This window comes from Moschus berezovskii, chromosome 14, assembly GCF_049115385.1.
Source record: "Moschus berezovskii isolate FMDL1 chromosome 14, NW_MosBer_1.0, whole genome shotgun sequence".
Lineage (NCBI taxonomy): Eukaryota > Metazoa > Chordata > Mammalia > Artiodactyla > Moschidae > Moschus > Moschus berezovskii.
The window spans coordinates 6,387,189-6,459,277 of record NC_142473.1 but is presented as its reverse complement, the minus strand read 5'-3'; the positions used below and the strand labels follow the sequence as shown (position 1 = coordinate 6,459,277).

General features: G+C 36.9%; 2 protein-coding genes across 7 annotated transcripts; both read right to left on the bottom strand.

Moving 5' to 3' along the window:
- Positions 1–33,073: 33,073 nt before the first annotated feature.
- On the bottom strand, positions 33,074–54,360 carry LOC129554237 (caspase-13). 4 transcript variants are annotated; one of them, XM_055422851.2, is made up of 9 exons: positions 54,284–54,360; positions 49,557–49,811; positions 44,744–44,853; positions 43,794–43,967; positions 42,047–42,281; positions 41,123–41,266; positions 39,890–39,999; positions 37,988–38,091; positions 33,074–33,557 (listed from the first exon to the last, which is right to left on the bottom strand). In XM_055422851.2, exons 1-8 carry the CDS (start codon positions 54,288–54,290, stop codon positions 37,993–37,995), a joined length of 1,134 nt encoding a protein of 377 aa, XP_055278826.1. In that variant the 5' UTR covers positions 54,291–54,360; the 3' UTR covers positions 33,074–33,557; positions 37,988–37,992. The 4 variants fall into 4 exon arrangements, with proteins under 4 accessions (XP_055278826.1, XP_055278827.1, XP_055278828.1 ...); XM_055422852.2 differs by having other exon boundaries at positions 49,557–49,931; positions 54,284–54,332; XM_055422853.2 differs by lacking the exon at positions 49,557–49,811 and having other exon boundaries at positions 54,284–54,337.
- A 1,836-nt stretch (positions 54,361–56,196) lies between these two features.
- LOC129554236 (caspase-1-like) lies at positions 56,197–69,520 on the bottom strand. Of its 3 annotated transcripts, none has more exons than XM_055422849.2 (10): positions 69,488–69,520; positions 68,639–68,905; positions 65,854–65,913; positions 62,489–62,604; positions 61,669–61,842; positions 60,995–61,229; positions 60,421–60,564; positions 57,272–57,381; positions 56,724–56,823; positions 56,197–56,296 (listed from the first exon to the last, which is right to left on the bottom strand). In XM_055422849.2, exons 1-9 carry the CDS (start codon positions 69,492–69,494, stop codon positions 56,725–56,727), a joined length of 1,212 nt encoding a protein of 403 aa, XP_055278824.2. In that variant the 5' UTR covers positions 69,495–69,520; the 3' UTR covers positions 56,197–56,296; position 56,724. The 3 variants fall into 3 exon arrangements, with proteins under 3 accessions (XP_055278824.2, XP_088699000.1, XP_088699001.1); XM_088842874.1 differs by lacking the exon at positions 69,488–69,520 and adding an exon at positions 69,126–69,290; XM_088842875.1 differs by lacking the exons at positions 60,421–60,564; positions 69,488–69,520 and adding an exon at positions 69,126–69,296.
- Between the last annotated feature and the right edge of the window lie 2,569 nt (positions 69,521–72,089).

Here is a 72,089-nt window from a genome sequence, read left to right as displayed (position 1 = left end):
AGGGAAACTTCCTGACCCGTGAATTGGGCCCACATCTGTGTCCCCTGCACTGTAGGTGGATTCGTAACCCACTGAGCCACCACAGAATACAAAATTGCAATTATATGGGAGTCTAGAGATCTAATGTACCACGTGATGACTGTTAGTAATATTAAATTGCATATAGAAAACTGCAAAGCGTAGATTTCACGTTCTCTCACCACACATGCAAGAAATTGTAAATATATGACAAGACAAATATGTTGATTAGCTTGAATGCAGTAATTTAATTAACTATATGTATATTAAAATAGGTTGCATACTTAAATACATACAACTTGTATTTAAAAATAAAAAATAATGTATTGTGATTTTGTTTTCAAATCTATATCATAAGTTCATACTTAAAATGAAAAATGTTTTAAATTGTTTTAATAATGTTAAATCCAGTACCATGAATAACCTTTACATGATTTTGACTAACTGGCATAAAGGAATCATTCATCTGCTAAGACTATACCTGTAGAGTGTATGCTATCTGTAAAGTAGCTTACTTATAGTATTATGTCTTTGAAAGTCTAATTTTAGTTTAGCATATTTTTGTTACACAATTTGAAGTACAAAGGAAAAAAGGAATAAAGACAAAATAATGAGGCTCTAATACAGCAAACAAGTTGGAAATTCACCAACTAAAAATGATTTCAGAACCATCACTTACTATATACTTTAACTAAAAATCTCTTTAAAGAAACTATGGTCTAAATATTTCACATAAAAATATAGAAAACAACGCTATCTCAGTAGAAAACAAAAACATACTGTTAGGCAACTAAAGTAATTATTGTGTTCAAGTTATCTTCCTTATTTTTACATTATGGAAACATATGACCTACTCTCTTATTTATGTCTCCAGAGATGATATATATGAATATATATATTAGCATTTTAGATTGATGATGTAATGCTTACCTACTTTCACAAAAGAAATATATTTTTCATGTCTCATATTGGGAAAGAGTAAAATAAATCCACATTAATTTAACTGTAGCTTGTAACAATGTATTAGTATTTGTGCAACTATATTCTCTACCGATATTTAAAAAAAAAAAAAAATTGTAGTTTAAAATTTTGGCTGCTGTAACGATGCAAAAATAAATACATTTTAACTCATATTTATTTCTCAATTATAACTCCGGGAGTTGGTGATGGACAGGGAGGCCTAGCATGCTGTGATTCATGGGATTGCAGAGTCGGACACGACTGAGCAACTGAACTGAACTGAACTGATTAGCATTTTATTTCTTATTATACTTGGTTCATTAAATACTTCATCAAATATATATGAAAATATAGCTTTTCTATTTATTTACCTTTTATATTTAAATAATCATAGATTCATCAGTTCAGTTCACTCTCAGTCATGTCCGACTCCTTGAGACCCCATGAATTGAGGCATGCCAGGCCTCCCTGTCCATCACCAACTCTTGGAGCCTACCCAAACTCATGTCCATCGATTGGGTGATGCCATCCAATCATTTCATCCTCTGTCGTCCCCTTCTCCTCCTGCTCCCAAACTCTCCCAACATAAGGGTCTTTTCCAATGAGTCAACTCTTTGCATGAGGTGGCCAAAGTATTGGAGTTTCAGCTTCAGCATCAGTCCTTCCAATGAACACCCAGGACCGATCTCCTTTAGGATGGGCTGGTTGGATCTCCTTGCAGTCCAAGGGACTGTCAAGACTCTTCTCCAACACCACAGCTCAAAAGCATCAATTCTTCTGCCCTCAGCTTTCTTTATAGTCCAACTCTCACATCCATACATAACCACTGGAAAAATTATAGCCTTGACTAGACAGACCTTGGTTGGCTGTCTAGGTTGGTCATAACTTTCTATCCAAGGATTAAGCATCTTTTAATTTAATGGCTGCAATCACCATCTGCAGTGATTTTGGAGCCCAGAAAAATAAAGTCTGACAAAGTTTACCCATCTATTTGCCATGAAGTGATGGGACCAGATGTCATGATCTTTGTTTTATGAATGTTCAGCTTTAAGCCAACTTTTGTGTGTGTGTAATAAAGTTTTATTAAAGGATAAAGGAGATAGAGAAAGCTTCTGACATAGACATCAGAAGGGGGCAGGAACAGTGCCCCCCTGCTAGTCTTCAGCTGGAGGTGATATAGTCACTAGCTGTCTGTTAATGAAAAAAAGGAATGTCTTAAGGCTTAGAATGGCACCACCCACGCCCCTCACCCATAAGATGGGTTTGGGATACTTTTGACACCGGATGATTCATCCCAGGCCATAAAATGATTAGCTTGAATCTTGTAGAAGGGCAGATTGCCATACAAATAGTTTCGTTTTACATAGATTAAGGGAACAATATCTGAGTATAACATAGAGGTTTATCAAGTAGGCCCTGAGCCATTTGGTGGAACCGACTTGAAGATAGCCTGGGGTAAATGCGTAGAACATTAACATATCTTAAGACCAACATTTTCATAAGAAAAATGCATTGGTTAACTCAAGATTTGAGAATAGTTAACTTCAGGTGAAACCAGGTGTCATTATGGCAACACAGTGTTTTAAGAGAAACTTCCTTTTAAATTTGTATAGAGAAGAAAAAAATATCTAGTTTGTTTCCTCCTGCTGCTTATGAGAGATAAAAATGTCTGACACTTGCAGGCTATTTCCTCCATTTGGAGACCCCTGGCCTTCCTGCCTGTTACCCTCTCATCCCCACCTTTTCTTTTAGGAGAATTCTGTTGCCTAGGGAAAAGGGGCGTCATTTTTGTTCCATAACTGCTTCCGAGCTGACAAGGGGCGTTGTCCCTAAATTGGTGAGGCAACATATTCTCCTAATCCTCATACTGAGCATATCTGATTCGGGGGCCCCAAATAGTAGTTGGAGGAATCTGCAGCAGTAGCAGGAGTTTGAGCAACCATTTGTAACTTAAAAGCTTTCCTGTGACTAGAAACAAATCTAGTTACACAGTTACAGATGCAAGGCAAAATAGTCATTAAAACAAGTTAAAATTAAAAGTCACGTTATGTCCATAGTTAAAGTACAAAGTGTTGAACTGGTCCATTTTAGGGTTGTTAGATGTCATCAGATGAAGAATAGGGATCACATGCCATTGTTGTTGAAGGTATTCACAGACTTGGAGAAAGCCTTTTCCTTGAAATGGAGATGTCCATCATGGGAAGCCTTCCACTGATGAAGAGGGGAGTGCTCCGCAGACCCAGCAGTCAGACCGTTTGTGGAATGAAGCATAGGAGTGAGCCCAGGACAGGAACGCATTGTCTTGAGGATCAAATAGCAGACTCAGGAATTTTGGAGTCAGCAGAAGTAGGCTCACGTAGGTTATTAGGCCCATCTTGTCCTGAAGGATCCCGGACGAGCCCCCAAGATGAAAGGTTGTTGCGGAATGACACAAAGACACTGGGATCTTGGCCTCCGGAGGAGAAGAATTCAATCCGGGGCCAGAGATGAGGCTTGATCGCTCAGAGCTTTTGTGTAATAAAGTTTTATTAAAGGATAAAAGAGATAGAGAAAGTTTCTGACATAGACCTCATAAGGGGGCAGAAAGAGTGCCTCCCTGCTAGTCTTCAGCTGGATGTTATATAGTCACTAGCTTTTAAGCCAACTTTTTCACCCTCCTCTTTTACTTTCATCAAGAGGCTTTTTAATTCTTCTTCACTTTCTACCATAAGGGTGGTGTCATCTGCATACGTGAGGCTATTGGTATTTCTCCCAGCAATCTTGATTCTAGTTTGTGCTTCCTCCAGCCCAGCGTTTCTCATGATGTACTCTGCATATAAGTTAAATAAACAGGGTGACAATATACAACCTTGACATACTCCTTTTCCTATTTGGAACCAGTCTGTTGTTCCATATCCTGTTCTAAATGTTGCTTCCTGACCTGCACACGGATTTCTCAAGAGGCAGGTCAGGTGGTCTGGTATTCCCATCTCTTGAAGAATTTTCCATAGTTTATTGTGATCAACACAGTCAAAAGCTTTGGCATAGTCAATAAAACAGAAATAGATGTTTTTTTCTGGAACTCTCTTACTTTCTCCATGATCCAGCGGATGTTGGCAATTTTATCTCTGGTGCCTCTGCCTTTTCTAAAACCTGCTTGAACATCTGGACGTTCACGGTTTACATATTGCTGAAGCCTGGCTTGGAGAATTTTGAGCATGACTTTACTAGCGTGCGAGATGAGTGCAACTGTGCAGTAGTTTGAGCATTCTTTGGCATTGCCTTTCTTTGGGATTGGAACGAAAACTGACCTTTTCAGTCCTGTGGCCACTGCTGAGTTTTCCAAATTTGCTGGTATATTGAGTGCAGCAATTCACAGCATCATCTCTCAGGATTTGAAATAGCTCAACTGGAATTCCATCACTTCCACTAGTTTTGTTCATAGTGATGCTTTCTAGGGCCCACATGACTTCTCATTCCAGGATGTCTGGCTCTAGGTGAGTGATCACACCATCGTGATTATCTTCGTCGTGAACATCTCTTTTTTTTTTTTTTTTTTTTACAGTTCTTCTGTGTATTCTTGCCACCTCTTCTTAATATCTTCTGCTTCTGTTAGGTCCATACCATTTCTGTCTTTTATCGATCCCATCTTTGCATGATATATTCCCTTGGTATCTCTAATTTTCTCGAAGAGATCTCTAGTCTTTCCTATTCTTTTGTTTTCCTCTATTTCTTTGCCTTGATTGCTGAGGAAGGCTTTCTTATCTCTCCTTGCTATTCTTTGGAGGTCTGCATTCAGATGCTTATATTTTTCCTTTTCTCCTTTGCTTTTCGCTTCTCTTCTTTTCACTGCTATTTGTAAGGCCTCCCCAGACAGCAGTTTTGCTCTTTTGCATTTCTTTTCCATGGGGATGGTCTTGCTCCCTGTCTCCTGTACAATGTCACAAACCTCCATCCATAGTTCATCAGGCACTCTATCTATCAGATCTAGTCCCTTAAATCTATTTCTTACTGCCACTGTATAGTCATAAGGGATTTGATTTAGGTCATATCTGAATGGTCTAGTGGTTTTCCCTACTTTCTTCAATTTAAGTCTGAATTTCGCAATAAGGAGTTCTTGATCTGAGCCACAGTCAGCTCCTGGTCTTGGTTTTGCTAACTATGTAGAGCTTCTTCATCTTTGGCTGCAAAGACTATAATCAATCTGATTTTGGTGTTGACCATCTGGTGATGTCCATGTATCGAGTCTTCTCTTGTGTTGTTGCAAGAGGGTTTTGCTGTGACCAATGCATTCTCTTGGCAAAACTCTATTATTCTTTGCCCTGCTTCATTCCATGCTCCAAGGCCAAATTTGGCTGTTACTCCAGGTGTGTCTTGACTTCCTACTTATGCATTCCAGTCCTCTATAATGAAAAGGACATCTTTTTTGGGTGTTAGTTCTAAAAGGTCTTGTAGGTCTTCATAGAACCGTTCAACTTCAGATTGCATCCAAGTACTGCATTTTGGATTCTTTTGTTTCTCTGTCCCAACCGACTGCAGGATCCTGGTAACTAGTATCCATCTCCAACAGTCCTTCCACTATATAACCAACAGAATGCTCTTTTTAAAATTTTAGTTACAAAGAAGATGGCAAGTTGCTAACCTGGCAGCACCCAACTATGAAGTGAATGCATCTGTATTCCGAGAGCGCCAGGCTGCAACGTCACAGGAGCGGCTGAGAGGAGCTACCCCACCTCCAAGGTCAGAGGCAGCAGCCGAGAGGAGCTACCCCTCGCCTGAGGTCATTCGTTGTAAGTATATAGCAAAGTGGGCTTCTCCAATGGCTCAAACAGGGTAAAGAATTCACCTACAATACAGGACACACAGGAGGCTCCAATTTGATCTCTGGGTTAGGAAGATCCTCTGGAGGAGGAAATGGCAATCCACTCCAGTATTCTTGTCTGGGAAGGCTCATGAACAGAGGAGCCTGGGAATCTACAGTCCATAAGACTGCAAAGAGTAAGTAATGACTGAACATTGATGGATGGATGGATATAGCAAAATATTAACATATATACATGTATGTATTATTTTTCAAATTCTTTTCCCATTTAGGTTATTAAAGAATGTTGAGCAGAGTTTCATGTGCTATAAGATAGGTCCTTATTGGTTATCTATTTTAAATACAGCAGTGCATACTTGTCAAATCCAAACTCCCAATTTACCCCTCCTCCCAACCCTTTCCTCCCTGGTAACCATAAGCTCATTCTCTAAGTCTGTGAATCTGTTTCTGTTTGTAAATAAGTTCATGCTCATTGCAGCTCTGTTTATAATAAAGCATGAAAGCAACTTGAATATATACATGAACAAAGGAATGGATAAAGAAGATGTGGTACATATATTGGAGAAAGAAATTGCAACCCATTCTAGTTCTTGCCTGGGAATGATACGGTTGAATATTACTCAGCAATGACAAAGAATAAAATATTGCCATTTTCAGCAGCAGGGATAGACCCAGAGGTTATCATACTAAGTGAAGTCAGATAGAGACAAGAATCATATAGTATCACTTACACATGGAATATAAAATATATTACATTTTTCTGTTTTTCATGACAACTTGATCCATAAAGTAATTACCTATCTGCCTAAAATGAAGATGCAGGTACAAGTACAAAAATAAAAGGTTGGCAGTGGTCCAGACCCAAAGACAACTGTGTTCTTTTTTAATTTAATTTTTATTGGAGTATGGCTGTTTTACAATGTTGTTTTAGTTTCTATTCTAGAGCAAAAAGAATCAACAATGCATATACATATACCCCATCCCTTTTGAACCTCTTTCCCATTCAGTTCTCCATGGTGTGTTAAGTAGAGTTCTTTGTGCTATATACTATTTTCTCATTATTTATCTAAATATAAAAACAGACTGGCTCCAAATTGGGAAAGGAGTATGTCAAGGTTTATTTAACTTGCATGCAGAGTACATCACACGAAATGCCAGGCTGGATAAAACACAAACTGAAATTAACTCTACCAGAAGAAATGTCAATACCCTCAGTAATGAAGATGACACCACCCTTATGGCAGACAATGAAGAGGAACTGAAGATCCTCCTGATGAAAGTGAAAGAGGAGAGTGAAAAAGCTGGTTTAAAACTCAACATTCAAAAAACTAAGATCATGGCATCTGGTCCCATCACTTCATGGAAAATAGTTGGGGAAACAATGGAAACAGTGACAGACTTTATTTTCTTGGGCTTCAAAATTGCTGCAGATGGTGACTGCAGCCATGAAATTAAAAAAAAACAAGCTATGACAAACCTAGACAGCATATTAAAAAGCAGACACATTACTTTTCTGACAAAGGTCCATCGGGTCAAAGCTATGTTTTTTCCAGTAGTCATATATGGATGTGAGAGTTGGACTATAAAGAAAGCTGAGCATTCGAGAATTGATGCTTTTGAATTGTGGTGTTGAAGACTCTTGAGATTCCCTTGGACTGCAAGGAGATCCAATCAGTCCATCCTAAAGGAAATAAGTCCTGAATAGTCACTGGAAGGACTGATGCCAAAGCTGAAGCTCCAATATTTTGGCCACCTTATGGGAAGAACTGACTTATTGGAAAAGACCCTGATGCTGGGAAAGATTGAAGGTGGGAAGAGAAGTGGGTGACAGAGGATGAGATGGTTGAATGGCATCACCAACTGGATGGACATGAGTTTGAGCAAGCTCTGGGAGTTGGTGATGGACAGGGAAGCCTGGCATGCTGCAGTCCGTGGAGTCACAAAGAGTCGGACACGACTGAACTGACCTGAAAACATCTATTTAGATAACTAATGAGACAGTCACCTTTCAACCATTCACAATTAGGATGAAAAAGAAGATTTACTGCAACCTTAGGTCATATTGTTTAAAAAGGGATAATAAACTAATTTGCTTCTCTGAATAGCTGCTGTAGATAGGAATTATTCCTGTAGTTTGAAAAAAAAAAAAACCTTGTATGTAACAAAAACTACTTGTTTGAAATTTTCGGTTCTTTATAATTTCCTTTAATAATATAAAATATTAAAAAAGCTTAAATATTTATTAGTCAATAAATTTACTTATTTCTGTGTATAAGATGGTACACTTTTTTTTTTTTTTTCCCCACTCACCTAGAGTCAGACTTCTTGGAGTACAAAGTCAAGTAGGCCTTAGGAAGCATCACTATGAACAAAGTTAGTGGAGGTGATAGTATTCCAACTGAGCTATCTCAAATCCTAAAAGGTGATGCTGTTAAAATGGTACACTCAGTATGCCAGCAAATTTGGAAAGCTCTCAGTGGACATATGACAGGAAAAAGTTAATTTTCATTCCAATCCCAAAGAGGGCAATGCCAAAGACTGTTCAGACTACAGCACATTTGCACTCATTTAATATGCTAGCAAAGTAAGGCTCAAAATTCTCCATTTCAGGCTTCAACAGTACATGAACTGAGAACTTCCAGATGTACAAGATGTATTTATAAAAGCAGAGGAACCAGAGATCAAATTGTCAACATCTGTTGGATAATAGAAAAAGCAAGATAATTCCAGGAAAAAAAATCTACTTCTGCTTCATTGACTATCTAAAACCTTTGACGTGTGACTCACAGTGAACTGTGGAAAATTCTTAGAGAGATGGGAATACCAGACCACTTAACTGCCTTCTGTGAAGCTTGTATCCTGGTCAAGAAGCAACAGTGGGACCAGACATGGAACAACTGACTGGTTGAAGGCGGGAAGAGAAGGGTACAACAGAGTATGAGATGGTTGGAGGGCATCACTGACTCAATGGACATAAATTTGAGCAAACTCTGGGATATGGTCAAGGACAGGGAAGCCTGGAGTGCTGCAGTCCATGATGTAACAACGGGTTGGGAATGACTGAGCAACTGAATAACAACAAAATTTTATAAGTTACCTTTCCCCATTTACTTTCTTTTTTAAATGGCTATAGATTGAAATGCAAAAATTTAGATGACGTGACATAATTTAGATTTATCTGTATGGTCAGGGAAGCTTGGGACAGAAAGATGTGCTTAAAATGTAAAAGAGTAAGAGTTAGAGATAGGACAGAGGAGTCTGGTGGGCTGCTGTCCATAGGGTCGCATAGAGTCAACCACGACTAAAGTGACTTAGCATTCATGCATGCGTTGGAGAAGGAAATGGCAACCCACTCCAGTATTCTTTCCTGGAGAATCCCAGGGATGGAAGAGCCTGGTGGGCTGCCATCTATGGGGTCTCACAGAGTTGGACACGACTGAAGCGACTTAGCAGCAGCAGCAGCAGCAGGAAAAGAGAAGAAAGTTGTTAACTGGAAACATGGTTTCCTTCTTCCTGAACTTTAGTATGGCTTACCAAATGTGTGTTCCACTAACCAAGAGGAAATTACACTGGGAAACAAACTTCTATTTTTCTATTTACTTTTTACAATGAGAAGCAAATTAATTTATCTCATTTTCAAGATTAGAAGGATGTATTGCACATACTCAGTCTGAACTCTTCTTGCCTCTTTTATTGGAGTGGCATACCTGTATTTATCTTCTCTTCCATGAAATAACTTGACCACAGCAGGGTCCAGTGCAAGCGTCAAGAAAGAAGCTGCTGAATAGGAGTGTACTCTCTTAGCCAATAAAAACTTAAAGCTTTATATATGCATGATAATAGGGCTTCCCTAGTCGCTCAGAAGCTAAAGGATCTGACTGCAGTGCGGGAGACCAAGTTTTGATCCCTGTGTTGGGAAGATCCCCTGGAAAAGGAAATGGTAATCCACTCCAGTACTTTTGCCTGGAAAATCCCATGAATGGAAAATTCTGGTAGGCTACAGTCCATGGGGAGCCTGGTAGGCTACAGTCCATGGGGTTGCAAATAGTCTTACAAGACAGAGAGACTTCACTTTAACAATAACAGCAAAATAATTATGGTTGAAGGGCACAACACCCAGTTTAAGCATGACACTTTGTTGTGTCTTGAGGGCAATAGATCATGATCTCGGGTCATAGGTGGAGCTATTCTGTTTCTGAAGTCAGATGCTGTACAATGAAGCTGAGATGATTATAACCGAACCCTAAGAAGAAATCAGAATTTGGAAAAATTTCTTTTGTAATATAATGCAGCTGTCAACTCCAAAGTGATAGGCTTTAAACACCTTCAGAAGCAGGCATAGTTTAAATTCCATCATTGTATAAGCTAAGAGTCCAAAAAGTTTGTACATGTTACCAAGCCTCTTTCCCTGTCAGTGAGGAGTTGATTTAAAGGTTAATCTAATGAGCTAAATTCAAGTTTTGTTCTTGGAAATCCATTTTGGAAGGTAAAAATGTAATTGTTAAGAAGATTTTCTTATGTTCAAATAGAATTGGAGTAAAGTGGACTAAATCTCTCAAATTATAGCTAATTTTATTATTCTATGAGTCATTATCAAGATCTAACACTCTTAAAAGAACCGTGGAGGCCATGGATCTAATAATGGGCTTCCAGCAGTTTGGCATAAAAACAAAGCACTTTAAATTTGAGTCATAAAGTTTATTTAAATTCTTATCTGTAAGTAATTTTAATTCACTCTACCTAAGTTAGCCTTCAGTATATATAACACTGGTGAATTGACATACGTTTGGAGAACATATATCTTGTTGGGAATTTTTCCTATACTCTAACTATTTCTAAGCACCAATTTGTATCATATGTTCTGGTAGGTACTGTGCATATGGGAATAAGATAAGCATGGCCCAGATCCTAATGGAGCGTTCAATACTAGTAGAAGACAAATTATATATATATATATAACAACTAAAGATAATATATAACAAAAATATGTATACATATACATATAACAACTAAACACACATATAGTGGAAAATATATCATTACAAATTGTGATAAATGCATTGAAGGAAGAAATAATGTTACTTTTATGCAAGTAAGTAACATTGCATCTAATTTATATTAGGAGTTAAAGAAATCCTCTGTGAAGTAGTAGTCTTGAGTTGATGGCTGAAGGAGGAATATGAGTTAGCCCCCACGGATGGGGGGAAGAATTATTATTTCAAGCAGAGAAAACTATATGTGAGTGTGTGGAGTCACTAAGATGAGAAGTTTCTTGGCTGAGTGTGATTCAGAGAATGGAGAAAGATAGTCTCTTCAAGTGATACCAGGAAAACTGGACAGATACATGAAAAACAATATAATTATTATTATATTAACACAACAAATAGAAACAGATTAAAAATGGATTGAAAATCTGAATGTATAACAGACACTATAAAACTCTTGGAGGAAAACATAGGTAGAACATTCTGACATAAATCACAAGAACTTTTTTGACCCACCTTCTTGAGTAATGAAAATAAGAACAAAAATAAACAAATGGGATCTAATTTAGTTTAAAAGCTTTTGCACAGCAAAGCAAATCATAAACAAAACAGAAATGCAATTCTCAGGATGGGAGAAAATATTTGCAAATAAAGCAACTAAGAAAATTGGACTGAAGCTTTACTGAGCATGGCCCCACACATCAGAACAAGACCATTTCCCCCTCAGCTATTCTTTCCCATCAAGAAGTTTCCATAAACCTCTTATCCTTCTCCATCAGAGGGCAGACAGACTGAAACCCACAATCACAGGAAACTAACCAATCTGATCACACAGACCACAGCCTTGTCTAACTCAATGAAACTATGATTCATGCCATATAGCTATTTCAAATCCTGGAAGATGATGCTGTGAAAGTGCTGCACTCAATATGCCAGCTAATTTGGAAAACTCAGGGGTGGCCACAGTACTGGAAAAGTTCAGTTTTCATTCCAATCCCAAAGAAAGGCAATGCCAAAGAATGCTCAAACTACTGCACAATTGCACTCATGTCACACACTAGCAAAGTAATGCTCAAAATTCTCCAAGCCAGGCTTCAACAGTACATGAACCGTGAACTTCCAGATGTTCAAGGTGGATTTAGAAAAGGCAGAATAGCCAGAGATCAAATTGTCAACATCTGAGGGATCATCAATAAAGTAAGAGTTCCAGAAAAATATTTACTTCTGATTTATTGACTATGCCAAATCCTTTGACTGTGTGGATCACAACAAACTGTGGGAAATTCTTAAAGAAATGGAATACCAGACCACCTGAACAGTCTACTGAGAAATCTGTATGCAGGTCAAGAAGCAACAGTTAGAACTGGACATGGAACAACAGACTGGAAGAGAATGAAAAAGTTGGCTTCAAAGTCAATGTTCAGAAAATTAAGATCATGCCATCTGGTTCCATCACTTCATGGCAAATAGGTTAGGAATCAATGGAAACAGTGAGAGATTTTATTTTGGGGTGCTCCAAAATCACTGCAGATGGTGACTGCAGACATGAAATTAAAAGACACTTTCTCCTTGGAAGGAAAGCTATGATCAACCTAGGCAGCATATTAAAAAACAGAGAAACTACTTTGCCAACAAAAACCTTCTAGTCAAAGCTTTGGTTTTTCCAGAAGGCATGTATGGATGTGAGAGTTGGACTACAAAGAAATCTGAGGGCTGCAGAATTGATGCCTTTGAACTGTGGTGTTGAAGAATCTTGAGAGTCCCTTAGAGTACAAGATCAAGTCAGTCATACCTAAAGGAAATTAGTCTTGAATATTCATTTGAAGGACTGATGCTGGAGCTGAAACTTCAATACTTTGGATCTGATGTGAAGAACTGACACATTGGATAAGACCCTGATGTTGGGAAAGATTGAAGGCAGGAGGAGAAGGGGACGACAGAGGATGAGATGGTTGGATGGCATCACTGGCTGGATGGCATCCCCAACTGGATGGACATGAGTTTGAGCAAGCTTCGGGAGTTGATGATGGACAAGGAAGCCTAGTGTGCTGCATTCTATGGGGTCACAAAGAATCGGACATGACTGAGTGACTGAACTGACCAATTTTCCCAATGTGGAAAATATAATGCTTGGAAAGTTTACAGTTTATCATACTCAGAACTTTCAACAATGTTTTCAGTTCCTTGTTCATGGAGATTATTTCTATTGTAAGTGGAGTTCACATAACTGAAAAATGACTTTGCTGAACTAACTGAACATTAGGTTTCCTTACCAGTGTTTACATGAGACTAGTTTTTTTGGGTCTGAGAAAGAAATCAATTGTGACCGCTAATAACAGAAATGTACGGTGGTGTCAGTAAAAAGCAGCAAGTAAAATGAAGAGTACTCAATTTCTTTTAGTCATTTTAAATATTAAATTTTTTTCTTATTATATTAAACTTCGTGGTTGTCTGGCAGTAAGAATTTGTGAAGAATGAATACCCATGCAGCCAAAAGATCTATATGGTAATGGATGTTACTGTTTAAAGAGATATTTTTCTCTCTTTTAGCTCCGTAAAAAAAAAGCAAGCTTCTTAGTCTTGGAAATGAAAAGTTTGTCCTCATGTTCGTTTACATAAACTGAAGACAGCAAAGGTAAATGAGGTGATATGTTTTGAAAGACTTTCCACTCAAATGAGATACTGGGGACTCACTCAATTTAAGTTCTTGTTACTAATGCCCTAAGATCAGAACAAAGGCATAGGATGTCACTTAGTCATGTTATCTAATTAAGTGGTACTTACATTTCATTTCCCTTCTGTTCCATCACACCCTGAACTCCTATTCACCAACCAACCGAAGTCCAGTTTCTAGAGTGCATACTCAGACCAAGTATATGTTTTCAGTGTCATGTATTGTCTTTTTCCTCCATAGGACACATTTTCACTTTCAAACTAGCAGCCACCCACTGTTTAATTTCAAAGACCTGTTTTGTATGGACTGTGGAAGCAAAATTAAGATGTCTGAGATAACTCTTTTGTTATATATTATATCTGTTATTAATGTATTAACTCATCTATTTTGCAGACATATTCAATGATGGAGAAGGAGAGCCAGGCATCATCTGCAACAAAGAATTTGTTTATCTTTCTAAATGATATGAGGCTTCCCCAGTGTCTCAGTGTGTAAACAATCTACCTTCAATGCAGGAGACACAGGAGGTTCCAGTTTGATCCCTGGGTAAGGAAGATCCCCTGGAGGAGAGCATGGCAACCCACTCCAGTATTCTTGCCTGGAGAATCCCATGGACAGAAGAGCCTGGCAAGCTATAGTTCATAAGGTTGCAAAGAGTCAGACATGACTGAAAGGACTTAGTACGCACACATGCTAATCAATATGATTCTGAAGTTGACCTTTTAGTAATGCAAGATTTACATGTAAACCTTGGATAGTCAGTGATTGTTAAAGAGAATCTCACAGCTCTAGAAATGGACCAAGAAAGTGGAACAAGCTTCCTTCCCTCCTAAACAGTTTTGAACATCGGCCTTAAGAGCTATAAGAACAAAATACATATTATATCATGTATATTTGCTCCAGGATTGATCCCCTGATCAATTCTGAGACTGCCTTTTTCTGGGCAGTCTCAGAGGAAATACTTAGAGCTATGTTATATAGTATTTCACTAAATATGTTGGATCTTCTCCAGTTCTCAGTCTGAAAGTCATCTATTACTGGTGGTCTGGGTGAGACATAAGCTCTGGGCACTGAAATTTATTGATATCTACAGAATGAGTTTTTGAGACTTTCATAATACACAAGGTATTATACACAATATCTTGTGTATAAATGTAAAATCAAGTGTGCAGAACAACAACAACAACAACAAAAACTGCACACACACATATAGACTTAAAGAAAAAGTATCCTAGTATCCATAAGTATCCTAGATGGCTTTAGACAACCCATTTTAAAGCTAACATTCTCCTGTTACATGATGAAGGAATTTGTTGTGCTTCTATATTTTGTCAAAATTCTCTCTCTCTCTTTCTCTGCCTCTCTCTCCTTTTTCTTTCATTCTTTCCTTTTATTTTTTTTAATGAAAACTTGAAAACTTACAAGAACTTCGATTTGTAAAACAGATGAAAGCAAAGTTCTATTGGAGACACACCATCTCAGTTGCCCCTCATTTACTCCATCTCCCACCATCTTCCTAAGTGCAAAATTCTATTGAAAATCACTGAGCTAGATGCTATGCAAAATCTCTACTAACTATAGTATTTTACACGTCTTGTATTTGTCAGAATATAATTTTACTTACAGTCCCTTTCAGTCTGCATCACTTTATTCTTTAGTGCCTGCTCTTTTTTGTGAACTTCATCTAGTATTTTAGTGTAAACTATAAAAGGAGAGTTCCTCAATAGTAATTCTGGAGTCTATTTCAGGAAACAGATACAGCACTAAATGAATTTGCTGCTCAGCAAGAACACCAATCCTCAGATAGCATATTCCTGGTCTTTATGTCACATGGCATCTTGGATGAACTCTGTGGGACAAAACACACAGAAAAGAGCCAGATACACTTCATGATGATACCATCTTCCAAATTGTCAACAGCCATCACTGCCAGAGTCTAAAAGACAAACCCAAGGTCATCATCCTGAAGGTCTGCCAAGGCAATGAGTCCAAGTTCAGGAAACTTGGGACATGGCTGTGTAGACTTTTCTATTAGTCTGGTGTCTAGCCTTCATTTTCCCAGGGCTGGGAAGAGAAAAACATGTCAGTACAACTCTTGGGTCCAGTCCAGGAAGACACTCTATTAAGCCTGTACCATTTAAAAAAAAAAAAGAAATGAAAAGTAACCTAGAATAATGAGGAATAGTCCTATTATTTGGGACTTGGTTGTCGACATGGTCATTCTTAAACTTAATTTTCCATTCCCCAGTGGCCCAGTTGTAAAGAATCCACCTACCAATGCAGGAGACACAGGAAAGGTAGGTTTGATCCCTTGGTTTGGAAGATAACTTGGAGGAGGCAAGGAGGAAATAGCAACCCATTCCAGTATTCTTGCCTGGAGAATCCCATGATAGAGCAGCCTGTTGGTCTACAGTCCATGAAGTCACAAAGAATTGGACACTGCTGAGCAACTAAACAACAACAACAAGATATTTGCATTTTTAGTAAATACCATATTAAAATATATTGTAGAAAAAGTATAACCACAAAAGCGATTTTCTGTGTATTTATGTATGTTAATATTAATATGACAGTGATAGAGGAGAGTGAAAAGTTTGGCTTGAAGCTCAACATTCAGCAAAAAAAGATCATGGCATCTGGTCCCATCACTTCATGGGAAATAGATGGGGAAACAGTGGAAACAGTGTCAGACTTTATTTTTTGGGGGGCTCCAAAATCACTGCAGATGCTGATTGCAGCCAGGAAATTAAAAGACGTTTACTCCTTGGAAGGAAAGTTATGACCAACCTAGATAGTATATTAAAAAGCAGAGACATTACTTTGCCAACAAAGGTCCGTCTAGTCAAGGCTTGGTTTAACAGTGGTCATGTATAGATGTGAGATTTGGACTGTGAAGAAAGCTGATCACCGAAGAATTAATGCTTTTGAACTGTGGTGCTGGAGAAGACTCTTGAGAGTCCCTTGGACTGCAAGGAGATCCAACCAGTCCATTCTAAAGGAGCTCAATCCTGGGTGTTCATTGGATGGACTGATGCTAAAGCTGAAACTGCAATACTTTGGCCACCTCATGCGAAGAGTTGACTCACTGGAAAAGACTCTGATGCTGGGAAAGGTTGGGGCCGGGACGAGAAGGGGACGACTAAGAATGAGATGTCTGGATGGCATCACCGACTCGAAGGACATGAGTTTGAGTGAACTCTGGGAGTTGGTGATGGACAGGGAGGCCTGGCATGCTGTGATTCATGGGGTCGCAAAGAGTCGGACATGACTGAGTGACTGAACTGAACTGAACTGAATATTAATATGACAGCTTTTATAAGATATGGATGTTTCTCAGAAAGTTTTAGGTGTTGGGTGATTGATACAGGAGAAACCTCTTCATATAAACATGCCCAGTTCTTGCATCTAGGATTCTACTATTAAAAAGAGCCATGTGGAGAAGGAATTCATTGCTTTCAATTCTTTGACTCCATGTAAATATATAGGCAACCTATTAATTTCTGGATCTTAGGCTCGGTTATGATAATATCTTATCAATTAGAACATTTATTTCCTAATTAATGAGTTACTTAAGTGGACAAGATATTTAAATATTGAGATTTTCATAGTAAGAAGTCTATAAATATTGATACTGGGGGAAATATAGAAAAAAATATAGGACTATGGTGAGGATACAGATTTAAAATAGTCTCAAATAGACTATGTGAAAAATAAGAGGTTATTTTTAGATATAGCAATGATACAGAATTGTATCATCTAAGATTTGGTCCACCTGATGATCTACTAGCATGTATCTAGTGACTGAAAACCCTCCTTTGGCAGGCAAGTCATTAAAAACTTAATTTATACAAGTTCTAAGTTATAAGGTGTAGTGATTTCAAATTTTAATGTGCATGGAAATCATTGAAAATTTCATTAAAATGTAGATTCCTGATTTGGCATATCTGGTACAAAGCCTGAGGTGCTTTATTTATTTATTTTTTTAAGCTTCATGGTGATGCGATGGTTCATGGCTGTTGGTTCATGGCTATATGTGAACAGGAAGAAATAAGAGGACCTTCTGAGTCTACTTGGGGAAATAGGAAGAAGGCCATGTAGGAAACATCCACTCCACAACTGGAATAGTTCTACTTCTTTTTGTTTTACATATTGGAATTTTAATAATATTTTATTTGAAAGAAGCCCTCTGTGCCTTTAGCTAAAAAGGAAGTTTAAAAAGTATATACAATTTTTCACCATCAAGGATAATGTTTGCTGTGGGTTTGTCATATATAGCTTTTATTATATTAAGGAATGTTCTTTCTATTCCCGCCTTCTGGAGGCTTTTGATCATAAATGGATATTGAATTCTGTTGAAGGCTTTCTCTGAATCTATTGAGATAATCATATGGTTTTTATTTTTCTTTTTGTTAATGTAGTGTATTACATTGATTGATTTGCAGGTATTGAAGAATCCTTGCATCCCTGGGATAAAGCCCACTTGGTCATGATGTATGATCTTTTTAATGTGTTGTTGGATCCTGAGTGCTCGAATTTTGTAAAGGATTTTGGCATCTATGTTCATCAGTGATATTGGCCTGTAGTTTTCTTTTTTTGTGGGATCTTTGTCAGGTTTTGATATTAGGGTGATGGTGGCCTCATAGAATGAGTTTGGAAGTTTACCTTCCTCTGCAATTTTCTGGAAGAGTTTGAGTAGGATAGGTGTTAGCTGCTGTCTAAATTTTTGGTAGAATTCAGCTGTGATGCCGTCTGAACATGGCCTTTTGTTTGCTAAAAGATTTCTAATTACAGTTTCAATTTCCGTGCTTGTGATGGGTCTGTTAAGATTTTCTATTTTTTCCTGGTTCAGTTTTGGAAAGTTGTGCTTTTCTAAGAATTTTTCCATTTCTTACAAGTTGTCCATTTTATTGGCATATAATTGCTGATAGTAGTCTCTTATGATCCTTTGTATTTCTGTGTTGTCTGTTGTGATCTCTCCCTTTTCATTTCTAATTTTATTGATTTGGTTTTTCTCCCTTTGTTTCTTGATGAGTCTGGCTAGTGGTTTGTCAATTTTATTTACCCTCTCAAAGAACCAGCTTTTGGCTGTGTTGATTTTTGCTATGATCTCTTTTGTTTCTTTTGCATTTATTTCTGTCCTAATTTTTAAGTTTCTTTCCTTCTACTAAACCTGGGGTACTTCATTTCTTCCTTTTCTAGTTGCTTTAGGTGTAGAGTTAGGTTATTTAGTTGGCTTTTTTCTTACTTCTTGAAGTATGCCTGTATTGCTATGAACCTTCCTGCTTTTACAGTGTCCCACAGGTTTTGGGTTGTTGTGTTTTCATTTTCATTCATTTCTATGCCTATTTTGATTTCTTTTTTTATTTCTTCTATGATTTGTTGGTTATAAAGCAGCGTGTTGTTCAGCCTCCGTATGTTGGAACTTTTAATAGTTTTTCTCCTGTAATTGAGATCTAGTCTTACTGCAGTGTGGTCAGAAAAGATGCTTGGAATGATTTCAATTTTTTTGAATTTACCAAGGTTAGATTTATGGCCCAGGATGTGATCTATCCTGGAGAAGGTTCTGTGTGAGCTTGAGCTATATATGACAAACCCACAGTAAACATTATCCTCAATGGTGAAAAATTGGAAATGTTTCCCCTAAAGTCAGGAACAAGACAAGGGTGCCCACTCTCACCACTACTATTCAGCATAGTTTTGGAAGTTTTGGCCACAGCAATAAGTGCAGAAAAAGACATAAAAGGAATCCAAATTGGAAAAGAAGAAGTAAAACTCTCACTGCTTGCAGATGACATGATCCTCTACACAGAAAACCCTGCTGCTGCTACTGCTGCTGCTGCTAAGTCACTTCAGTCGTGTCCGACTCTGTGTGACCCCATAGATGGAAGCCCACCAGGCTCCCCCGTCCCTGGGATTCTCCAGGCAAGAACACTGGAGTGGGTTGCCATTTCCTTCTCCAATGTGTGAAAGTGGAAAGTGAAAAGTGAAAGTGAAGTCGCTCAGTCGTGTCCGACCCTTAGCGACCCCACGGACTGCAGCCTACCAGGCTCCTCCATCCATGGGATTTTCTAGGCAATAGTACTGGAGTGGCTTGCCATTGCCTTCTCCGACAGAAAACCCTAAAGACTACCAATAAATTACTAGAGCTAATCAATGAATATAGTAAAGCTGAAGGATATAAAATCAACACACAGTAATTCCTTGCATTCCTATACACTAATAATGAGAAAATAGAAAGAGAAATTAAGGAAACAATTCCATTCACAGTTGCAACGAAAAGAATAAAATACTTAGGAATATATCTACCTAAAGAAACAAAAGACCTATATATAGAAAACTATAAAACACTGGTGAAAGAAATCAGAGAGGACACTAATAGATGGAGAAATTTACCGTGTTCATGGATTGGAAGAATAAATATTGTGAAAATGAATACATTACCCGAAGTTATTTATAAGTTCAATGCAATCCCTATCAAGCTACCAACAGTGTTTTTCACAGAGCTAGAACAAATAATTTCACAATTTGTATGGAAATACAAAAAACCTCGAATAGCCAAAGCAATCTTGAAGAAGAAGAATGGAACTGGGGGAATTAACCAACCGGACTTCAGGCTCTACTACAAAGCCACAGTCATCAAGACAGTATGTCACTGGCATAAAGACAGAAATATAGATCAATGGAACAAAATAGAAAGCCCAGAGATAAATCCACGCACCTATGGACACCTTATTTTTGACAAAGGAGGCAAGAATAGTCAATGGAGAAAAGACAGTCTCTTTAACAAATGGTGCTGGGACAACTGGTCAGCCACTTGTAAAAGAATGAAACTAGAACACTCCCTAACACCATACAAAAAATGAAATCAAAATGGATTAAAGATCTAAATTTAAGACCAGAAACTATAAAACTCCTAGAGGAGAACATAGGCAAAACACTCTCCGACATAAATCACAGCAAGATCCTCCATGACCCACCTCCCAGAATAATGGAAATAAAAGCAAAAATAAACAAATGGGATCTAATTAAAATTAAAAGCTTCTGCACAGCGAAGGAAACTATAAGAAAGGTGAAAAGACAGCCTTCAGAATGGGAGAAAATAATAGCAAATGAAGCAACTGACACAGGATTAATCTCAAAAATATACAAGCAACTCCTGCAACACAATCCTAGAAAAATAAAAGAGCCAATCAAAAAATGGGCCAAAGAACTAAACAGACATTTCTCCAAAGAAGACATACAGATGGCTAACAAACACATGACAAAATGCTCAACATGACTCATAATCAGGGAAATGCAAATCAAAACCACAATGAGGTACTATTTTGCGCCAATCAGAAAGGCTGCTATCCACAATTCTACAAGCAATAAATGCTGGAGAGGGTGTGAAAGGGAACCCTCTTACACTGCTGGTGGGAATGCAAACTAGTACAGCCACTATGGAGAACAATGTGGAGATTCCTTAAAAAACTGGAAATAGAACTGCCATAGGACCCAGAAATCTCACTCCTGTGCATACACACCGAGGAAACCAGAATTGAAAGAGACACATGTACTCCAATGTTCGTTGCAGCACTGTTTATAATAGCCAGGACATGGAAGCAACCTAGATGTCCATCTGCAGACGAATGGATAAGAAAGCTGTAGTACATTTACACAATGAAGTATTACTCAGCAATTAAAAAGAATACATTTGAATCAGTTCCAGTGAGGTGGATGAAACTGGAGCCTATTATACAGAGTGAAGTAAGCCAGGAAGAAAAACACCAATACACTATACTAACGCATATATATGGAATTTAAAAAGATGATAATGATAACCCTGTATATGAGACAGAAAAGAGGCACAGATATATAGAACAGTCTTTGGGACTCTGTGGGAAAGGGCAAGGGTTGGATGATTTGGGAGAATGTCACTGAAACATGTATATTATCCTATGTGAAACGAATCGCCAGTCCAAGTTCAATGCATGATACAGGATGTTCGGGGTTGATGTACTGGGATGAACCAGAGGGATGAGATGGGGAGGGATGTGGGAGGGAGGTTCAAGATGGGGAACACATGTACACCTGGGGCAGATTCATGTCAATGTATGGCAAAACCAATACAGTAATGTAAAGTAATTAGCCTCCAATTAAAATAAATAAATTTTTTAAAAATAAATAAATAAAAAGTATATACAGCCTAATATATAATATACATGGGGACCCCATAGGGAAAACAGCTGATCTTTCAACAGAAACCCTGTAAGCCATAAGGGGATAGCAGGATACACTAAAAGTGAAGAAAAAGGAAAAACTGACGACCAAGATTACTCTACCCAGCATTCAAAGGAGAAACCAAAAGCTTTAGAGACAAGCAAAAACTAGGAGAATTCAGCACTACTAAAGCAACTCTTCAACAAATGCTAAAGGGCCTTCTCTAGATAGGAAATGAGAAAAGTTTTATAAAAGAATCGAAATCAATACATTAAATGGTAACGGGATTATACATATCAATAATTACTTTAAATACAAATGGGTTAAACACTCCAACTTCAAGACAAAAAATGGATCAATGGATACAAAACTAAGCTCCTACATATGCTGTCTACAAGCAACCCACCTCAAACTTAGAGACACATACAGACTGAAAATAAGTGTCTAGCAAAAGATATTTCATGCAAGTGGAGACCAAAAGAAAGTTGGAGTATCAATATTCATCAGATAAAATAGACTAAAATAAACACCATTATAAGAGACAAAGAAAAAAAATAACACAAAATAATCCAGACATCAGTCAAGAAGATATAGCTATTATAAACATATATGTACCCAACATAGGAGCACCTAGGTATGTAAGGCAAATGCTAACAAATATTAAAAGGGAAGTGATAGTAATACAATAATAGTGGGAGGCTTTATTTAATACAACACTCATATCATTGGACAGATCATCTAGACAGAAAATTAACAGTGAAACACAAGTTTTAAACAATACATTGAACCAGTTAGACCTGGGCATAATTGATAGCTCTGGGCATTTCACAAAAAACAATGGATTTCAATGTTTCTCAAGTGTACATGGAAGATTCTCCAGAATAGATCACATCCTAGGCCACAAAACTACCCTTCATTGTTGTTGTTTAGTTGCTCAGTCATGTCCGACACTTTGAGATGCCACGGACTGAAGCATACAAGGCTTCACTGTCCTTCACCATCTACTGGAGCTTGCTCAAATTCATGTCCACTGAGTTGGTGATGCCATCCAACCATCTCATCCTCTGTTGTCCCCTTCCCCACTTGCCTTCAATCTTCCCCAGCATCAGAATCTTTTATAATGAGTTCACTTGTTGCAAACTGTGGCTCAAGGATTGGAGCTTTAGCATCAGTCCTTCAAAAGAATATTCAGGACTGATTTCCTTTAGGGTAGACTAATTTGATCTCCTTGCTGTCCAAGGGACTCTCAAGAGTCTTCCCCAACACCACAGTTCAAAAGCATCAATTCTTTGGCACTCAATCTTCTTTATGGTCCAGCTCACATGACATACATGACACAACCATACATGACAACTTGAAAAACCATAGCTTTGACTATACAAACCTTTATTGAAAAAGTGATATCTCTGCTTTTTAATATACTGTCTAGGTTTATCATAGCTATTCTTCCAAAGAACAAGCGTCTTTTAATTTAATGGATACAGTCACCATCCACAGTAATATTGGAGCCCAGGAAAATAAAGCGTGTCACTGTTTCCATTGTTTCACCATCTATTTGCTATGGAGTGGTGGGACAAGAAACCATGATCTTCACTTTTTGAATGTTGAGTTTTAAGTCATCTTTTTCATTCTCCTCTTTCACCTTCATCAAGAGACTCTTTAGTTACTCTTCACTTTCTGAAATAAGGTTGGATTAATCTGCATACCGGTGGTTATTGATATTTCTCTTGACAAACTTTATTACTTCAGCCAGTCTGACATTTCTCATGATGTACTCTGCATATAAATTAAATAAGCAGGATGAAAATATACATGTTTTATATACACCTTTCCCAATTTAGAACCAGTCCTTTTTTCCATGTCTGGTTGTAACTGTTGCTTCTTGACCTGTATACAGATTTCTCAGAAGGTAGGTAAGGAGGCCTGGTATTCCCTTCTCTTTAAGAATTTTCCACAGTTTGCTGTGATCCACACAGTCAAAGGCTTTAGTGTAGTCAGTGAAGCAGAAGTAGATGTTTTTTCTGGAATTCTCTTGCTTTCTCTGGCAAATATCTAGTAATTTTTTTTTTTAATGAAATAATTTCAAGTATCCATTCTGATAAGAATTCTGTAAGTTTAGATATCAACTACAGAAAAAAAAATACTATAAGAAACACAAACATATGAAAGCTAGACAACACGCTTCTGAATAACCAACAGATCACCGAAGAAATCAAAAAGGAAATAAAAATATTCATAGAAACAAATGATCATGAAAAGAAGATGACCCAAAATCTGTTGGATTCAATAAGCAGTGCTAAGATGGAAGTTATAGCAATACATGGCTACCTAAAGAAACAAGAGAAACATCAAATGAAAACCTAACCTTAAACAAAAAGCAACTAAAGAAAAACAAACAACAAAAAAAAACTTAGTAGAAGGAAAGAAATAATAAAAATCAGAGCAGAATTTAACAACCAAGAAATGAAGGAGACTATAGCAAATGTCAGTAAAGATAAAAGATTGTTCTTTCAGTAATTAAACAAAATAGACAAGCTGTTTGCCAGAATCATCAACAAAAAAAGGGAGAAGGCTCAAATCAATAAAATTTGAAATGAAAATAGAGAAATTACAACAGACAACACACGAATACAAACAATCACAAGAGATTACTATGAGCAACTATATGCTAATAATATGGGCAACTTGGGAGAAATGGAGAAATTCTTAGAAAATTATAACTTTCCAGAACTAAAACAGGAAGAAATAGAAAACGTGAACAGAACAATCACAAGCATGGAAATCAAAACGATACTAAAAAATTTTCCAACAAACAAAATCCCGATCCAGATGGCTTCACAGGTGAATTCTACCAAAAATTTAGAGAAGTTTTAACATCTATACTACTCAAACTCTTTCAGAATGTGGCAGAGTAAGGAAAAAACCTAAACTAATTCTGTGAGACCATCATCATATTGATACTTAAATCAGACAAAAATGACATGAAAAAGGAAAACTGAAGGCCGATATCACTAATGAACATAGATGCCTCAAAAAATTCTAAACGTCCAAAAATTCTAGCAGACAGAATCCAAGTACATATCATGACCAATGGGCTTTATTCCAGGGATACAAAAATTCTTCAATATTCACAAATTAATCAATGCGATACTGCATATTAACAAATTGAAGGATAAAAACCGTGATTATTTGAAAAAATGCACAGAAAGCCTTTGACAAAATCCAACATCCATTTATGATAAAAAAATTCTATAAAAAAGTAGGTGTAGAAGGAACATACCTCAACATAATGAAAGCCATATATGACAAACCCAACAGCAAACATTGTCAATGGCAAAAAAACTCAAAGCATTTCCTCCAAAATCAGGAACAAGACAAGGTTGACCATTCTCACCACTACTGTTCAACATAGTTTTAAATATCCTAACCAGGGAAGAAAAAAATAGTAAAACGAATCTAGATTGGAAAATAAGCAAAATTAACTATTTCCAGATGACATGATCTTTACACAGAAAACCCGAAAGATGCCACCAGAAAACCAATGAATATATTAAAATTGCAGTATTAAATTAATACACAGAAATCCCTTGCATTTCTATAAGTTAACAATGAAATATCAGAACGAGAAATTAAGGAAATAATCACATTCACCATTGCAATGAAAAGAACAAAATACTTAGGAATAAATTTACCTAAGGAAACAAAAGCTCTGTATCAGAAAACTATAAGACACTGATGAATGAAGTCAAAGATGACACAAATAGATTGAGAAATATACCATTTTCTTGGATTGGAAGAATCAGTATAGCAAAAATGAGTATTCTAACCAAAGCAGTCTATAGATTCAATGCAATCCCTATCAAATAATCAATGATACTTTTCACAGAACTTGAAAAATAATTTCACAATTTGCATGGAAACACAAAAGACGCTGAATATCCAAACTAATCTTGAAAAAGAGGAGTGGAACTGGAGGACTCAATCTTCCCTACTTCAGGCTATAATGCAAAGCTACAGTTATCAAAACAGTATGGTACGGGCACAAAGACAAAAAAATATAGGTAAACAGAACAAAGTAGAAAGTCCAAAGATAGATTCGAACACCTATGGACACCTTATCTTTCACAAAAGAGGCAAAAATATTCAATGGGGAAAAGACAGTCTCTTAAACAAGTGGTGCTGGGCAAACTAGTCAACCATGTATAAAAGAATGAAACTAGATCATTATCTAACACCATAGACAAAAATAAACTCAAAATGGATTAAAGACCTAAATGTATGATCTGAAACTATAAAATACTTAGGAAAAAACAGGCATAACACTCTGAAATTAATCACATCATGATCATCTATGAGCTACCTCCCAGAGTAAGGAAATAGAAACAAAAATAAGCAAATAGGACCTACCTAAACATAAAAGTTTTGCACAACGAAGGAAAACTACAAGCAAGGTGGAAAAACAGCCCCCAAAATGGGAGACAATAATAGCAAACAAAATAGCTGACAAAGCATTAATCTCCAAAATATATGAGTGGCTCACACAGCTAAATACCAGAAAAGCAAACAACCCATTCAAAAAAGGGCAAAAGACCTAAACAGACATTTCTCCAAAGAAGAAATACAGGTGACTAATAGGGACACAAAAAAAATGCTCACTATCACTCATTATTTATAGAAATGTAAATCAAAACTCCAGTGAGGTATCATCTTGCATCAGTCAGAATGGTTGTTATCTCATCAAAAAATCTACAAACAATAAATGCTGGAGATGGTGTAGAGAAAAGGGAACCTTCTAACACTGTTGGTAGGAATGCAAACTGGTGCAGCCACTATGGAGATCAGTGTGAAAATTCCGTTTAAAAAAACTGGGAATAGAACTACTGGGCACATACCCTGAGGAAAACCGAATTAAAAGAAATACATGTACCCCAAAGTTCATTGCAGTACTATTTACAAAAGCTAGGATATGGAAGCAGTACTTGGATGCAATCTTAAAAACGACAGAAGGATCTCTGTTCGTTTGCAAGGCAAACCATTCAATATTACAGTAATCCAAGTCTATGCCCCAAACAGGAATGCTGAAGAAGCTGAAGTTGAACGGTTCTATGAAGACCTACAAGACCTTTTAGAACTAACAACCAAAAAAGATGTCATTTTCATTATAGGAGACTGGAATGCAAAAGTAGGAAGTCAAGAAACACCTGGAGTAACAGGCAAATTTGGCCTTGGAGCACAGAATGAAGCAGGGCAAAGGCTAATGGAATTTTGCCAAGAGAATGCACTGGTCAGAGCAAACACCCTCTTTCAACAACACAAGAGAAGACTCTACACATGGACATCACCAGATGGTCAACACCGAAATCAGATATATTATATTCTTTGCAACCAAAGATGGAGTAGTGCTATACAGTTAGCAAAAATTAGACCAGGAGCTGACTGTGGCTCAGATCATGAACTCCTTATTGCCAAATTCAGACTTAAATGGAAGAAAGAAGGGCAAACCACTAGACCATTTAGATATGACCTAAATCAAATCCCTTATGACTATACAGTGGAAGTGAGAAATAGATTTAAGGGACTAGATTTGATAGATGGAGTGCCTGATGAACTATGGACGAAGGTTCGTGGCATTCTACAGGAGACAGGGATCAAGACCATCCCCATGGAAAAGAAATGTAAAAAAGCAAAATGGCTGTCTGGGGAGGCCTTACAAATAGCTGTGAAAAGAAGAGAAGTGAAAAGCAAAGGAGAAAAGGAAAAATATAAGCCTCTGAATGCAGAGTTTCAAAGAATAGCAAGGAGAGATAAGAAAGCCTTCCTCAGTGATCAAGGCAAAGAAATAGAGGAAAACAACAGAATAGGAAAGACAAGAGATCTCTTCAAGAAAATTAGAGATACTAAGGGAACATTTCATGCAAAGTTGGGCTCGATAAAGGACAGAAATGGTATGGACCTAAGAGAAGCAGAGGATATTAAGAAGAGGTGGCAAGAATACACAGAAGAACTGTACAAAAAAGATCTTCATGACAAAGATAATCATGATGGCATGATCACTCAGCTGGAGCCAGACATCATGTAATGTGAAGTCAAGTGGGCCTTAGAAAGCATCACTATGAACAAGGCTAGTGGAGGTGATGGAATTCCAGTTGAGCTATTTCAAACCTTGAAAGATGATGCTGTGAAAGTGCTGCACTCAATATGCCAGCAAATGTGGAAAACTCAGCAGTGGCCACAGGACTGGAAAAGGTCAGTCTTCATTCCAATCCCAAAGAAAGGCAATGCCAAAGAATGCTCAAATTAGTGCACAATTACATTCATCTCACATGCTAGTAAAGTCATGCTCAAAATTCTCCAAGCCAGGCTTCAGCAATACGTGAATCGTGAACGTCCAGATGTTCAAGCAGGTTTTAGGAAAGGCAGAGGAACCAAAGATCAAATTGCCAACTTCTGCTGGATCATGGAGAAAGCAAGAGAGTTCCAGAAGAGCATCTATTTCTGCTTCATTGACTATGCCAAAGTCTTTGACTGTGTGGATCACAATAAATTGTGGAAAATTCTGAAAGAGATGGGAATACCAGACCACCTGACCTGCCTCTTGAGAAACCTGTATGCAGGTCAGGAAGCAACAGTTAGAACTGGACATGGAACAACAGACTGGTTCCAAATAGGAAAAGGATTACGTCAAGGCTGTATATTGTCACCCTGCTTATTTAACTTCTATGCAGAGTACATCATGAGGAACGCTGGACTGGAAGAAGCACTAGGTGGATCAAGATTGCCGGGAGAAATATCAATAACTTCAGATATGCAGATGACACCACCCTTATGGCAGAAAGTGAAGAGGAACTCAAAAGCCTCTTGATGAAAGTGAAAGAGGAGAGTGAAAAGATTTGCTTGAAGCTCAACATTCAGAAAACAAAGATCATGGCATCTGGTCCCATCAATTCATGGTAAAGAGATGGGGAAACAGTGGAAACAGTGCCAGACTTTATTGTTTTGGGCTCCAACATCACTACATGTGCTGATTGCAGCTGTGAAATTAAAAGACGCTTATTCCTTGGAAGGAAAGTTATGACCAACCTAGATAGCATATTAAAAAGCAGAGACATTACTTTGCCAACCTAGGTCTGTCTAGTCAAGGCTATGGTTTTTCCCGTGGTCATGTATGGATGTGAGAGTTGGACTGTGAGGAAAGCTGATCGCCAAAGAATTGATGCTTTTGAACTGTGGTGTTGGAGAATACTCTTGAGAGTCCCTTGGACTGCAAGGAGATCTAACCAGTCCATTCTAAAGTTGATCAATCCTGGGTGTTCATTGGAAGGACTGATGCTAAGGCTGAAATTCCAATACTTTGGCCACCTCCTGCGAATAGTTTACTCACTGGAAAAGACTCTGATGCTGGGAGGGATTGGGAGCTGGAGCAGAAGGGTTGACAGAGAATGAGATGGCTGGATGGCACCACCGACTCGATGGACATGAGTTTGAGTGAACTCCGCAAGTTGGTGATGGACAAGGAGGCCTGGTGTGCTATGATTCATGGGGTCGCAAAAGTCAGACACGACTGAGTGACTGAACTGAACTGAGGACATGGAAACAACCTAAATGTCCATCAGCAGATGAGTAGATAAGTAAGTTTTGGTACATATACACAAGGGAATATTCAGTTCAGTTCAGTTCAATCGCTCAGTTGTGTCCAACACTTTGCGACCCCATGAATGCAAAAGTAGGAAGTCAAGAAACACCTGGAGTAACAAGCAAATTTGGCCTTGGAGCATGACATGAAGCAAGGCAAAGGCTAATAGAGTTTTGCCAAGAAAACGCACTGGTCATAGAAAACACCCTCTTCCAACAACACAAGAGAAGACTCTACACATGGACTGCACCAGATGGTCAACACCGAAATCATATTGATTATATTCTTTGCAGCCAAAGATGGAGAAGCTCTATACAGTTAGCAAAAACAAGACCAGGAGCTGACTGTGGCTCAGATCATGAACTCCTTATTGCCAAATTCAGACTTAAATTGAAGGGAATGTTACTCAGCTCTAAAAATAAATGTATTTCAGTCTATTCTGATAAGGTGGATGAATCTGGAACCTATTATACAAAGTATAGTAGGTCAGAAAAAAAAAGACAAGTACTGTATATTAAAGCATATAAATGGAATTTAGAAAGATGATACCACTGATTCCACATGCAGGGCAGCAGAGGAGACATAGATATAAAGAACAGATTTTTGGACTCAACTGGAGAAGGCGAATTTGGCATGATTTGAGAGAATAGTATTGAAACATATACATTACCACATGTGAAATAGATGACCAGTGTGAGTTTGATTCATGAAGTAGAGCAACCAAAGCTGGTGTACTGGGGCAACTTAGAGGGAAAAGGTGGGAATAGAGGTGGGAGAGGGGTTCAAGAGGGGGGGACACCTGTATACATATGGCTGTTCATGTTTATGTATAGCAAAAACCATCGCAATATTGTAAAGTAATTATACTCCAATTAAAATAAACAAATTAAATTTTAAATGTATTTGGATGTGTTTCTAATACAAGAATGCTATTAAATGTTGTATATTGATCTCAGGTCTTGCAAATTAGAGGTTTATATTATTCCTTTTAAAAATTTTCAGTGAATAAAATCATATTTTCAGAAACAGTGATGGCTTTGTTTCTTGGGCTTCAAAAAAATTTTAGTTTGTATTTTTAGCTTGCATTTTATTATCTTGAAATCTAGTGCAAAATTGAATAGAATTTTTTTATCTCTTATTTTGAGGAATGCGTCCATATTTTTATTAAACTATAACTTCATTCTCAGAGTAATTACTAGCTTATTAAAAAATATCAGCAATGTTTCCTATTTGACTGGAATTGCTTTGCTAACATGTTGTTTAGAATATTTACATCAATGCACCTGAAAAATCATCTTGTGTTTTCTTTCTTTTATTTTTCAGTTCAGTTCAGTTCAGTTGCTCAGTCGTGTCCGACTCTCCGCGACACCATGAATCACAGCACGCCAGGCCTCCCTGTCCATCACCAACTCCCGGAGTTATTACTTTACATTAATATATTGGTTGGTTTTGCCATACATTGACATGAATCCACCCCCGGTGTACATGTCTTCCCCTTCTTGAACCTCCCTCCAGGTCATCCCCGTGCACCAGCTCCAAGCATCGTCGTATCATGCGTCGAACCTGGACTGGTGATTGATTTCACATATGATAATATACATGCTTCAGTGCCATTCTCCCAAATCATCCCACCTTCACCCTCTCCCACAGAGTCCCAAAGACTGTTCTATAAACCTATGTTTCTTTTGCTGTCTCGTATACAGGGTTAAGGTCACCATCTTTCTAAATTCCATATATATGCGTTAGTATACTGTATTGATGTTTTTCTTTCTGGCTTACTTCACTCTGTATAATAGGCTCCAATTTCATCTTTGCCTCTACTTCTCTGGTTTTGTATCAGTTTTGTTAGTTAGTTAGTTTAGTTGCTGAGTCATGTCTGACTCTTTGGACCCTATAGACTGTAGACTGCCAAGCTCCTCTGTCCATGGGATTCTCCAGGCAAGAACATTGGAGTGGGTTGCCATTTCCTTCTCCAGTCAGTTTTGTACTAGCCCTGAAAAGAACTTAAGAAGTTTATTTCTCTTTTTATTATATGGAAGTATATATATATATATATATATATATATATATATATATATATAATTGAGCTTATCAATTGTTAAAAGCTTTGTAAGACACTTCTCTACAATCCTTTGGGTCTGTTCTTTTTTTTTTTTTTTCCTGTAGATATAGCAAAGAAAATTTACTGAATTTATTATTTATTTATTCATTTGTCTTTTCATTTCTTTATGTCTTCATTTGCTAATTTACTTTTTCAAGAATTCCATCAATGTTATGTACTATATTCTCTTGTGATTTTTCTGTGTTTATGTTTATCTCTATTTATTATATCTCTTTACTGCTAATATTGTCTTTGTGCTTATTCTATTTTTTTATACTCAATCCTGGTGAACGTCTGCTATTTAAAGAGTACTTTTTAAAGGAAGGGGTGTGCTTAGTGGCTCAGACTGCAACAATCTTCCTGCAATGCAAGAGATACATGTTCAATCCCTGGATCGGGAAGATTCCTTAGAGAGGGAAATGGCAGTCCATTCCAGTATTCTTGCCTGGAAAAATTCCATGGACAAAGGAGACTGGCAAGCTACTGTCCATGGGTCACAAAGAATTGAACAAGACTGAGTGATTAACATTTTTACTTCACTTTTAAAGGAAAACTTTTTTCTTTCTTTTCTGTTTTTAAAGAATCTGCTCAAAATTTTTGTTTTGTCTTACTGTCTCATTATATTTTTTTCTTTTTAATCTTTATCATTTACTCTCTTCTATTTTCTTAATGGTTCAGTATTTTTCTGACTTCTCAAGTTGAATATTTAGTTCATACTTTTTCCTTATTTTATATCTGTATGTATATTTATGTTTATATATGCATATACTATGTGCATGTGTTTTTATTTTTAATTATGTAGAAATTTGTTGCAGTCTCTATGTTATTGGGTTTTTAATGTCATCATGCAGTAGTCAGAGAAGGAAGTTTGTCTCTGTATATTTTTTGATCATTGTGATGCTTTTTTGTATGTTTTTGGATCTTTGATTCCACGTGGAGAAGTGAAGTACAGAAATATATACATCACAAGTCTTTGTACTGTTAGTTAACCATTACAATTCAAATTTCAGTTAACCCTTATAATTGAAAACCTGAACAATTTCAGTCTCTCCTTTTTTAGAGAGGTAGTGTGGTGCAGTGGTTAACAATTCAGATTTCAGAACAAATCTGATTGCACTCAAATCCTGGTGTGGCCACCTACTTTATGTGTCACTTTAGGCACATCACTTAAGCTCTATTTTCTTTTGTTTCATTATTTGTAAAATAGAAATATTAATAGTGATTACTTGTTAAGGCGGTTGTGAGGATTAAAGTAGTGACTTAAATAAACAATATTCCTTACAATAATAAAAATCTTTCAAATAATTCTGACAATAACAAATATTACTTATCACGGTAGTATTTGATAACTAGAGAACCATTTTATTTGTAATGCAGTTCAGCATGTACTGAAATATCTATTCAGCATTCTGCAAGGATGTTATTGAAGCAGTCCATCTCCTTATTCAGTAGCTCAGATGTCCATGTTTCCAAAATTCCTCTACTGACATTCACTTTCCAGAAATATTAACATTTTCTTTCCCATTTCTGACATTTCCCACACTCCTAGCTGTTCTTTATCTAATAATGTCTGTCTTTCTATACAAGCACACCCAGTTATACAATCTTAAATAGAAAGCCAAATTTATTTTAGACAATTACCAAGTATTTGCTAAATAACAAAATTTTCCTGAAGCTTGGAAATCTGGAAAGAAAAATCATCAACAAGAAAGCAAATTAATTTGTTGATAAGAAGAAAGATGCGTAGGTATGATAATAACTTTTTGAAAACAATTGAACTAGACCTATGATGTTGGTTAAATAATAAATTAGAAAAATTCTTCCAAATCATTCTAGTTGCAAGGTTTGATGAGTGATAAAAGGAGGAAGTGATCCAGTTTGTGGTCCTTGTCTCCAGATGGGCACCATCTCCTTTCACCCTGCTGCTGAGAGCAAGTCATGACTAGTTCTCTTTACTCACTAAAGTGCAGGCATTATATGCAATAAAACTAGAAAATCCAGCTTGCTTCTTCCACTTTATTTCCATCCATCCACTGTTTTAATTGAAATTCTATTCTTTCTTAGAGGATTCCAAAGAACAGTTCGTTTGTTTTCACTTTAATTGAAAGACGAAAGGTTACACATGGATGCTGTGCTGATAAAAATGCTTCTTGAAGCTGAAAAATGGTTGAATTTCCTGTGATTTTCTAGAGAAGAGAAAAAGAACAGAAAATCAATATAGTAATCCCTGGAAGTCTTCAATTTAATCCTTACTGTGATTCTTTTTCTTATTTTCTTCCACATGCCTTTACCATTTCCCCTACTTTCTATTGGTGACCTTTGTAACTATTTACCAATAAACAATCAGAGCGATCTTTGTAAAGTCTGAGTGAGATGATACCATTTTCCTGAATTTCATCCTGCCATTTCTCCCACTCACATTCTCTAGCCAGCTATCTTTTTGCAGCGTCTAACCAGCTTAAGCACACATCTGCCTCAGGGGCTTGCTTCCTGTTTCTTGCGTTGAGACGCATTCTCCACATAGAACCATGAGGTTCACCCCTTACTCTATTCATTCTGATTTCAAATCATTTCATCACTTCAAACCAGCCTTTTCAAAGTGATCTATCTATAACAGTACAGCATCTATCTTTTTGTGTCTTTTTAGCCTTTTTTATTTATTTATTTTCCCTTAGCTCATACCACTCTCTGACATTTATCTACTTGCTTGTATATTTAGATTCTGTATCCACTCACTAGAGTATGAGCTTTCTGAGAGCAAGTATCCCATTTATCTTGTTCACTGGTATATTTTAAGCATTTATAATAGAATTTGGATCATAGTAAGTGCTTGATAAGTATTAGTCAAATAAATAATTAAATCCCCAAATGTGGTTCCATAGGGATAATTAGAAACTAAAAGTTATTCTGCTGAAGTATCCATGGGTTTATGTAACCAGAGTTTCAGAAACCAGGAGTAGAAGATTATAGGTACATATTTCTAGAATTGAGATGAAGTTTACAGAAAAATATAATCTTTTTTAAACTTTACTTATTTTAATTGGAGGATAATTACTTTGCAATATTGTGGTGGTTTTTGTCATACATTGAGATGAATCAGCCACGGGTGTACAAGTGTCCCCCGATCCTGAACCACCCTCTCACTTCCCTCTCCAACCCACCCCTCTGAGTTGTCCCAGAGCATGAGCTTTGAGTATTCTGCTTCATGTATTGAACTTACTCTGGTCATCCTTTTTATCTATGGTAATGTACATGGTTCAATGCTATTCTCTCATATCTTCCCACCCTTGCCTTCTCCCACAGAGGCCAAATATCTGTTCTTTACAACTGTGTCTCTTTTGCAGTCTTGCATCTAGGGTCATCGTTACCATATTTATAAATTCCATTTATATGCATTAACATACTGTATTAGTGTTTCTTTTTCTGACTACTTCACTTTGTATAATAGGATCCAGCTTCATCAACCTCATTAGAACTGACTCAAATGTGTCATTTTATATAGCTGAGTAATATTCCATTGTGCACATGTACCACAACTTGCTTATCCATTTGTCTGCCAGTGGGCATCTAGGTTGCTTCCCTGTCCTAGTTTTGTAAACAGTGCTGCTATGAACATTGGGGTACATGTCTCTTTCAATTCTGGTTTCCTCAGTGTGTAAGCCCTGCACTGGGATTGCTGAGTCATATGGTAGTCCTATTCGCGTTTTGTTTAAGGAATCTCGACACTGTTCTCCATAGTGGCTGTGCTAGTTTGCTTTCCCACTAACAGTGTAAGAGGGTTCCCTTTTCTCCACACCCTCTCCAGCTTTTATTGTTCATAGCCTTTTGATGATGGCCATTCTGACTGGCACAAGATGATACTTCACTGTGGTTTTTATTTGCATTTCTCTGATAATGAATGATGTTGAGAATGTTTTCATGTGTTTTTTAGCCATCTATATGGCTTCTTTGGAGAAATGTCTGTTTAGTTCTTTGGCCCATATTTTTTATTGGGTCATTTATTTTTCTGAAATTGAGCTGCATGAGCTGCTTGTATATTTTGCAGATTAATTCTTTGTCAGTTGCTGCATTTGCTATTATTTTCTCCCACTGTCTTTTCACCTTGCTTATAGCTTCCTTTATTGTGCAAAAGCTTTTAAGTTTATTTAGGTCCTATTTGTTTATTTTTATTTTTATTTCCATTACTCTGGGAGGTGAATCATAGAGGATCTTGATGTGATTTATGTCAGAGAGGGTTCTGCCAAGGTTTTCCTCTAAGAGTTTTATAGTTTCTGGCCTTATATTTAGATCTTTAATCCATTTTGACTTTATTTTTATATATAGTGTTAGCAAGTGTCCTAGTTTCATAATTTTACATGTGTTTGGTCAGTTTTCCCAGCATCACTTCTTAAAGAGATAGTCTTTTCTCAATTGTATATATTTGCCTCCTTTGTCAAAGATAAGGTGTCCACAGATGGGTGGATTTATCTCTGAGATTTCTATTTTGTTCTAATGATCTATATTTCTGCCTTTATGCCAGTACCATACTGTCTTGATGCCTGTAGCTTTGTAGTATAGTATGAAGTCAGGCAGATTGATTCCTCCAGTTCTATTCTTCTTTCTCAAGATTGCTTTGGCTACTTGAGGTTTTTTGGTGCTTCCATTCAAATTGTGACATTATTTGTTCTATTTCTGTGAAAAATACCATTAGTAGCTTGATGGGGATTGCATTGAATCTGTAGATTGCTTCAGGTAGTATGCTCATTTTCACTATACTGATTCTTCCAATCCATGAACATGGTATATTTAGGTCATACCTGACTACGCCAAAGCCTTTCACTGTGTGGATCACAATAAACTGTGGAAAATTCTGAAAGAGATGGGAATACCAGACCACCTGACCTGCCTCTTGAGAAACCTGCATGCAGGTCAGGAAGCAATTGTTAGAACTGGACAGGGAACAGCAGACTGGTTCCAACTAGGAAAAGGAGTACGTCAAGGTTGTATATTGACACCCTGCTTATTTAACTTCTATGCAGAGTACATCATGAGGAACGCTGGGCTGGAAGAAGCACAAGCTGGAATCAAGATTACAGGGAGAAATATCAATAACCTCAGATATGCAGATGACACCACCCTTATGGCAGAAAGTGAAGAGGAACTCAAAAGCCTCTTGATGAAAGTGAAAGAGGAGAGTGAAAAGGTTGGCTTGAAGCTCAACATTCAGAAAATCAAGATCATGGCATCTGATCCCATCACTTCATTGGAAAGAGATGGGGAAACAGTGGAAACAGTGTCAGACTTTATTGTTTTGGGCTCCAAAATCACTGTGGATGCTGATTTCAGCCATGAAATTAAAAGACACTTACTCCTTGGAAGGAAAGTGATGACCAACCTAGATGGTATATTAAAAAGCAGAGACATTACTTTGTCAACAAAGGTCCATTTAGTCAAGGCTACGGTTTTTCCCGTGGTCATGTATGGATGTGAGAGTTGGACTGTGAAGAAAGCTGATCACCGAAGAATTGACACTTTTGAAGTGTGGTGCTGGAGAAGACTCTTGAGAGTCCCTTGGACTGCAAGGAGAGCCAACCAGTCCTTTCTAAAGGAGATCAATCCTGGGTGTTCATTGGAAGGACTGATGCTAAAGCTGAAAGTCCAATACTTTGGCCACCTCATGAAACAAGTTGACTCACTGGAAAAGACTCTGATGTTGGGAGGGATTGAGGGCCGGAGGAGAAGGGGACGACAGAGAATGAGATGGCTGAATGGCATCTCCGACTCGATGGACATGAGTTTGAGTGAACTCTGGGAGTTGGTGATGGACAGGGAGGTCTGGGGTGCTGTGATTCATGGGGTCGCAAAGAGTCGGACACGACTGAGCAACTGAACTGAACTGAATGGTATAGTGGTTTTGGCTACTTTCTTCAGTTTAACTCTGAGTTTTTCAATAAGAAGCCCATGATCTGAGCCACAGTCAACTCTTAGTCTTTTGTTTGCTGACTGTATACAGCTTCTACATCTTTGCCTGCAAAGAATATAATCAATCTGATTTTGGTATTGACCATCTGGTGACGTCCAAGTGTAAAGTTGTCTCTTGTGTTGCTGGAAGAAGGTGTTTTCTATTCCCAGTGTGTTCTTTTGGCAAAACTCTGTTAGCCTTTGCCTTGCTTCATTTTGTGTTCCAAGGTCAAACTTGACTGTTACTCCAGGGATCTCTTGACTCCCTATTTTTCCAGTCCCCTATGATGAAAATGACATCTTTTTTTGGTGTTAGTTCTAGAAGGCCTTGTAGGTCATCATAGAACCCTTCAACTTCAGCTTCTTTGGCATTAGTGATTGGAGCATAGACTTGGATTACTGTGATATTGAATTGTTTGCCTTGCAAGCATACAGAGATCACTCTATCATTTCTGTGCTTGCACCTAATACTGGATTTTCGACTCTTTTTGTTGTCTATGAAAGAGGGATCCAGATGCATATATAGAGAGTAAACAGGTAACAACATATCACCAAATTACATCAACAAGGAACACCAATTTACTAATTGACAACTAAAGCAATGAGCTGTTATTGGCCCTCACTATTAATATCATTCTATTTCTTTTGCCTGCCTACAAAATCTCTTGATACTTACTATTTTCAGTTGCCAGGAAAAAGGTAGAAATATCTTGTCATAGAGAGTCGTTCAACAGTGGGCATCTGGGCTTTAACATTTGGTTTTTCAAATGATTGTTGTACCTAAAAATGAAAAGAGATTCTAGATGATACATATCTCTTATACATCTCAGAAAATGTTTTGCAAAATAAGTCAAAGATTTTTTTGGAATGAAGGGTGCTCCTAGGATTGATGGAACCAAGTCCTTGGATATTTTAACTCCCTGTTGCTGCTATTCTACCACTTAGTTATGACACCCAATGTCAGAATAGTCTCTTTATCTCAAAATACATGCCTCAGTCTCTCAGTCACGCCTGACCCTTGGTGGCCCCACAAACTTTTTGTCCATGGAATTTTCTAAGGGAGACTACAGGAAGTGCTATTCCCTTCTCCAGGGGATCTTCCAGACCCAGGGATGGAACTTGGGTCTCCTGCATTTCAAGCAGATTCTTTACCCTCTGAGCCATCAAGGAAGCCCTATGCCTAAACTAAGTATTTTCAAATTTCATTTTCTCTTACTTTCCATTTTTGATATATAGATTTGATGATTAATTATCCCTTGGTGTTTGTTCATGAGAACTGAACCTCAGAAATCCTCTATCTTCTACCTCCAATAAGTCTAACTCTTCAATTTAATATTGCAGGGTTTTGATCTTTAGGGTCTGAATGATGAGCAAGATTCACAGTCCCACCACTAAGTTGATCTTTGAACTTTTATCCCCCCATAGATTTATCGGTGAAATCCTACTTACTTAGATACACTATTTCTAATATTTTCTGAGAAATTCCCTTTAAAATGTAACGTTTAAATCTTATTCTTTCAATAGGACTTCCTACATTACTATTCACTGAGACCCTGACTCACTTTATGTTACAATTTTCTCCAATTCATGAAAGGCATATTCTTCTTTTCCCACAGAAGTATTATTATTCTCTACGGTTTTAGTTTAAAAACAACCACAGTTTCCCATGTTCGTAATACCAGTAACTTTCTTACTGAAAAAAGAGGGACATTTATTCACACATTCATGCATTTATTTCTTCAATGATTATTAACTCCTACCTACTAGCATGTTGAGTATTGAATAAATTCCAGGTTTCATGAGCTTGCATTCAAGTAAGTAAATGAAAATAGCAATCAAACAAATATATATTATTTGGGTAGTGGTAAGAGTTATGGAAAAAAAATAAATTAGGAAGGAGGGAGGAACTAGGGAATGTCCTGAGTTGGGGAATGAGTATCAAGCCTTCCTTTCTGGGCCACTCTATTCAAAGAATTTTTTCACCTTTGTTCTCTTTCATACATTCTTGCTGTTCAGTCACTAAGTCATTGATATTCTTTGCAAGCCGTTCACATTTCCTAGGACATGCTCTCCATGGATTCTATCACAACCTGAATCACAAAATGTGTTTGTTGGAATATTTTTCAATACTCATCTCTCTCATAAGAATGTAAGTTCTAGGTCGCCTTATATCACATGTATCTCCCTTACACCCGTGTCACAAAGATATAACCCATTATTAAGTAGACCACTATATATATATATATATATATATATATATATATTAAATGAAGAAGTGAAAATTTATATATATATATTAAATGAAGAAGTGAAAATTAATCCAATATACTTTCTATTCTTTGAATTATAAAAACTTATAGCCCATGAGATACAAGTTCATATTTTGTAGCATTTTGTTCTTCTGTGGTGCATTAATGCAGATTTTTGTTAATTATATATTAAATACCTAGATTACAGAAACCAAGTGCTACTCTACTTTTGTGTGCCTGAAAAAAATCTTTCATCATCACTTGAAAGGCAAATAATATTTACGTTTTCCTTAACAAATAAATGATTAGAAAAGAAAAGATGAACTCACCTTCCTAAATACTTCCTCAAGATGACAGCACCAAGCATATTTTTGGAAGCATGCGATGAGTCGTGTAATGAAGAGAGAACCTTTTTTGATGTCTCTCCAGGACACATTGTCTATGATGATAAGGAGTGGTAAGCCTTGGGCTGTGGTGTTCATAATTTTTTTTTTTTTGTCTTCTAAAACAAAAATGTATCTTGGGAATTATCTTGATATATTTAGGGGAAAAAGTTACAACTTTAAATTAACTCGTTTTCCAAAAGAAGTTCAACTAAAGAAGGAGATCATCACAACTGAAGTTCATTTCTTAGAGATTGCATTGTCTTTTGGAGACTGAGTCTCTACTTTGTGACTTATGTTTATTCACTTGGCTTTGAAAAGAGGCTTGAGAGATTATTGTAATTATCCTATTTTACAGAAGAAGGAAGACAGGTTCAGAAGGAAGAATTTCTCTATATTCATACAGGTTGTTGTTTACAGATTATAAATCATGATGTCTTTCACAATATAGTGAACAAAATAAATGAATAGATCTAGTGAAACTTTTGGAAGGGAGGGATATACTTTTGGTATAGATAGTGGTCACAAATAGTGGTATATACTTATCTCCTAACTCATTAAACTATGTACATTAAACATGTACAGTTTTTTGTATGTTAATTATGCCTCCATAAAGTAATGAGTGATTAAAATTTTCAAGTTAGAAATGCTCAGATATGTCTTCTCAAGATGATTATGGAAAGTTTAAGAAATAAATGCTATTCCCTTACTAGTAATAAGCCCCATTTTATCATTTTCTTCTTTTAAAAGGACATGCACCTACTTGCTAGCACATGCTTATGGTGCTGCTCTAAGACGCACCAGATGAGAAATAATAGAGAACATGAGTTGGAGTTGGTAATTCTTAAGAAAGGGAAGTCAGTCCTTAGATCAAAAAAAACCATACTCAAAATTTTAAATGGATTTAATAGAAAACTGAATCAATAATCTGTCTTTAACCAGAGTGATAGTAAAGGCATTATCTTGTTTTAGGTTGTTTTAATGGTTACTATACCTTTGGCTATAAAGTACAACAGATAATAAAAATCAATTTTTAAAAGTGAAGAAAAAGTAAAATATACTGACAGTATTCAAAATTTGCATCAAATCATAGCTATTCATCTTGCTTTTCTTTTGGGGGGGTCATTCAGAGATAGTCTTAGACCCACAAACATCTGTCTGCAACTGAAAGACACATACGTGGAGTTGAGGAACAGAAAGCAATGAAGTCCTTCTCCACGTGCGTCTTGTAAACAGCATCCTCTTCCAGGTTCTCGGGTGACTGTGAAAAGTTGTCTGCCAAGGCTGCCGGAGAGTCACTGACCCACAATTCCCCACGATTTGCTGTAGAAACATCAATGTTCTTCACATTGTGTGTCTCCCTCAGTGTGACTATTGCAATTATCTCATTACTTTACAATGTTTATTTTAATTAGTTTTACACACAGAAGTACACACACAAATACACAAATCTGAGTGCATCTCCACCCAACACTGCCTCTTTCTTATGTCATTGAGCAATGTGCCAATTAATAGAAAAAACATGGTAAAACTGGAGGAATACATTTGCTGAGAATAACAAAGGAGTTAAAGCCTTATCTGCATAATCTCAGATTGTATTTATCATTTTACAGCTAAATTGTTTCTACTTTTCATCTTTAAAACTGCTCTAAAAGTTAAAATGGCAACTGGGAGTCAGAAAAAAAAGAAGAAAACAAAAAATTTCCCTGAAATCCCAAGCTCCCTCATCTCCCAAGTCATTTCCATTTCAATAATCTATGAGGAATAAAAGAAAAATATATTGCTATTATATAATATCCCAACTTTCAAATGAAGTTCCTCTTAAACCAGAGAACATCAAAATGTCTGTAAAACATTTACAAGCAAAGCGATCATTTAAATGATTTCATTCCAAGGTTAGAATATCTGTGTCTAATTTTTTTTGAGGATTTATCAGCTAATATATCAGAAATTTAACAGCTAACAAGTCACATGAGACCAGCCCCCTAAATGGAATTTCCTAATAATTCAGTTTAGTTTGATTGTTTCCCCTAGAAATAAAACATACATTACAAACACCTTTATTATCTTTATGAACTTTGGATTCGTCATCTCACAACTCACCACCTCTGCAGGCCTGGACAATGATGACTTTAGGTTTGTCCTTTAGACTGAGGCAATTACGGTTGTTGAATGTCCGAAAGATGGTGTCATAAGGTAGTACATCTGGTTTTTCATCACTGTGCATAGTCCCACAGATCCCATCAAGGATGCCATGAGACATAAACACCAAGAATGTACTGTCTGAGGATTTGTGCTCTTCACGTGCAGCAAATTTCCACAGCACTGATTCCATGTCCTGAAAAGACCACAAAGTCTTACTTCCATAGGAGAAGAATTAAAATTAAACTGACCTCCTATTTTTATGATCAGTATAAGAAATGTCTGTAACATTTCAGTCACAGTGCCTTCACATAGTGGATGCTGCTGCTGCTGCTGCTAAGTCACTTCAGTCCTGTCTGACTCTGTGTGACCCCATAGACGGAAGCCCACCAGGCGCCCCCATCCCTGGGATTCTCCAGGCAAGAACACTGGAGTAGGTTGCTATTTCCTTCTCCAATGTGTGAAAGTGAAAAGTGAAAGTGAAGTCGCTCAGTCGTGTCCTACCCTTAGCGACCCCATGGACTGCAGCCCACCAGGCTCCTCCATCCATGGGATTTTCCAGGCAAGAGTACTGGAGTGGCTTGCCATTGCCTTCTCCAGATAGTGGATACTCAATGATAATTTTATTTTCACTTCTATAATGGATCAGTAGATTCAAATTTTGCTCCTGATATAACCTGTGCTCTTAATACATTTTACATTTGTTTATTGTCAGTATATACTTTCCCTTTCAACTCTTTCCTTTCTCTCATTACTTAATAAGAAAATTGAATAACAAATGTATCATACAATTTTTCTTCTAAAACACTCCCCATCATACTTAGAATAAAATAAAACTTCTGACATGAGCATACTTCTCCTTCTGACATTCTTCCTCCTCCACTGGTTACACTGATCGCTTCCAACTTTTCATGTAACAGTTTCATATTCAGTGCAGACTTTTCACTTGTAGTCATGCCTTCTTGGAATATATTTCATTCACATCTTTCTAGAGCTATCTTGTTTCTGATAGTCATGTGTCCGATCCCACATTATCTCCTTAAAGATGGTTTTCTTGGTCAAGATTGTGAAACATTATTACTTATTATGTTATCAGTGAAACAAACATTATTACTCCCCATTCACCAATATATTCTTTTGTTTCCTTTACCTTTTTCCTTTCTTTCCAATCTTAAAGACACACAGATATATCAAATCTCTGAAATATTTTGTTTTGATTATGGCTTGATCATTCCCTGCCACCCAGCAAGTTAACCTGTATCAGTGTGAGCTGGGAATCTTCTGTCTCATTTACTGACCCATCCCCCATGCCAGCATAGCCCCTGCCAGAGTCAGGATTCAGCATTTATGTGAATACTGTGAGTAGCTGTTCACTCCTGCTAGCATTCTTTACTCCAGAATTTTCTGGGAAATACTAGGGCTGAATCTCAACCTTCACACTTCAGAATTGTGTGGGTAACATGCCCATCAGTTTTTTTTTTTTGTCGGGTTTTATGGAATTAAGGATATTTGAAACTCTAAAGAGACACAGATTTCACCTATCTTAATATTTACTTTACAAAACACATTCACACACTTAGACAAACACATGCACATAAATGAGACCTATATGGTTGTTAAAGAATTGGCTTAGTATTATGAAGGTCCCTTGTTAGTAGGAGGATATGTGTTGAATATGTATATGTCAGGGTGGGTGAGGCACCCTTACGCTGGCTGTGAGTTTCTCTTCCACTTCCACAGTGTAGCCAAGACCCTCAAGCAGCTGCTTCATTCCAAGGATGTCAAGGGCAGCCCCATCCCTGGGAGGCAGATGATCAAACTTTGTATTGCATATGATGAGAGCCAGACGAGTGCGGTCCTTTCTCTCCTTTATTGGATAGATCTACAGGAAATTGATATGCAATGAGTTTGATTTACCTAAATCTCTCTTAAACCTTCATATACCAATCACTGTTGCTTTTAAGGGCTTGCATAGTTGTCCCTTCTCCTATCCTGCACCAGAAGACACTGCCCTTCCTCTCTCTTACTAATGAATTACATTGACAATTAAAAAATGTACAAATTGGAAGTGAATTATCTTTGAAAAGGCCAGAACAGGATCGAAAACATATTTGTGATGGTTACTAAATCTTGAGGTGACTAGAACAACTCCTACCCTCTCCTTCTCGTCTTTCTTCTACACGTAGTCAAATCTTTCTTAACATTCAAGATTCAGGTCAAATTTTGTAAAAACTAGGAGATATTTGCCATTGGCTCCAGCTAAAAATAAATACACCAAAGATAGTTTGCCTTAGGTAACATTATTTTGATACTATTTTTAACACTAACACTATGTTTTGCAGATGTTAACTTTTTTTTAAATAGAATGCAACCAATTATTACTCAGCCATGTTATTTCATAAATATTTTGATTCTATGACTACGGCTAAAATTCTAATAAATTCCAACCATATTTGACAACAAATAAATGAAAAATTGAGAGACATATTCTATCATAGGGAAAGAGAACTAGAATTTGTGTGAGGCCATGTGATTTCCTCCTGCTCAAAGTATTTATAAGCAAGATTACCACTGTCCCCACCCTGCTGTTCTGTAACTAGCGCTTTAAGAAACTGTAATTAGTGAAAGCAGTTGTTTCTCTTCCTCCCTTTCATGTACCTCTCCAGCCTTTTCTTTACACAGCTTCAGGAATTCTTCACGAGGGCAAAGTTTGAGGGTGGCTGCAGATCCTGCTGACTCGTCTGGTCCAGCCACAGTTTCCTCAGGAGCTGCAGGATATATCACATGATATAATTGGTGATATCTGTCCCTGTGACCCAGTTATCACCCAAGAAGACTGACAGAGAGGGGACAGTCTGGGAAAAAGATTTTAACACGTTGGGTCATAGGAGATAGATGTATTATCACTGGGAAAGAAGGGAAAAATACTTTGTAGTAAGAGCAGAGCTACTAACAAATGCAATAACAGATACTGATATTGTGAAAAAAATAACTTTGGTGATTTGGGGTCAAATAACTTTGTTCCTTACTGAACAAAACAATTTTATTTTTCAAATAGTTTTATTCTAAGTTATTACTTATCTATGTGGAGTTTCTGTTGTCTCTGAGCAAAGGCACATTGACTAAATATTCATCAGTGTTATCTATGATAAATATAATGTGCAATTTTAAATTTTCTAATGTCCACATCAAATAAAAATGGTATCAATTAATTAAAAAATTAACATAATATATCAAAAAATATTATCATTTTAATGTGTTACTAGACACAGTTTTAAAGCTGAAACTCCAACACTTTGGCCACCTCATGTGACGAGTTGACTCACTGGAAAAGACTCTGATGCTGGGAGGGATTGGGGGCAGGAGGAGAAGGGGACGACAGAGAATGAGATGGTTGGATGGCATCACTGACTCGATGGACATGAGTTTGAGTGAACTCTGGGAGTTGGTGATTGACAGGGAGGCCTGGCGTGCTGTGATTCATGGGGTCACAAAGAGTCGGACACGACTGAGCGACTGAACTGAACTGAGACACAATTTATGCACATAAATGCTAAGTCAAACATCCCAAGCCCATTCCTAATTCACACAAGAAATACAGACCTATACACCCTCAAATACTTAAAGGAATCTTGAATCTTGTATCACCCAGGTATTATTTTTTTTCAACCTTAGCATGAATTCTTAACCTTTCCAAAGAAAGTGAGCCTCCAGGATTCCTCATCAAGCTGTGAATTCAACAATTTAAAAGAGAAATGCTGTCTATTAACCATGGCACTGTACCCAGGGTCAAAAGGAAAAATTTGTCAGAGATTCTACATTCTACATACTCTGAATGTCTGCCTCCAAATGATGAATAAACAGCACTAGGTTTTCAGCCCATATGAGGAAATAACATCTTCCTCTTGGAAACGTTTGTTTTTGACTCATTCTGCCTTAATCCCTTGAGAAATATAATATTTTCTGAAACTGGTTGGCCTCATTTGACTAAGATTGTGCAAGAGACTGGGAAAGTCCAAAGCCCTTCCTTTGAGAGGGGAGGAAGACAGTCCTCATAAGCAAAAACCCGAAGAGAAGTTTATCAAGAACTAATATAACAAGGTTTCTGTCTGTGAAAGGAATAAACCTCTATGTTCATATGCATGAACTAATCAAATTTTTCTTATTAATTTAATTTACATTAGAAAGCCAGTATCATCTTCTATAATTTTTTCATTTATTTCTTTCAATTACTTTTTAAATAATATTTTAATAAATGTCTTTCTAAAAACTATGCTAAAATCTAAGCTCTGGAGATGCAGCAAATGGTAAGTCTTTAAAGTTACATTTATTTTCGTACATTATATGACACATAATCTACCTGTTTCAAAAGATTCTGCCAATGTGAAGATGTTTGTGGTCCTGGGATAGTCTCTGGTCAGAAGGTATGTTTTGTCATTGAAAGTCTCCTGTTTTCAGGTAATTTACAGGTTTGGGGTACTCTCAAATTTAACAAATGTCATCTCCTGATGGCCATTATGTGTCATATAGATACAGCATTTACAAATAAAACACAAAATTAGACTTTCTTATATCTAATAGTAAAATTAGCATGAATCATTTCAATACAGCATAATAAATACAATGTATCCTGCCGTCCAAAGGGAGTACCCATGGGCCTGACACAACAGCAAAAAAAGAAAAAGAAAATTAGGAGTTTGGATAAAAAATTTTAATATCTCAGTTTTAACTATTATCTAATGGAATGTTCAGGAAATCTCTTAAACTGAAACAAAAATAAAGGTACTGATACTAGATAAGACAAGGTCATTTCCCTTGGCAAGTTAGGAATTTGAATAATTATCTTCCTGACTAAATAGCAGTTCTTGGCACATATCTGTGTGAAAGTGAAAGTATTAGTCACTCAGTGTGTCTGACTCTTTACTACCTCATGGACTCTAGCCCACCAGGCTTCTCTGTCCTTGGAATTCTCCAGGAAAGAAAATTGGAGTAGGTAGCCATTCTCTTCTCCAGGGTATCTTCCTGACCCAGGGATTAAACCCAGGTCTCCTGCATTGCAGGCAGATTAAGATAAGATAAAACAAAATAGGAGATAATTCAACAAATGGAAAACAGAATTGGAGTAATGGGAACTTCAAGATGATTTTAGCAATTGCAGGATCCAGAACAAACCTTCAACTGAAATAACATATCTTATCAGCAGAGTCCGTGGCAGGCAGGAGGCAAGTATAGACCTATTTGTTAAAACAAATAGCTTGGATTCTTCCTATCTCGCACTCCGTTTCCTCAGTACTATGCTAACAACATGCTACAAAGGCCTAATGTTCTAATATTGCACATTCTAATTGCCCAATTTACCCAACTTCCTGACCTCCTAGACCAGGGTACTCTAGGTGTCCTAGGACTCTTCTGGAGGTTCCATGTACAGATAGAATTCAGGGGACTACTGGATACTTTATGAAAGGGTCTGCACCTGCCTCCTGCCCACCATGGATTCTGCTGACAGTTAGGTACATGTACATCCGGGGCAGATTCATGTCAATGCATGGCAAAACCAATACAATAATGTAAAGTAATTAGCCCCCAATTAAAATGAATAAATTAAAAAATAAAATAAAATCAAAATTTAAGATTCAGTCTCGTTTCTGGGATTGCTAAAATCATTTTGAAGCTCCCATTACTTCAATTCTGATTCCTATTTGTTGGATTATCTCTGATTTTGTGTTGTCTTATTTCATCTTATATTTTCTATTCTTTTCCATCCTGGCTTATTACAGGATATTGAGTATAGTTCCCTGTGCTGTACAGTAGGTCCTTGTTTATCCATCCTATATGTAATGGTTTGCATCTACTAACCCCCGAATCCCGGTCGATCCCTCTCCCACACCTCTCCCCCTTGGAAACTACAAATCTGCTCTCTGATTTTGTTTCTAAACTGAAGCTGTTTTTATCCCATCCCAGTTTAAGAGAAAGTAATAAACTTGCACAAGGACTGACTTAAATATTAATGATAACAGCCTGGATATCTATTAGACTAGTATGTACTTCCTGCTGGTGGTAGCGTCCCTTCTATATAGAGAAGGGCTTATTGAAAATGCTTAGTTGCTATAGTGAGGTCTCTACAATTGTGTGGCATTTCATTTATTACAGCTTACTCTTACTGATAAGCTCCAGTGTTCTGGGCTGGAATTTCAAGTTGCTGCTGCTGCTAAGTCACTTCAGTCATGTCCGACTCTGTGTGACCCCATGGACGGAAGCCCACCAGGCTCCCCTGTCCCTGGGATTCTCCAGGCAAGAACACTGGAGTGGGTTGCCATTTCCTTCTCCAATGTTTGAAACTGAAAAGTGAAAGTGAAGTCACTCAGTCGTGTCCGACCCTTAGCGACCCCACGGACTGCAGCCTACCAGGCTCCTCCGTCCATGGGATTCTCCAGGCGTGAGTACTGGAGTGGCTTGCCATTGCCTTCTCCGGGAATTTCAAGTTAAATTATACCAAATTAAGTCCATCATTGGTGAACTTGGACCTGAGGATATTTAGACTCCAGTGATATTTAGAATTCAATTAAAGTGAAGTTTGAAAAGAGGTTAAGATATTGGACACTTTAGAGGCATTCTCCTAATCATATTTTGTAAGCTCACAGGAATATATGTTTTGTAAAGGTATAAATATTATATGCTAGAGAATAATTATAATAACTACTATTTATTACATGCATGTATCCAACTTTTATTATATGCCTGCTATATCCTTGGTACTCTGCTAGGAGCTATTATTCATTGGTGAAAAAAAAAGTTGTGAAGTGGATTAAGAAACTCAGAGGATTTTAGTCTTATTTAATGAGGTAGGGGATAGAAGTGGAACAGATTTGATGGGGACAATTAAGTATGTCATTTTTTATATCTTAGCTTTGTGTAGTCAATGGAGCAGTCAACTGAAAATATTGATTATGAAGCTAGAGCTAAGCATATCTGGGGCTCAGAGGAGAATTCCAGGTGGAAGATAAAATACTGGGCATAGTCAGCCCTTATCTGCCATTATGTTCCTGGCCTTACAAAATCTGTGACAAAGTTAGTGAAATTGTTCCCATTTCACAGATGCTCATATTGATGCTTATGGACGATAAGAAACTTGAATGAAGACACGTAGTGTCCAAAGTGACAGAAACCTACGTTCAGGTTCTGATATTCCTTATTATAAAGTATCTGTGGCTATCTCAATGCCTTATTATAAAGTATCTGTAGCTATCTCAATGAATAACCTAAACAGAAGACTCAGCTTCTCAGCTAATTGGAAATTTGATGCCCTCCCACAAGTGACAAAGTGGCCTCTAAAAGGGCAATGATAGATTTAATGAAAATTATACATTAGTAATAGGAGGATGAGGGAACTATAGACAACAATGGAACAGCCTTAGAGTCAAGTAGATTCTGAAAAAAATAAGATAGCCCTTGTAAAGAATTCCAGTCTTACCTTTTATACTGGTGGAATTTCTGTCTATGTTTAGGAAAGTTTGAACAAAGACTTGACCTGCCTCCTGGTTTTTCTGTCGTATAGAATCAACCAAGACCCGGGCTTTGTCTTGAAGTTTGGCATCATAAATTTTTTTCTTCTCCTTTTCCTCCAATTTCAGGACATTTTTTTCCACGAAGTCATCCACAAGATCAGAAATGAGTTCTTTGCCCAAAGATTCCAACATCTTAAGTGGGTTTTTGTTGTGTTTGCCTTCTGTTAGAAATGCAAAGCTTCAACTTGATCTTGTCTCAAAAAATTCAGAATTGAAAACAATCTGGTGGTGGATCTTTCAATATTATAGATCAGCCTGACACCAGGTTAGTTTATTACTATCTGGGAAAATTTAAATTTTTGTGGGGAAATAAAGAAGTAAAATTATTAAATATTTTGTTAAAACACCATAGATATTATTTGAACATGTAGTGTATGGGAAGACAGGATATCTCACCAATCCTTATTGAGATTTATACAGTCCATCTAGAAATAAAGATAGCCTTGACACAAAATGACATAGTCTAAAAAATTTACCAAGACATAGAACAAGAACTTTGGCCCAGAAGCATCAGCCTCATTGTTTATGTTATCTTCAAGTAGTTTTTCAATAAAGGTTTATTGGACAACTTTTATGAGAAAGAAACATGGAAATTAACAAAACATGAATAAAAAGTTACCTAATATCTGCTCATTTAATAATAGCTGCTGCTGCTGCTGCTGCTGAGAAGTCACTTCAGTTGTGTCCGACTCTGTGTGACCCCATAGACGAAAGTACACCAGGTTCCCCCGTCCCTGGGATTCTCCAGGCAAGAACACTGGAGTGGGTTGCCATTTCCTTCTCCAATGTGTGAAAGTGAAAAGTGAAAGTGAAGTCACTCAGTCGTGTCCGACCCTTAGAGACCCCACAGACTGCAGCCTACTAGGCTCCTCCATCCATGGGATTTTCTAGGCAATAGTACTGGAGTGGCTTGCCATTGCCTTCTCTGTTAATAATAGCTAACATCTCTTAAAAGATAAGTATAAAGCAATATAAAACAGTATTTAGAAGTATACTAAGTAATTTATAAGTATTAATATGATAGACACTCACAATCATCCAAAGAGATGGTTAATACTTTCCCTATTTTACAGATCATTTAAATAAAATGGTGGATCATATTTCTATTCTTATGCCATATTCTATAAATTGTACTTATTCTATAAGTACAATTGATATTCATTAAGTTCCATTGGTCTCAAGTGCTTCATATGAATCTTCTTAATGTTAATAAAAATTTCATGTAATAGATATACTAAAATTTCTATTATATGGTAAAAGAAACAAGCACAGTTAGTTAAATATTTGACCAAAACTGTGTAAAGAGCACACCATGTTTAGTAAGAGGGCAGGGAGGAATTCAAACTCAGAGGTTCAGAATCCAGAATCACCTCTCTTAAGTCATCAAACTACTTTACATGATACTTGGTAAAGTGAAAATGAAAGTGAATAAAGTCACTAAGTCCTGTCGGGTGTCCAACTCTTTGCGACCCCATAGGCTGTACAGTCCATGGACTTCTCCAGGCCAGAATACTGGAGTGGGTAGCCTTTCCTTCCTCCAGGGGATCTTCCCAGCCCAGGATTGAACTTGGTAAAGAGATATTTAAGAGAACAGAAAGTAATTCAGGGACTCGGAAAAGACTGGACAAATTTCTTCAGGTGAGAGCACAAAAGGCTGCTTCTCAGAAAAAGTCACAGAAACACTGGTACAGCAGACATGTCACAACAGAGAATTTGAAGAATTGCAAACAACATACAATTAATGTATGAGATGTTTACTCTGATGGGATTCTGGGATTCTATTTCATTTATTTCTGCCCTCAACAAGGTTGAATGCTGACTGAATGATTGGTACTAAGAGAAATATGGTAAACGATTAAAGTTTTATATAATTTTGGCATTACATCCTCTTATTATCTACATGTACTCATGGCTTCAGTTATTTGCTTTAAATAATAAATTAATTATTTAAATAAATAATTTCTGATTTTATAGATCAGCCCAAAGATGGATCTCAGTATTAAGGCTCATATAGTCAATTTTTCTCTGTATACCATAAACTCAACTTTTAAAAGTTGAACTGCTCATTTTTCATCACCTGCTTCATTTCCTATACGTACTAGTAAATGATATCTTGCAGTCAATTGCACCAATTCAGTAAAAACTGGTGATATTGAACCTCTTCTACCCTCTATATCTTATTTTCCATCTTACATCAAACTGTACTGATTTTATGTGCTAAATATTTGCAGAATCTGACTGCTTTTCCTTTTCTAATAGTTCAGAACTCCAGTTCAGACCAATATCTTTTCTTTTTTAATTACCCTAAGAATCAGATAAGTCTATTCTTGTACCTTTCTAATCAGTTCTTCACAATGAAGCAGAGTCACTATTCCAAAGATCTTTTAAATAGATTTCACTGTGAAATGTCTCAGCTTAATGTAATCGAGGTCTTCTTGTTCAGCCTCATCCTCTGCTACCATACCCACCTTGCTCATTACATTTTGAACACTTTGCTCTTCATTCAGGTTCTAGAAACTTACGTACAGTTTCTCACACCCAACATTCTTTATTCCTTTATTTTTATCTTCAGGTCTCAAATGACATGTCATTTCCTTTTGGAAATTCTCCCTAATGCTTAAGACTAGACCGAGTGTCAGAGCTATATGCTCCCAGAAAAACTTGTTTCAACCTAAGGTACCATTTCTTCCCCTTATAATTGTTAACTAGTTAACAATGGCAACAAAACTCATTAGTGTATTGAATCACTCTACTAGGTTTTGCCTATTACATTTCAGTTTCTCATGTCTGCTGTCTAATAATGTCCTGATTCCAATTCAGTAACCAGTGAAGTCATCCTGCCTAGCTAAAGATGCAGCCATGAGTGTGAATTTAAAATACTACTCCCCAGCCAAATGCTGTATTAGTATCCTGAAGAAGACACTAAGAAGATACTAGAAAACAGTCAATTCTCACATTTTAGGAGCTTAAATTAAACGTGTGAAATGAGACAGAAACCTGGAAATAATTACACTACAGGGGAAATGAAAGAAATAAAGAAACACAACAGCAAGAAAGTATAAGTGGGGTGAATGCAATAAACATTTTTTAAGGAAACTGAAATCTTGTTTTAGAGAGGTTAAGGGAAGGGTGAACAAATAGTAATATATTCTGAAAAGTAGGAAAACCTGCCTGACAAGTTCATATATTTTTTTTTGTTTGTTTATTTTAATGGTAGTAAGGATCATTGCAATTTCCTGAGTAAGAAAATCTCATTAAGTTTAGATATCTAGGGTGTAAGGACTGAAAGATAATGATCTGTTCTTTCCTAACAATGCTAATCTGCAGACAAACCTAATGCAGATACAAAAGAATCATTTGTAGATCTTTAAAAGATTATAAATTACAGCCTATTCAAGATTGAGTAATTCAAGGTTAGGGAGGGGGAAATAATCTAAATTTGTTAATGTCTACAGATTCCGGTAACCCACTCCAGTATTCTTGCCTGGAAAATCCCATGGATGGAGAAGCCTGGTAGGCTACAGTCCACGAGGTCGTAAAGAGTCGGATATGACTGAGTGACGGAACGGAACGGAACAGATTATTTAGATTTCTTGTAAAGTTTAGAATACATTGATTTAACGGAACCTCTTCCTTTTCAAATGAAGAAAATGAAGCAAAGAAATGATTTTAAATGCTTGAATATTAGCTTCATGCTGCTGCTGCTGCTGCGTCACTTCAATCGTGTCCGACTCTGTGTGACCCCCATAGACAGAAGCCCACCAGGCTCCCCCATCCCTGGGATTCTCCAGGCAAGAACACCGGAGTGGGTTGCCATTTCCTTCTCCAATGTGTGAAAGTGAAAAGTGAAAGTGAAGTCGCTCAGTCGTGTCCGACCCTTAGCAACCCCATGGACTGCAGCCTACCAGGCTCCTCCATCCATGGGATTTTCTAGACGAGAGTACTGGAGTGGCTTGCCATTGCCTTCTCCGATTAGCTGCATAACTAGCATAAATAATAGCTGCATAAAAAGACTCCATTTCTTACGCTCTCCAGCTTCTGTGTGTAAGATATGTGAACTGAAAGCAATATGCAAGATGGATTGGAAGATTAAATTCTGGAGAGAAGGAGACCAGTTAAAAACTGTGATAACAGTCCAAGAAATAGTGTGGTAGAGTAGCTAGCACCAGAGCTAGAAAGGAGGAAAAAATGGAGTCACTTAAAAAAGACCAAGAGCATGATTCAATATAGTAGATGGTAAGGGAGGGTGGGAATTCAAAGACTCACGGAGAGACTTTTATGGAATCAAGAGGAAGCGTAGAAGATATCATAATGCATTTAAGAATTTTCAGAATTTTCTCACATATCAATATGTACTGTTTTTGTCTTTTCCCATCCCTCATTTTGATTATCAGAAGCTGTAAAAACAATTAACTGTTTCCTGGGAATGGGCTATCTGGAGGTCATGCTCTCCTTGAGTCTCTGAGACAGAGTTCCCCAGTTTAAGCTACACAGAACTAACAGGAAGAATATAACTTTCACAGAATCAGCTCACTTCCCTTTTGTATATTTCTGTCTGTCACAGAGCAATTAATAAAGTGTTTTCTAAGACTCAAGTGTCTGACCCCTAGCTAGGAAAAAGACCCCTACTCACCAGCCATAGATAATAGGCTTAGTATCTTCCTACTGCCTTGAAGGAGCACAATCTCAAAAATGAAAGTTACTGGGCATTCCCTTAGTACAGGGGGCTGGGACTTCTAACCACAGATTGGGAAATTCCTGTTCAGAATTTCCGGGTTCACTGTGGGGAAGTCCCCTGCAGTCAGCAAATGAATTTCCCAGTCCTTTGGGAAGAAATGTTTATTCATTTTGGAAGAAAAAATTGAAATGACAAAACATTTTCTGACCTGTGTTGGCACCTCTGTTTTTTTTTTTTCCCATTCCTCACTCCCCTACACCTTGTTTTCTTTGTTCTTCTCTCTCAGATATCTCGGTGTTTAAAGGACTTAAAGCTGACAAGTCCCATTTCGTTTCAGGATAAGGATTTTCTGAATAACTTTTGCTTCCTTTTTAATTGTGCTAATAATGGCAATATCATCTCCTCTCTGTCTCCGTGTCATTTTAAACATTTATTGGAAATGAGTTCTGAATGCTTGTCTTCATTTCATGCTTTTTTTTTTTTTACGGCCTAAGCTTTCTTAACATTTAATTTTTACTGAAAGTGACAATTCCTCTTTTTGCTATATTCTGAACAAAGACTGACCATAGAAGCACTGTCAAGATGTAGTACAATGATCCTGTGATAATACAAAAGAGACAGATTCAGTAGAAAAAAAAAAAAAAAATTGTGACATGCTCAACTTTGAAGATTTTTAAAAGGTCAGAAATTCTAAGTCCATCCATGTTGCTACAAATCATACTACAGAAATAAGTCAGATAAGAAAGACAAATATCATGTAATATCACTTATATTTGGAATTGAAAGGAAGTGGTACAAACGAACTTTTTTATGAAACAGAAACAGAGTCACAGATGTAGAAAATAAAGTTATGGTTACCAAAAGCAAGCAGGGGGAAGGATAAATTAGGAGATTGAGATTAACATATACATAATTATTCATAAAATAGATAGTTAATAAAAACCTTCTTATAGCACAGGGAACTGTATTCAATATTCTGTAATAACGTATGTTGGAAAATAATCTAAAAAGAGCAGATATATTATGTGTATAACTGATTAATTTTGCTGTAAACCTGAAACTGACAGAACATCATAAGTCAACTATGCTCCATATATATATGTATATATACATATATATATATACACATACATATATGTATGTGTATATATACATATATATATTCTAATAAAAAATTGGAAAAAAAGTCCCAGTAAATGTATATTTGACAAGTCCAAATAAAACAACAAAACGGTCAGAAATTCATCTTCAATTTTAATGGGTTAGGATTAGAAAAGGCTCATATTTGCAAATGAAAGAGTAGTATTTCCAGTCCTTTCTGGGTATAACCTTGCTAAGTGAAAAATCTTACCCCAAACTCATAGGGATATTATTTTCCATACATCTCACCCTAGGATTTATTTATAGGGTGTCATGCACTATATGCTGATTGGTTCATGTTTGTTGACTGTCTTGTCTTCTCAATGAGACTGTAAACTACTAGATACCTAGATAACAATTATTTTGTGTTACTGAAATGCCTTAAGGAAGGGCTAAAATTGTGTAAACAGTAGTCATGACTTTCAGTGATAGACTCTGAGATTTTGGATAAGTTACTTATCACATTATATTCTCTGAATATCTCCTGTTGAGCTCAAAATTTGTTGAGGTCAAGTACCTACTGTAATTTATATCTGTATCCCTAAAGCAGAAAATCTAGCAAATGTTTTCTAGAAAGAATGGTATGAGTAGCAAGTTCAATTCTTATGAGATCTGAAGACTTCAAATTCATTCAGTTCAGTTCAGTCGCTCAGTCGTGTCCGACTCTTTACTTGCTCCAAATTCCACCTCCCTACCTTCTCAGAGTGGTGAAAAAGAAACTGATAACCTTTCATTTCTATTTCAAATTTATTGACATGTTTAAAGAAATGTCTGTTTTCTGCCAACAGGATTCTGAAACAGTTATAGAATGACAGAACTCCTGGCTTCCTATGGAAAAGGAAGAGAAAATAAAACAAGCATTAAAGAATAATTCTGCTAAAAGAAATGCAAGTTATAAAAATGATTCCACCAAGTGGTTACACACACTCATAAGAATGAAGAGCCTGTGTTATGTCTCAATATTGCCCTGCTGAGGCAAAGGGGAGGAATGTCTAAAACTGAGCTTTCATCATCTTCTAGACAAATCTCAATCTATATCAGCTAACCTTGAGAAATGGCCATCTACCTTTGCAGAACCTTGAGGGAAGTGCAGTGTGCCCTGTACTAACCAGCAGAAAGGCTTTCCTTATCCTTTCGTTATCCCCTGTTTATTATATTAGACCTTGAGATCTTCACTAGGAGGGTAGTTCAGCACCCGTCGCCCAATTTTGCCCCACCCCTACCACACATACATCTGTCCTTACAACTTACTTACATTAATATCCTGGAAAGAGGTAGAAACGTCTTGTCAAAGTCACTCTTTCAGCTGTGGGCATCTGTATCTTACCATCTGGCAGGTCAAATGAAAATCGAACCTAAAAGGAAAATAAGTTCTATAGATTTTCTTTTTTTTCCCCTGAGTTAAAGGATTTTCACTTATGTTGGAAAAATAGTAGTGAAATAAACAATTAAAACAAAAAGGTTTTGCCTCTGTACAAATCAGTGATATACATGTCTAAGGATGGACTGACCATGCTTTTAAAATCTACTAGATCTAATAGTTTTGTGCACAAGTAAATTAGAGTCCACTCATTTGTCTATTCAGGAAAGAGGATGTTAAAATAAATTATTCTTTTCTAGGGGTTGTTTTCTAGATCATAATAGCTTGGAACTGGCTTCCGGGTTGGCTGACTGACCAAAGAAAACCTCAAAACTCATTTGAAAAGAAGGACATTTTTAAACAAAAACATGTCCAAAGCTGCTCCTCAGGTTGCCAGTTACAACAGATAAGGAGGTAACATTTCAGAAGTATCTAGCACCTACCTTTCGGAAAATTTCCTCCAGGTCACAAGACCAGGCATATTCTTGAAAATTTTTGATGAGTTTAATAATAAAAAGAGAGCCCAATATGGGATGTCTCCAGGAAACATTATCTATGAAAAAAGCACATTTCAAATTTCATGCAGGTCTCTCACTTGGCTACAGAAATGGAGTCCTAGGATTTCTGCTCCAGCTAAAACAGACTGTTGAGTTTATGCTATTTCTTACAGACTGTATGCCATTTTTAAGTGACTCTATTTAGCATTCAGTTTGTATATTTTCACTGATACTTGACAGTTTTTAAAGCCATATGAAGAATGTTGCATATGCTACAGATGTTATGCAGCATAATCTTTGAGGTTCTTTGAACCTCAAATATAGTAGAGAAGGAGAGAAGGGCAGGATGGGAATGGAGGGGAGTAACTGGGCCTTGAGGAACAAATATCTGAGTGTGGATCCCAAGAGTGCCACTGACAGACTTGACTTAAGTTAATTATACACTCTGAAATGCAGGCCTTGACTGTAATAGATAGGGTAATAATTTCTGTCCCCAAAATATATTTGCATATTAGATGTAACATGCATTACAAGGATCTGGAAGAATATATAAATGTAGTACCCAGTTTGTACAAGGAAATCATATTAATAATATTTCTTTAAATTGATCTATCTTGTGATTTAATTAACATCAAATAATATTGGTCATAAAGCATTTAGACAAAGAAATTACTAATTAAATATGAAAATGGTACCAACAGAAAAGAAGTCCATACGTAGAAAAGATTTAAGAGGGAAAGATCATAAGACAAAACACTTTCAAGGAAAAGACATATTAAAAAAGAATAGTTATACAAAATAGTAGGACTTAGAAGTTATTAAGCCATTTTTAAATTATGCAAGGAATATATAGGAAAAGTATCAAAACATTTTAGTCAATAGAAATGGTAATAAAATGCATAATAGTAATACATTAAAATCCTATCTAAAACTACAGCTGTCTTAATGAAGATGGTTTCAATTAAAGGAAGTAGGTGGGAGAGAGTTACAGGTCAATATCTCTTCAAGTTCTTCGTGAAATTAGTTAGAGACCGGTCACTTTTCTTCATAAGAGTAGTACAATGTAATTGGAATTAATACCAGAGGATATAAAGCTAGATTTACTCATACAAACTCAAGGCAACTGAACTGGAGTTTCTATGAATCATCTGGAAGGGAGCATGAGGAAAGTGAAAGAAAATGAGACAAAAATCAACAAGATAGATATCAAGAAGCCACGGAGCCCAATGATTATAATACCTAGAGGTAAATCTCTGTGGAAGACTGGGATCAATTTTTTTTTAAAATAACTACGTGTAGTATTAAAGCCTGTTAAATACACTCAAATTGTAAATGTATGGAGGCTTTCTGTAGTGTCGTTTTTTTCATTTTTGAAAAAAATTGACTTCTATATCAAGATATGGTCAACACAATGCAAAAGCATGCTGTCTCCTGAGAGATGGTACCTCATTATAGAAAAAAATCTGTAAGTTAAAGTATTTGATCAGGGGCAAATCCTTAAGGTTGGAAGTAATCAAGTGAATGTTAATGTCCAAGAAATTCCAAACTATAGTGGATGTCTTTTATTTAAACCTGGATATGAAAAGTAACTCAAAGTAAAAGCTTGAATTAAGCTACAAGATAGAAACATCATTAATAGTGGCAATCATTTAAAGTGTGCTTTATGTCATGCTTACTTAACATTTCATTATTTATTATTAAAATGTTTTAAGCCTTATGAAATGAAATTTGTATTCACATATATTAGTGAGGAATTCAAAGAAAGCCCAGAAAAGCTAAATAACTGGAACTAATTTACAAAGTACTAAGTGACAGAGTCTGAATATAATTGGCAGTACTCATAAACCAAAATCTAGATTTAGAATCATTCAGGTTTTTTCTCTTTCATAATCTTCACACTTCTGGTTGAAATACCTTTACCATAGGGACTCAATATACTTTGTTTTCTTTTCTGCCTCTCCCCTTTTATAAATACTCTTCTATAAATATATGTCTGCTGCTGCTGCTGCTAAGTCGCTTCAGTCGTGTCGGACTCTGTGCAACCCCATAGACGGCAGCCCACCAGGCTCCCCGATCCCTGGGATTCTCCAGGCAAGAACACTGGAGTGGGTTGCCATTTCCTTCTCCAATGCATGAAAGTGAAAAGTGAAAGTGAAGTCGCTCAGTACTTTCCCCATTAAGGCAAACCACATCTAAATGACGGTGATAGGAATGTGTCTGAATTTTCTCAACTGTAAATGACCCTGAAGGGAAGTACAAAAACAGCAGGACAATTTATATATACATAGAATCACACCGTCTCTTCATCATGCAACACTGGCTCCTTGCATCAGGAAGATTAAATAGAACATTTATACACATCCTTTATACACCTCTTTTTCTCCCTCTATGACTAAACATGTGCTTCTCCATGTTCCGGTTTCCAAGGCCACACATACGTATGGGCTACATTTTCTGCACAAGAGTCCAGTTTGGATTTGTTTAATGCTGAGGATATAATCGCGGTCTTCTTAATTTTTCCGAATGTCTGCATACACCACAGACTCTGACTTGTTAATCCGGTAGATGTGGTGTCTGCCAGAGTGGTCTAGCTTCGCATATATGACTGGGCCCTGGTGAGATCCAGAAGGCAGGCTCTTTACTAGACCCTCTGTGTCGGAGGGAGACTTCCGTGAAACCTGCTTAACTGGTGACACATTCTCTGATGTATTGCAGCCAGTGTAATCCCGTTTAGAGTTTCTCCTTCTAAAGACGACAGCCAGAATCATGGTGATAAGCAGAGTGAGACCTAGGACCAAGGCAGTAACTATACCCACCACTAGGCAAATTGAAATGTTAAGTGATATGAACATGTGGACTTATTTGTTCCTTACAGTACAAAAGTCATTTTGCACCATGGGAGCTTACTAAAATAGATGTATATTTATTTGGTCTCCATGGATAAGGAGAATTGAAGGTGAAACTGAGAGGAAGACTTGAATTAGTCTTCAAAAGTCTCATGAAAACCTTAACACAGATATCCATACTCTAATATATAGGTGTGAGTTTCTGCATTGGTAATGCTCATAAAGGTGTCTTACACAAATACTCATTACCTGGTGTCGAAGAGCAGAAAGCAATAAAATCCTTCTCTATGTGAGCTTTCTTAATGGCATCAGCCTCAAAATCTTCTGGGGCCACTAAGGAACAATTTCCAGAAGCTTCTACTGAATCATTTACCCATACCACCCCTAGCTTCTCTGAAAAGACAAGATTTGGTTACTTGTTACTGCCAATAGCCAAGAAAAGTTTCTCCACTAAACATCTGTTCAATCATTTACTGATTTGTTCATAACTTTAATTCAGATGCAAATGCACATATACATCTCAAAAAATATCTTAACAACTCATGTCTCTCCTAACCCACAAATCAATTCTAACATCAAAGTCTTAAGATTAAAAGTGATATTTCAGTTGAAAAAGGAATAAAAATATACCAACCAGTCATATAATTCACAGAAGCTATAATCCTGTTTGTAATGTCAAGGAATATCTACTTTCACCGAACAGAATTATAGCTTTTCTTTGACATCAAAGAGTAGACTCAAAGGAATGGAAAAATATTGGACACAAACAGATAATGAGATCAATACTTCAGGGTCCTGTGTTCTGACAGACATCAGCACTCACCACCATGGCAGGCCTGGATAATGATCACCTTGGGTTTGTCCTTCAAAGTTGGGCAGTTCCAGGTGTTAAAAATTTGAAAGATGTCATCAATTTTTAATAAGTCTGGGACTTCTTCAGAGTATTTCTTTCCACAAATGCCAGCCCGAATTCCATGAGACATGAGTACCAGAAAAGTACTATCAGAGGTCTGGTGCTCTGAGCGAGCAGCAAATGCCTTCAGTTCTAAAGTCATTTCCTGGAAGAGACATATTAATACCACTGGTGTTGAACTATGTGATTGGTTATCATGGCAACTTGGAATCCAATAAAGAGGCACTCCTGAATGATATGAAAATCTATGGAATACAAAAGGAAAATTTAACTTTCAATTCATGGAAAGGTGAAAAAAGAGTTATGGGGTGTATTTAAGGGATTTTTAGTACAGAGTACTAGACACTATTTATTTATTTTTGTGGCCACAGATATATAATTGAATTAATAGAACTTTTTCCAGGTAAAGGTTTCACCAGACTCTTGCTAAAAGATTCTAGGATAGAAGCATGAAATACCCTACAAGAAAAAAATTGAATTTTAGACTATCAAGAGATTAAGTTTCTGGTGCTATAAACAATCTTTCTAACATTCTTTAGGAGTAAAGGCCATGACCATCGTCTTTACATTATGACAAAATTTACCAAAGCAGTTAGATTTTCTTTCACATCCACATTGTATCCCAGACCTTCTAGTAGCATCTTCATGTTTCTGGTATCAACATCAGCTCCATCTCTTTTGGGAAGATTTTCAAACTCTGTGTTGCAGATAATGAGGGCAAGACGTGTGCGGTTCGACCTTTCCATTATTGGGTAAATCTATAAGAAACTCAGGTTGAACAAATAGTCTTGTTCTCACTAATTAAATATTCATCTTGAGGATTTTAGACAGCTTCTCTCCCCTTAGTTCTCTACAGAAACCTAATCTCTTGAACCATAGGTAAAAATAAAGAAAGGAGAATGAGTCCTACCATAGGAGTGGAATGAAATCTGTGAATGCCCAGATGGTAGCTGAGCACTTTATTTTAATTACTTTTGAGAGTTAGGACTGAGGGAAATGAGCAGAATTAGAGCCATAATGACTCAATTTTAAAGCTGATTCCTTGTCTTACACATTATTTTACAACTGTTGCCTCAGTTTTCTGATCTCTAAAGTGGACTGTTTTGAGGGTTCAAGATGTTATTATAGGCAATATCCTCAGAACAGTCCCTGACTCATATTAAGTAGCTGTTTTTATTATTTTAACTGTTTTGTTTTTAATATTACAACTATTTTCTCAGGGGATTGGACTAAACTTGAAAATCTCTACATAAACAGGAGAAATAGGAGTCATTTTTGTAAGGGAAGAGGCAGGATGGTTTTCCAGGACCTCTCAAGGAAATTAGTTCTAAGAAAGAACCACTGCAGTTTAGAATTTTCTCCAGTGTGTCTTTGACCCAGATCCTTATGTTCTAAGCATAGCACCTCTCCTGATTTTTCTTTCCATATTCTTTGGGCTGTTTCTGGAGGGCAAAGCTTGAGGTTCCCTCCTGGTCCTGAAGATGCAAGATTAACTGGGTTATCCTGCACTGCCTGAGGAGCTGCAAGAGACAAGAAACATCATGAATAATGACATTCCTGAGTATCCCATTTGGTGCACCTCCCAGAACCACCTGTGCATGAAGCCATGGAGGAGGGAGTTAATCCTTAAGAAGACTTTTGGATAGCAGCCATTCTGACTGGTGTGAAATGGTATCTCATTGTGGTTTTGATTTGCATTTCTCTGATTACGAGGGATGTTGAGCATTTTTTCATGTGTTTGTTAGCCATCTGTATGTCTTCTTTGGAGAAATGTCTGTTTAGTTCTCTGGCCCATTTTTTGATTGGGTTGTTTATTTTTCTGGAATTGAGCTGAAAGAGCTGTTTGTATATTTTGAAGATTAATTCTTTGTCAGTTGTTTCATTTACTATTATTTTCTCCTATTCTGAAAGATGGCAATGATAACCCTGTATACGAGACAGCAAAAGAGACACGGGTATGTAGAACAGTCTTTTGGACTCTGTGGGAGAGGGCGAGGGTGGCATGATTTGGGAGAATGGCATTGAAACATGTATATTATCATATGTGAAACAAATCACCAGACCAGGTTTGATGCATGATACAGGATGCTCGGAGCTGGTGCATGGGGATGACCCAGAGGGAGGATAGGGGGAGGAGGGAGGTGGGAGGGGGGTTCAGGAAGGAGAACTCGTGTACACCTGGGGCAGGTTCATGTCAATGTGTGGCAAAACCAACCAATATAATATGGTAAAATAATTAGCCTCCAATAAAAAATTAAAATAAATAAATAATCCTTAAGAAAATGATCCCGGGCTACTCCTTACACCATTGAAAGCAACTCTGCTAAAGGAATATATTCTAAGTCAGAGATTTCCTGGGTGTGACACAGGCACCACATCCCTTCATCATTAAGCATTAGAATTTTACAAATGCTTTTCATTGAAAAGCAAAAGGGAGTTTTTCAAGGCCATGCATGATAAAACTCACAGAAAGCAGTATGTTAGATAAGATAATTAAGCTATAAATATATTTGAAATAATTGAAATCTTAGATAATTGAAGTTAGCCTTAATGAATATATTTCAATGATTTAAAAATTCATGTTTATATATCTATTTATTTGTTTAACAGTTGTGAGATTAGGCATTAGAGACTGCAAGGAAGGACGGTAGGAAGGAAGAGCCTTTGTCCTATTCTTAGGACCTCTTTATTGTGTGTACATATAAGGAGAAAAAGAAGATATTGAATACATGGACAAAAATGAATATGAAATAGAGTAATAAATCAAGGTGTATACCTAGAGGAATCCATAGCACTAAATATTGATTGCACAAATATATAAGGAAGAATTTTCACAGTGGCTTATGTGAGAAAAGACTTGGGAGGTTATTTGATCACAAATTCAACATCATCCAATAATGTCACACATTTTCTACAGAAATTAATATAATCTTTGTTTCAAAATAGAAATAAGTTTTATTGATGTTGGGGGATATTTTAGAAACTAAACTGTTCAAACAAGAAAATTATATTGAATTTTGACGAAGAACTTGTAGAAACTGTAGTATATTCAGTTAGGTAAACCAATGTAACGCGAAGTGTGTTGACTGTGGAGAAAGTAAGAGATAATTAGAATGGATATAGTTGGGAAAAAACTAGAAATCATTATCATGTGGAAAAACTATTGCATTTCTTAGAAAAGAAGTCTGAAGAACAATAGAAAAATTAGATAAATATTTGGACTATATTAGAGCTAATTTTTCTTATGGCATTTGGTTATATAATGAGTGTCCCAGATGACAAGAAAGTTCTTGTCATCTAGGACCAAGGTATTCCTTGTGCTTCCTTCAGTGCTATGATGAATGAAAAGTTCTGTGTTTAAATTTTGTGGCTGAGACTGGCTAAATCTTCAACAAGACAATTCATTCTTTTTCCTGAACACACAGCTAATCTATATTGCTAACAAGTCCAGTGATTAGGTATGGCCATATAACTAAGTTCTAGACAATGGGAATGAAAGCTGATATACTGAGTTATTCATCCAGACCAACCCTAACAAAATGTCTTGCAAATGATCCTACATATTCCTTCCAATGCCATTAATTTGATTTTTATTACCACAATCATATTGGAGTTGTATGCTGCAGATATCAGAGTCATAGCGTGAAAGAGACCTAGATATCTGAAGGAAAGCTGAATCTGAAGAAAAAAATGCCCATTTTAGAAATTCTTTGAATTGGAACAAAAGTTTCTATCATATCTAGCTATTATAAATATTTGTCTCTGTTACAATATTCCATATCATGTCAACTGACGCAGATGTGTGTAGTGTCATTTCCATCCCCACATTTTTGGCTTGTTTTATTTTGATGGTGGAGTTTCTTAAATGCCTATCCATTCACTATTCATATATTCAAGTAGTTTTAAGAAAAGAAGAAATCTTTCTTGTTTTATTCATTACTTTCTAAATAGTCCATAGAACGGGGTCTGTAGCACAATTGGCACATGAAAATATTTTCTAATGGTGTAATAAATAGTAGTAATTTTGCCCAAATTATTCAGTGAAATAGTCTTAACAAATATTTGTTCCATATATATTACAGGTTTACAAGTGAAATTATAGAGGCAATCTATAAGCAAACATGTATGTTCAATTTCCTCATAAAGCTTAAAGTGCTATGAGGGAAAAGAATGCATTTATTTTAAAAAATATAAGAAAAATACAGTGAAAGTTATGACTGGAGAATTATGGAACACTCTTGGAATAGGGGCTCTGAAATCTAACAGTAGAAGTAGAAATGCAGAAACCAATCTGAATTTGTGAGAGGAAAACAAAATCTGGGTGCCGCTGAAATATTGTAAGTGAGGGAGAAGAAATGGTCTAAGATAATTTCAGGTTTCTGGTTTGAATAACTGGGTGCCAGTGGTACCATTAATCAAGACAGAGGAAAGTGGAGGAGAGCCAAGGTGGGGGATGCATGGCAAGCTATTTCAGTTCACATGATTGAAAGTGTCTGCAAGAGATGAATGCACATGTTCTATGGATGCTTGAATAGCAAAGTGGTTACTCAGGATTTGAGATACAGATTCAGAGCTGTTAGTATAAACATGACAGTGAAGCTGTAGGAACAGCTCCTGCTAAAGCAGAATGGATTAAGAAAAGAAAAATGTATAGAATAAATCTGTAAATAAGCCCATGGTCCTCTCACCCTGATTCATCCCATTAATCTGTAGTTAATGTCAAGGAAGGTGGCATTCAAAGAATGCTATTGCCTTGAGAATACCGTTACCTGGAAAAGGAGGGACCACTGCTTGGGATTCTTGTCTAAGATAATTTCCAGACTGTGAACCTGAGGAAGGACAAAGGACATTAAAATAGTCACAATCTCTAAAGATTCTTACCCTGGTGTGTTGGACACTCCTTACTAAAGATACCTTCCACAGGTTTTAATCCTGTGCAAGATGTGACTCATCTGGAGCCATACTCATCACTTGGAAACAAAAGCTTCTACACATAAATGACTGGACTTGTTAACTTAAGTGGTGGTAGAACAAAAGTGTCTAGAAGTGACTGCTTTGATTTATACTTTCTATGAAGAAAATAAAATTGAAACAGCATCAGCTATAGAATCACATATATTTTAAGGTGGCTCCTGAGGTATTGCCTAACAAATGTGTATTCAAAGTGAAGTTGTCTAATTCAGAGTTGACCTGGACTTTGGAGAAAACTAACGTTAAAAGACATCTGTGCTTGGACATTAGCCATGCCAAGATTTAACACAACAAAATCAGAATGAAATTGATTCCTATCCCCAATCAGTGTTAAGTGAATTTCCTAACAAGAAGGTGGTAGAGCCAGGGTTTGAATACAAAAATGTCTTGACTATCAATACTGGCCTCTTAATCACTAAGCTACTATCTAGCCCCAAAAGGGTTTTATACAATTATGCATATGACCGGAGCCCTGACCACAACCTGTAATCTACACTTGTCTTACTCAATCAAATCTATTAATATGTTGTCTGAGGTCTCTAGACATTATTATTGTCAATTTCAAGCACAAGAATTGAAATTAACTTTATTTAAGGTTTTATAAATATCTCAATGTAGCAACACCCACCTGAGAAACATATTCTAGAAACTTAAGAATCAGCATGAACCAATACTATTCCAAGTCATAGTACCTGTTGAAGACAAGATTTCCATAGACAAATTATGGGCCATGTCTCTGCTGTGAATGGAGGAGAGCCTTAGGACATCCTACAATACTTCAAGTCCAAGACATAGGCTACAATGTGTCCCATCCTTCCCATCTAGACTGCTGGACTAAATTAACCATCAGTAAACTCAAGAACATTTTCTGGATGAGGGCTTGTTATTGCAGTAGTTTATATGTCAAGAAATGTTTTTAGGTGTGTCCTCTTAGAGCAAATTTAAATATTATATCCAATTATCATACACTTGGGTCCTGAAGCAACTGACAAATGGATGAGGAGGAAGCAAAGCTATTACAACCTAGACTGAGGAGGTATCATCCAACAACTGGAGAAACAGACTCCAGAAATTAAAGTTTTCACAGTGAGTTGCACAAGTGCTTCTAGGGTTCAAGGACAGCAAGTTGAAAGAAGTATGATAAGGAAGAAGAAAATTTGACTATTATATAGATATTCTAAACCCTTATTTTTATTGATTCTTTAATTATTGTTGGTGGGAGTTAATCTAAAAAAATGTATCAAAAAAATTCAACAAAGAAAACTTTTGCTGTCACTGAGAGGGTCACAAGCTCCTCTCAGTTCCTGAGGGACAAATGATTTCTTGTTTTCAAATAACATCTACTTTCCTTGAATGATTTTATTTTTAAAAACTTTTTTTGTCGTCAATTTATTAGAAATAATTTCTTTTTTAAAATTGATTTATTTTAATTGGAGGCTAATTACTTTACATAATTGTATTGGTTTTGCTATACATTGACATGAATCTGCCCTGGGTGAATGATTTTAGAAGCACAAAATTTAAAGTCAGTCAGTCATGCCTGACTCCTTGCAACTCCACGGACTGTACAGTGGGTAGATTTTCCCTTCTAGAGGGACTCTGAGAAGCACAAAAGAAGATAGTAATTGGAAGCCCATCAGAGCTGCAGTCATTTTTTGTGTGGAGAAGTTAGGGAACCATAGAAGGGACAGCTCAGATGGCTGAGCCTGCAGGAGACAGAAAGAGAGGCAATGGGCCTCCCAGAATGGTGCACAGTAGAGTGCACAATCCTACTCGAAAGAAAATGCCAGGGGGAAAGCAAGAGTCCACTTAAAATCTCTACTTTTCTGTAAGCAATTAATTTATTCTCTGAGTGTTCCATTCTCCCTGAAATATATTTTATTCCTCCTGGGGAGCAAAATTTTGCAAAGATGTTATGCAAAGTATTTGATTACAGAGTTTAAACCTAGGTTTCTAGGTGCTTTTAGACTATAACTAACTTACTAGATCGGAGAAGTCAATGGCACCCCACTCCAGTACTCTTGCCTGGAGAATCTCATGGATGGAGGGGCCTGGTAGGCTACAGTCCAAGGGGTCGCTAAGAGTTGGACACGACTGAGCGACTTCTCTTTCACTTTTCACTTTCATGCACTGGAGAAGGAAATGGCAACCCACTCCAATATTCTTGCCTGGAGAATCCCTGGGAGAGAGGCGCCTGTTGGGGTGCTGTCTATGGAGTCACACAGAGTCGGACACTACTGACACGACTTAGCAGCAGCAGCAACTTACTAGATAAATCAATAAAGTACCTTGCAAGGATGACTGGAGAATGCAGTATGAAACTTATCAAGATTGTTCTCATGAACTTCAACAAATGAGCTACAACATACTCAGGATAGGAAATAAGCTTTAATCAAATGAGCGACACTAAGGCCAAAAAACAGGAACAAAAAAGAAAAGAACAGGGCATGCAGTATGATCACCGAAATAACTGAAGCCAGAGGTAAGAAAGTGGTCTGCAAGCTAATATGACCAATAAAGAAGTCAGATATTAGGCCTTACAGGACTTACACATGAACTTCAGTCTGAGTCACGGACCCTTACCTGAGGTGAGTCCCATTATTCCTGCCAGGTGGGAGTCTTCTTCACAAATATGGCTGATGCAGATTTGGCATGCCCGAGGTCCTTTACAAATAACAATGTCTATAAAAACTCGGGCTTTATCCATAGCTGTAGCATTTTCATCTCTTATTTTTTCCATCTCCTCCTGGTTCAGCACTCTTTTTTCTAATAGCTCATCCAGCAAGCCATTTATTGTACCCTTGCTCACTGAATGAACAAACAGCTTCCTCTTCTCTTTGAGAACCTTGTCTGTAGGAAACAAAAGAATGCCTCAAGTCATAAAAACAGCCTCATTTTCCTTCATCTCAGCAACTCAGAATAGCCTCTTTTAGATTTAATCAATAAAATGTGCCAGAAGGCACACAGTGTGGTAATCCTGAGGACACTCACACCTCATTCTTCCCTCAGTATCACCCATGTGCTGACAGAATGGCCCGAAGACTGAGATTTACTACCCCCAAGATAGTACCTGAAAACCCTATATTAACATGCCTCATGTTGATTCAACTATTCATAATAAAATAATGAAACAGTGATTTTCCATTTCCTTTGGGGAGAGCTTCTGGAACCCATTCTGTGCCAATTCTGCACCGTCTGTCAGAATTCAGTTAAGATTGCAAAATGACAGCCAGAGAGCAGCCAGTGAAGTTTGCTTCCTTTCTGTCCCTTGCTGTTCCGCACCCCTTTCCTTCTCTTTGCCCCCACCCGTCCCTCTCTTTGCACAAACACTCCCTCTTTGCACATTCACATAACTTAATCATGGATTCTGTACAAGCCAGCCCCTTCCAAAACTATTCTTTCAAGAAACTGTTTTCAGTAAAAACAACTCACCGGCCATGGCTTCCCCTTCTTAGCCTTGGTGTGTGTTATGAAACTGAAAGTTTGTTCCACCTTCCTTTTCAACAGGGTGTGCACATATTGTGAAATACCCATGGTACATGTATATATATGCATTTATTTTTGTTCTAAAGAGATTATCAGATAACTACAACTTAGATCACATCAGGGAGTGTATCCCTGGGAAATTTCCTTCACCACAATTTGAATCAGTCCAGAGTAGGTGGGAAATTAGGCTTATAGAATAAGAATATAATGAAGAAGTATGTATACAATTAAACTCACACAATAATTAAGTGTAATCTGCAAAACTAACTCATCATTTGATATCTTCATTCATTCAGGCTGCTTTAACAAAATGTCACAGACTGGATATTGTATGAACAAGAGAAATTTTATTTCTCCCACTTCCGGAGGCTTGAAATAAAAGATCAGGGTGCCAGCATGGTTGGATCATGGTGAAGTTCCTTATTTGGGTGGCAGACTGCCAACTTCTCACCACGTCCTCACGTGGCAGAAAGGACAAAGTGTCTCTCTCTGATCTCTGACATAAGGGCACTGGTCTTGCCATGAAGGTTCTGCCCTTATGATCAATTCAACATCTAAAGATTCCCACCTCCTAATGCAATCAGCTTGAGCATTAGGTTTTGAACATGGGTATTTTGCACATTCATTATATAGTCCTTGGAGAAGTTGAACTATTGTGACGCATTCCCCCTACTCCATGGCTTTGGATTGTGTCCTGGGGGCTATGTGTCCCTGTGAGCTTTTAGGAAGGAAGCTTCCTAAAAGTTATAATGAAAGAATTTCCTACATGTTCTGCTTTTAGGAAGGAAATATTTTTCACTAGAATCAAATGTAACACTCTTCCTTTCTCAAGCCTCTGTCTTGAGAAACACTGTAGAGATAAAAGCACAAGCTCTGCACTCAAAATCTCAGATTTAGCATTTTAACTCTCTGTTCTTGGGCAACGTATTGAACTTTTTCATGCCTTATTTCCTTTATTTGTAAAATACTTTAATTAATAATGAATGTCTACATGGATTTGAGCATTAAGTGAATGAAAGTGAGGAAATTTCATAGGACATTTCCTGACACATGATAAGCAGACAATACGTTGTGCTATTCTTTGTAATGTAAGTATTTCACACTACAAAAATAGCCAAGTTTAATTATCTGCAGGTTTTCCTTTCAATTTTCTTTTGTACATCTCATTTATTCATTCATTTAGAAAATATATATGGATGACCTTCATATCAGAACTGTTCTAGTTGCCAGAGTTGAGACAAAACAGACAACTGTCCCTTGCCTCTATGTCCTCACATTGAATATGAAGACAAACATGAAACTTAACATGTGTAACTAGGATGTTCAGAATGTAAGATGCAGTAAGTACTAAAGAGGATAAATTAATTAGGGAAGTAGGTTATGAATTTTGGAAGACTCATCAATACTGAAAACAGGGGACACTGGAAAGGCACAAGAAGTCGTTGCTTTTGTAAACACATGCACAAATAATTATCCCAGAAATAATCTCAATGTGGCTAATTTATTTTACATATATTTGATGTAAAAAGGGCTAGGAACAATGCACAGATATTAGGCCTTCATGCTTATCACTTTACTTATTGAAAATACTTTCAGGGAATGTAAATCGGTAGAACCACTATGGAGAACAGTAAGGGGATTCCTTATAAAACTTAAACTAGAACTACCATATGATTTGACATACAGTCCTGGGCATATATCCAGAAAAATCATAATATAAAAAGTTATTCACAATAGCTAAGACATGTAAACAACCTTAAGAAAAAAAAAAGGATGGATAAAGAAGATGTGATACATATAAAGACATGCAAACAACCTAAACAAGAAATGGATAAAGATGTGGTACCAAAGTGATGGAATATTACTGAACCATAAAAGGAATGATATAATGACATTTGCAGAAACATGGATGGACCTAAAAGTTATCAAACTAAGTAAAGTAAATCTGACAGAGAAGGACAAATATCAAATGATATTACTTAAGTGTGGAATCTTTAATGGGCCTTAGGAAGCATCACTGCAAACAAAGCTAGTGGGGGAAATCGAATTCCAGTTGGGTTATTTCAAATCCTAAAAGATGATGCTTTAAAGTGCTGCACTCAATAAGCCAGCAAATTTGAAAACTCAACAGATGCCTCAGGACTGGAAAATGTCAGTTTTCATTCCAATCCCAGAGAAAGGCAACGACAAAGAATGTTCAAACTACTGCACAATTGCACTCATCTCACACGCTAGCAAAGTAATGCTCAAAATTCTCCAAGCCAGCCTTCAACAGTTCATGAACCATGAGATTCCAGATGTTCAAACTGGATTTAGAAAAGGCAGAGAAACAAGAGATCAAATTGTCAACATTTGCTGGATCATAGATAAAGCAAGAGAGTTCCAGAAAAACACCTCCTTCTGCTTTACTGATTATGCCAATGACTTTGACTGCATGGATCACAACGAACTGTGGAAAATTCTTCAAGAGATGGAAATACCAGCCTACCTTACCTGTCTCTTGAGAAATCTGTATGCAGGTCAGGAAGCAACTGTTAACTGGATATGG

Excerpts from the sequence above, each read along its gene's own strand:
- LOC129554237 (XM_055422851.2), bottom strand. Across the intron at positions 44,854-49,556 it reads AAATTCCACCAGTATAAAAG|CTCCTGAGGAAACTGTGGCT; the intron begins GTAAGACTGGAA and ends TATATCCTGCAG. Across the intron at positions 40,000-41,122 it reads TTTCTGTTCCTCAACTCCAC|ACAATGTGTCCTGGAGAGAC; the intron begins GTATGTGTCTTT and ends TTATCATCATAG.
- LOC129554236 (XM_088842874.1), bottom strand. The coding sequence starts at position 69,153 with ATGAGGCATGTTAATATAGGGTTTTCAG. Across the intron at positions 68,906-69,125 it reads TGTTAATATAGGGTTTTCAG|ACAAGGTTCTCAAAGAGAAG; the intron begins GTACTATCTTGG and ends TGTTTCCTACAG. Across the intron at positions 61,843-62,488 it reads GGAAAGAAAAATCAGGAGAG|ATTTACCCAATAATGGAAAG; the intron begins GTGCTATGCTTA and ends AGTTTCTTATAG.